General features: G+C 35.5%; 1 pseudogene; it reads left to right on the plus strand.

The window, feature by feature from the left end:
• Window positions 1–35,339: 35,339 nt before the first annotated feature.
• Window positions 35,340–35,439, plus strand: LOC138804754 (U6 spliceosomal RNA; annotated as a pseudogene).
• Window positions 35,440–72,089: the final 36,650 nt, after the last annotated feature.

Here is a 72,089-nt window from a genome sequence, read left to right on the forward strand (position 1 = left end):
ACGAACTTTACAACTTTGGTGGGGGGGTGGGTGGGGGCAGGGGGAGGATGGGAAGGGATGGGAAGGGGAAACAAAGGAAGATATTACAATGCTTGACAAGAAATGTATTTATTATCTTGCCCATGTAATTGTAACCCCTCTGTAAAGTATTTTCACAATAAAAAAAAGAAGGGGAAAGGTAAGTGCGGTGCTAGCCCATTCTCCAGTCCTCTTAGCCCGAGAGAAAATCAGACACAGCGGGGAGCGAAGTCAAGCAGGAAGAAAACTCATTTATTAACAGAGAGCAGCCCTTTTTAAAGCAAAAAACAGCGGGTGGCATGGCAGGGGAGGAAGAGGAACCAACCACTGTCAAGGTCACACCCTATCATGCACCTAAGCTTTCACGGGCTGGTTAAGCACTGAACATAAGGTAAATTGAGCTCTGCTGACTCAACTCCCTCTCAGCGCCATCTTTGCTGCCCATGTGCTCTGCAGTAACTAACTACAGAAGGGGAAATTACAGTGAAGGGGACTACTGTATAATTGTTTTGTGAAGTGAAAAACGTATCATTTTTAAAGGTTATTTTCTGAGAAGAAAAAACATGCACAATTCTTTTGCCTTTTTCTGAAACTCTAAGACATTTCTCCCCTCCCAACTAACCATCTTCCCACCTGGGTGCTGGAAAGGACAAGCACTCCCAAACTAGCTTAGCTGTGCCATCAAGTCTTTCCATGGCAACAATGCTTGATAAGAAATGTACTCATTACCTTTCTCAGGTAATTGAAACCTCTCTGTATGGTATTTTCACAATTAAAAAGAAAAAGCAGAAGTACAAACATGATTTATTCCTGAACAATCAAGCTTCCTGTAGCCTGTTTCACTCTTCCTATTTTGCTCCCAGATGCCCAGGAGACCCTGGTTTGAAGACATATTATGTATTGTCAGGTGTGTGAGATAAATGACTTCCTTAGAAGAAAATGTGAATTTGAAGATTGAAATTGAGAAGGGAAATCAAATTCTTCCATCTTTTTTACTAAGGACCAGAAAACAATGATAATGTGCTTACATGCTGAGAGTAAGCAACTTTTGCCACCTGTGGTAATGAATTTAATTTTGATGCTGTTGTGAAATGTATCTGACATGTGTCCTGAACCCTAATTCCTTATTTTCTGAAAGTACCAGCTCTTAAGAAATTCTGATTTGTGCTGTGAATATTTACTTCCTGTAAAATGTAGTTGCTTGGATATTTTGATTTTGTGAAAGCTTGGATAGTTTGATATTGTTCTCTCATTTAAATTATAAGCAAGTAAAAATGAATTGAACCTGATTAAATAAAGTTCTTTCTGCCCGCTTGGTAAGAAATGTACGCATTATCCTGCCCATGTAATTGTAACTCCTCTGTACAGTATGTTCACAAATAAAATAAAATAAAAAAATTTTTAAAAAAAGTTCTTTCTGCCCATTTGCTCTGGTACAGATTTCTCTGAATTAGGAAATCTACATTTTAAGTCATTCTGGATGCCTAACTAGGTCTGTGTATGTCGATGAGTCAATAAGAATTGCAGACTTTGCCACATTGATTTTGGAGCAAAAACTTATAGCTGGTAACTGGGCAATGGTTCAAAAGACAACTGAGGCTGAAGCCATGAGCCCTCCTTCCTATGTTCAGCTCCAAACATCTTCTAAAACACCCCTCAATTCCCATGCAGTGGTTTCTTTTTCTATCCAAAAAGGTTTCAAGAGCTTCATCTTATGCTGGCCTCCTAGTATGCCAACATGAGGGGAGTCAAAGCAACCAAGGCAGATGAGGCAGAGGCATTTTTTGGGTCAGTTTTGGGGCCTGAACTCTGGGACTGGACAATGTCCCTCAGCTCTTCAGCTCAAGTCTAATACCGCTGATCTAAACAGCTGCATATATCAACTAGATTTAACAGACACCTACCCAGCAGCATCAGAATAAACGTTTTTCTCTGCAGCACATGGTACATTTTCCAAAATAGACTACATTTTAGGTCACAAAGCAATCTTGTCCAAATTCAGAAACATTGAAGTTATACCTTGCATTCGCTCACACCACAAGGTAATAAAATTAGAACTCAACACCAAAAACCACCGAAGAAAGTCCTGTAACACATGGAGGCTGAACAACACACTGTTGAATCACCAGTGGGTCAGGGAAGAGATTAGAAAGGAAATTCAAATATTCATGATATTCAAAAAAATGAGCACACAAATTACCAGCTCTTCTGGAACAGAGCAAAGGCAGTAGTCAGAGGCGAGTTTATAGCTTTGAGTTCCTACATCAGCTATTTGGATAGATCTAAAACCAACAATTTAATGAGACATCTGAACCTCCTTGAAAAAGAGCAGCAAGATAAACCTAAATCAGGAGATGGAAAGAAATAATTAAAATTAAATCAGAATTAAACTAATTAGAATCGAAGAAAACCATAGAAAGAATCAACAAAACAATGAGTTGGTTCCTCGACAAAATTAACAAAGTTGACAGGCCCTTAACAAATCTTATCATAAAAAGAAGAAAACTCACCCAAATAAATAAACTCGGTGCTGAGAATGGAAACATCACCAGAGAAACAACCAAGATTCAGAACATTAAAAGGGAATACGTATCAAAACTATGCTAATAAGTTTGAGAACTTGGCAGAAATTGACCTTTTCCTAGCAAATATTGACAAGACAAATCTAAACCAAGATGAGTTAAAACATTTTAGCAGGACCATATCAATCGTTGAGATAGAAACAACAATAAGAGGAGTCCCATCTAAGAAAACCCCAGTACCAGAAAGATTTGCAGCAGAATTCTACAAAGCCTTTAAAGCAGAGCTCACACCAATAGCCCTTCAATGAATTTGAAAGAGAAATTTCACTACTGAACTCATTTTATGAAGACATCATAACCCTTATCCTGAAACCAGTCAGGGACTCATCAAAAAAGAGATTTATAGACCCATTTCTTGGATGAACATTGATGCTAAATTTTGGCCAATCAACTTCAACAATTCATGCAAAAAATCAAACACCACGATCAAACAGGATTCATTTCAGGGATGCAAATCTGGGTCAATATACACTAATCAATTAATAAAATTAATCACATCAACAAGACCAAGGATAAGAACCACATGGTTATCTCAGTAGATGCAGAAAAGGCATTTGGCAAGATTCAACACCCATTGATAATGAAGACTCTGGAAAACTAGGAATCCAGGGAACATTCCTCAATACAATAAAGGCTGTATATGACAAACCTACATCCAGCATTATATTTAATGGTGAAAAACTAAAGCCATTTCCTATTAAATCAGGAATGAGACAAGGATGTCCATTCTTGCCACTCCTCTTCAATCTAGTATTAGAATGACTAGCTACAGCAATAAGACAAGATGCAAACATAAAATGGATCCAAATAGGGAACGATGATGGAAAACTCTCCCTCTTTGCAGATGGAATGATCTTGTATTTAAAGAATCCCACTGACTCCACTCCCAAATTATTCAAGCTTACTCAAACCTGGGGCAAAGTAACAGGGTATAAAGTTAACCCTCAAAATCAATGGCTTTTCTGTATGCCAAGAATGAGAGAAGTGTGGCTGAAATCAGGAAAGCAACTCCATTCATAATAGCTCCACAAAAAATAAAATACCTAGAAATTAACTTAACCAAAAGTGAAGGACCTCTATGATAAAAACTTTAAAAACCTGGAAAAGGAAATCAAAACAGAACACGGAAAGTGGCAAAATCTCCCATGCTCCTGGATTGGAAGGATCAATATCCTGAAAATGGCAATACTTCCCAAGGCTATCTACAAATTCAATGCAATACCTATCAATATCCCAAATTCATTCTTCAAGGAATACAAGAGACAATCCAAAAGTTCATATGGAACAATAAAAGACCCTGGATAGCATAAAAGATCATTAACAGAAAAAAAAAAGTTCTGGAGGACTATCAATACCAAATTTCAAACTCTACTACAACACCATAGTAATCAAAACAACTTGGTAATGGCACAAGAGCAGACCTCGGGACCAATGGAATAGAATTGAACCTACAGATATATAGCCATCTAATCTTTGATAAGGAAGCTAAATAATTAGATTGTAAGAAAGACAGCCTCTTCAGTAAATGGTGCTGGCAAAATTGGTTAATCACTTGTAGAAAACTAAAGCTAGATTCTTATATATCACCCTGCACAAGAATCAACTCCAAATGGATCAAAGACCTTGGAGTCAAAGCAGACACTTTGAAAACATTACAGGTCTCCTTGGCACAGGCCAAAATTTACTTAATGGAGACCCAGAAACACAACAAATCAAAGAAATTTTGGACAAATGGGATTGCATGAAATTGCAGAGCTTCTGCAAGGCAAAGAACATAGCTAGCAAGATCTATAGAAAGCCCATGGATTGGGAGATGATATTCAGTTGCCATACAATGGACAAGGGTCTCATATCTAAAATATACCTGGAACTCAAAAAATTAAATCGCCCAATAACAAATCCTCAGAGAAACAACTGCCCAATAAATATGTGAGCTAACGTCTTAAAGGGAAACTTCTCTGAAGAGGAAAGAAGGATGGCCGATAGTCATATGAAGAAATACTCAATCTCTCTAGCTATAAAATAAATTAAAATCAACCCAACATTGAGATACCACCTCAGCCCAGTTAGAATAGGTTTAATCAAGAACTCTAATAACAACAGATACTGGATTAGATGGGGACAGAAGGGAATCTTACTGCATTGTTGGTGAGAGTGTAAACATGTTCAACCACTTTGGAAAGTAGTATGGAGGTTCCTCAAAAGACTCCACATAGAGCTCCCCTATTTCCCAGCAATCCCACTTTAGGGCATTTACCCAAATGATCACAAACAAGACCATACTAAAGCTACCAGCACAACTATTTTTATTGCAACATTATTTACCATAGATAAGTTATGGAACCCACCCAGATGCCCCTCATTGGATGAATGGATCTAGAAAATGTGGTAGATATACCCAATGGAATTCTATGCCTCTATCAGAAAGAATGACATTGCCCAATTTGTTAGGAAATGGAAAGACTTGGAAAAAATTAAGTGAAAGAAGCCAGGCCCAAAAATATAAGTCCCATAGTTTCCCTTATTTGCAATTACTAGTATATTTTTGAGACAAGCAGAAAAGGTAAGATAAGTTCATGTTAGGTGAAATGAACCTCAAGATAAGTATTGAAATGTTTTTTTTTCTTTCTTGCAATTGTTTCTAACATATTTATAAGATTATTTCTTTGTTGCTTTGTATGTCCCTCCCCCATGGTACAACCCCTGTTTCCATTTTATTTGATATTGGTATAATTTGTGGAGGGAATGTGCAAAACCAACCTTTAAATAGGGATACGTTGTACCCATTGCAACAATGAGCTATACAAGTCATTACTTCCAATAACAAACTTTACAACTTTTGCCAGGGGTGGTATGTTGGGGGCTTGGAGAGGGGAAATCGGAAGGGATGAGAAGTGGAAACAGGAGGAGGCAACAATGCTTGATAAGAAATGTACTAATTACCTTACTCATGTAATTGTAACCCCTCTGAATGGCATTTTGCAAAAAAAAATTTAAAAACGTTTGTCAGAATAATGTCAAAAAGTTTTTGACAGAATAATCATTAGTGTATCACCTAGAATATAGATATGGTTAGTAACTCTAGAGGATTTTCTCATACTTTCAGAATTTTCATAAACACATATAATAAGTCAAATGAGGTGGTTTATACCTATAATCCTAGCTACTCTGCAAATGGAAATATCGATAGTTGCATTTCGAGGTCAAGCTGGAAAACATACAAGAGAGTTCCAGCTCAATCAATAAAAGCTGGGTGTGCCAATGTGTGGCTGTCATCCTACCTATGTTGAACATAAACCTAGGAAGTTCACTATCCAGGTAGCCTAAGAATAACCAAATACAAGATTCTATCTCAAACACAAAAAAAGCACAAATTGCTGGATGTGGCATGGTTCAAGTGGTCAGATGCCTGCCTCGCAAATGCAAGGCTCTGAATTTGAATCCAAGTACTTACCTCAAAAAATTCAAAATAAACAATATGAATTAATTCTCTAAATCACTTCTCAGTGTGATTATCTTATGTATTCTTCAAATAATCTGGTAGTGCAGGCAGAGAATTGATTAAACCAGATCAATACAATAGGTGAAATGAACCCAAGGATAAGTATTGAAATTTTTTTCTTGCTTGCATTGTTTCTAACATATTTATAGGAGTATTTCTTTGTACTGGGAATGCCTAGCTTCTTCATGGTTCAAAGGCTGGTGTGCTCATTGGACCCATTCACCAATTAGGCCTGCTAGGCCCCGAGTTCAGATACCAGCCCTGTCAAAAGATTCATCTTGATGTCAGAAGCAAATTCTTGCCCCTGTTTTCCTTTCCTGTGCATTTCCTGGGTTTCAGCTAGGATGGAGATTGCATGGGCCACCCTGCAGTCATGGGAATAAGTTGTTATACATGTCAGCTGAGTTATACCTGTCATCATATACTCAAGAAAATACACAATACATCCATGAATAGAATACAAAATAAAGACAATAACTACACTTAATATACGATGCAGTACACACACAGATGTGAATATACATCCCATGTTTCAATGATGAATTGAGGACTATTTTGGCCTCCATGGGGCTCGATCTCAGTTCATGGGAACAGCCCAGCTCCTTACTGGCTCACAGTCTGGTTTGATCACGTGGATACATTGGGCAGTTGGGCTTCCTAGGCCTCCAGTTCAAATCTCAGCACTGCCCAAAATTCACCCTGATGTTAGAAGCCAGTCAGTGCACCTGTTTTCATGTGCTGTGCAATTCTGGGTCTCAGCTAGGATAGAGAAGGTATAGGTAACTCTATATTCATGGGAATAAGTTGTCATCCAGTTCACCACAGTTATATCTGTCAACCTATACTCACGAAAATTCATAATACATCAATGACTAAGACACAAAATAAAGAGAATGACTACACCCAACACAAGATGTCGCCCACCCATGTTTGGAAATATAGATCCTTTGTTTAATTATGAATTTATGACTATATTGGCCCCCACCAGTACTCCATGTCAGGTCCCAGGAATGGCCTACCTCCTTAGTGGTTCACACGCTGGTGTGCTCACCATGACCCATTCACCAATTGGGCCTGCTAGGCCTTGAGTTCAAATTCCAGCACTGCCCAAAGATTCATTCTTATGTGAAAACCCTAGGGTTGCTCATGTTTTCCTGTTCTGTGAATGTCCTGAGTCTCATTGAGGATGGAAAATGCTATATAAGCAACTCAATAGCCATGGGAATAGGTTGTCATCCATGTAAGCACAGTTATATCTGACACAATTTTCAATAAAATGCACAATACATCCATGAATAAGATAAATAAAATATTAATAAAAAGTTTAACTACACTGAATGCAAGATGCATACCACACCTATAGGTAAAGAGAGATCCTATGTTTAAAAAAGGTGTGCTTGCTATTTTGTCCAGTGCTGGGGCTTCAAATCAGGCCCTCAACAAGGCTCAAGGATGGTGTGTTTCCCCTTCCATCTCAGTCCAACAAAGCTATCCAAACCTGAATTCAAATCCCAGCGTTCACAAAAGATTCTTCCTGATGTCAGAAGGCAGTTGTTGCACACATTTTCCTCTCCTGTGAAAGTCCTGAGTCTCAACCAAGAAGAGGAATTGATAGGCAACACTATAACCATAGGAACAGGTTTTCATCCATCTCAGCAAAGTTATACCTGTCACTATATTTAGTAAAATACACAATACCTCCATGAAATAGAGACAAAATAAGGAGAAGTTCACCAAACACAAGATGCTGTACAAACATGTATGTCAATATAGATCGTATGTTTAAATTATGAATTCATGACTATAGCGGACCACCCTGGCAATCAATGTCAGATCCTGAGAATGGCCTAGCTCATTAGTTGCTCACAGTTTAGTGTGTTCACCTTCACTTATTGGCCAATTGGTCCTACTAGGACCTCAGTTAAGATCCCAGCACTACCAACAAGTGGATCGTGGAGTAAGAAGCCAAGTGTGAAACTTATTTTCCTTTTCTCTGAATATCCTGGGTGATCCTGAGAATCCTGGCATGATGGAGAACATTTTTATAAATCTAGGATGTCATCAATGTAATAAATTAAAGGGGTTTCATCTTAGTACAATCAATGGTAAATAAATGAATAAAACAAAAAATATAAGAACAACCACACCAAACATGTATGGACTGAACATATATAGGTAAGTATAAATCCTACCTTTACAATGTATCTAAATGGTATGTTTCCAGGGCTGGGGCTTGAATTCAGGACTAGTGTACAGGCCTGAGTTTCTTATCTTCAAGTACGGTGATCTTCCCCTTCATCCACATTGCTGCAGATTTATCCAGATCCTGAGTTCAAATCCAAAGCCTGGAAGAATAAACAGCTTGAATTGCAAGCCAGGGAGCTAAATTTTTCATTTTACTTTTCTCAATACGGCGCTTGAACTCAGGTCGTCGTTACTCTGCCTCAGCTTTGATCACCCTAGGTTGAGTTGCAGCCACTAGATTTACAGCTCCTTCTGGGATCCTAGAAACCCAGGCCTTGCAGGGAAAGCAATGCACAGAAACAATATGGCCATTTTATGTTTTCTTCCTTTGCATGGTGACCCTCATGGGTCTGAATGACACTGTTGCAAAGGATAATTCACCTTGCATTGCTGAAGGCTGCCAGACTATCAGGGAAGCCATAGGCCCACGTGGCAACATAGGCCCTGATTTCGAATCGCTGTCCTGACACCAACCAATTGCAGGAGATACTAAGAAAATGGTTACCATCCATAGGCTTAACAATGGAATGTTGTCAATGTCACGGTTGAATGAATTGATCATGAATGATGCTGCTATAAAATTAGACAGCATCATTTCAGGAGGCTGATTCATTTTATTTAATATTTATGAAGCATTGAAAGAATATTATTACTTAAAGGAACGCAATAATTTCAGGACACTGATTTCATTAATAGTTTAAGGATGAAAACAATTAATTAATTACATTACATTAATTACCTGGAGGCATAATTAATACGCAGGAATTGGAATGAAGGTAGTCTATATAACTGAATAATGTATAGACATCTCTGACACTCTATAAAGATATATATTTATTAGCGTACTGCCATCTGCATGTCAATCTTTTCTTATTTTGGTCATCCCTGGGGCTTGATCTGAGGTCCTGGGAACAGCCTGTCAGCTCAATTTGCCCCAGGATGGCAGGCTAACACTCACCCATTCATGAATTGGGCCTTATAGGCTTGTAGGTCTTGAGTTCAGATGCCAGCACTCCCAAAAATGAATCGTGGAGTAAGAAGATGATGGTGACACATGTTTTCCTTTTCTGTGAAAGTCCTGGGTGTCAGGTATGAAGTGGAATACATATGCAGACCTATATCCTGTGTAATCAATGTAATCAATATTTTATGTTCCATAATAGTCAATAAAATAAATGGTCAATACATAAATACAACAAAAAATAAAATAACTACACTGAATGCAATATGGAGGCAACATATGTATATAAATATAAATCATATATGTAAATTGTACATCAAAAGGATGTTTTCTTGTGGTGGAGATCTATTTTAGGCATATGGAACAGACCTGAATTTCTTGACTTTAAGGAGGCCAGCTTCCCATTCCCACACAGTGCAACAGAGTTACCAAGACATTGAGTTTCAATCCCAGTCCTGGCAGAAAAATGGTACCTTTGCAGTATGTGAGGCCCAATTCTTATGCATTTCATTATGCCTCCATTTTATGAATGTGATTGTTTAACTGCTTAATACAGAATTAACTAAAATCGATCAGTGTCCTATAATATAATTGTGTATAATTTTATCCTAGAATCATTCAAGAACCGCCCATTCAATCATGACATACATCACATTCCATTGGTATTCATATGGATAGGAATGAGTTCCTTAGGATCCCCAACCATTTGGAGGTGGCAGGACCAGGATTCCAACTGTGGGCTCCAGCTCCCACCACTTCAACCAGAGATAGGGTACTCACCGGTCTGTCCAAGAATATCAGCAATACCAATGATTAGACAGGCACCAGTGGCTCTCAGCAGTCCTCCTTGATACTTACAAGGATGTGATGGGAGGATCATGGTCAAAGTCATCCTAGTCAGGAAAGTCCCTGAGATCCCTGTCCAACTTCAGTGCCAACAAAGCCAGAAGCCCAGGTCTCCAGTGTGGAGGGCGAGCCTTGAGCAAAAGCAGCTCACAGACTGTGCCCAGATCCTGAGTTCAAGGTCCGGGGCTGGCAACAAACAGACATACACAATAATCTGTGCAGCCATCTAGCTAAAGCAGGTCACCCTCTTGTCTCCAACTGAATTGGACATTAGTCCCTGGGAAAAGGGCTGGGGGAGCTGCTGTCTTCTTGACTCCGACCATGGTGCTTGCATCACAGAATTCTGGCCACACCCCATTCTTTCATGGTTATTTCTGACAAATGGGATACAAGAATGGTGGTCACACCCACATTCCATACTTCCTAGTAGCACCTGGGATTTCCTCTGTTAGTTTACAACACTACCAGCAGTTGATGAAGGTAGAGGTGGCTGAGTGGTGAGGAAGAGACTCAAGCAACTTTGGATTATAGTAGGAAATTGAGATGCCTGCCCCGCACCCCGGCTCCCTCCCTCTATTCCCAAGTTTCAGGATTTCAAACCTCAGGCAATGGTGCACTGCCAACCTGCCTAAAGCCCTGACCTGGTCCCTGTCCCTGGTTCTCTGGTCTTGGCCCATATGTTTGCAATGTTGCTGCCATTGCTGCTTGACCCACTTGGAGCAGCCTCCAGCAGCTTTTCCCAACAAGCACAGGTAAGTGGCTGCCCCCAAATCACCAGTACCTGGGATCAGACACCCCTGTGGGGGCATCATGACCCCCTGCTTGTTTCCTCACCTGGCTCTGAGGATCCACCTTTCTGTCTTGGGTATTTCTGAAACAGAGACTCAATGTATGCTCTAGTTGGACTGGATCAAGGTCCTCCTATCTGGGACAGGTTTGCTCCACCAGGCCTGGTCCTCTGTAGTTGGGATGGTAAACATGTAGCGCCATGCTCAGTCATCGATTTAGATGGATTATCCCAAACTTTTAGTCCACAGCAGCCGATTCTTGACCACAGGTGAAGTTCTGGGTAGGGACACAACCATCAGACCTCATTCTCCTCACATGACAGTTTTGAGGAAACAAGGGATTTATACAGAGGAAATCTCTGGAGCATGGCTTGGCATGGAGAGAATGGCATTCAGAGAAAGTTCTCTGCAATTCTGTGAGCAAATGATAGGAAGATACCCACAAAGGGCTCAGGTGGGGCCAGTTATTAATCATGCAACAGCTGGGGATTTTGAAACAAAACATGGCTCTCTTTCAACATTACCCTATCCCTATGAGGAAGGGGATCCTTCACTGTGTTGAATTTTGCATCTGGGGAAACCAAGGCACAGAAAAGTCAGGTGACCTCCTTATGACTTCAACTTCACAGGAAGCTTGGCCTGACTTCACTACCCTGCTCCCTAGGACAATGGGTGCTATTCAATCCACTTCTTGTGGTAGGAAGTCCACTTCTTGTCAGTTGTGGGGCTTGAACCCTAGGCATGGGTGCTGTTCCTGAGCTCCTCAGAAAAAGACTAGTGCCTTTTTCTGTGGGCTAGAGCCCACAGCACCACTTCTGATTTTCTGGTGGTTCTTTGGAAATAAGAGTCTCAGAGATGTTCCTGCGGGGGCTGGCTATGAACCATGATCCTCATATGTCAGCCTCCAGTGTAGTTAGGATTAGAGTTCTGAGCCACCGGCACCCAACTGAAATTTAATTCTGACTTGTCTCTCTCACTTTCACAAAAACTTGTTGAATGGGTGCTGGAGGAGGGGGCCCAGCATCCCCATGTGTCTGGAATCCAAGGTGACCCTCTCATACTGGAGGTGGGTCAGGAGCTTTCTCGCTCAGCCTTTTGAAACAGCTCCCTGAGGTAAGCCACACTGTGCCCTGGCTAGACCATGAAATTCATTGTCCATCCAGCCGTACTGGACTTATTGTATTTTATTGCTTTCTACATCATTTTCTAGCACCTGGCCAAACTTATGATACATAGTTACGGAATAAAAATGTAATGCCTTCTTAAGAAAGTCATTTAGGGCTCTGGGAATGTGGCTTCATGGTATGGTGATTGCCTAGCATGCTTGAAACTCTGGGTTCAATTCCTCAATAAAATAGAAAAAACAAAACACTAGAAGGAATGGTGTGCCTCAAGTGGTAGAGTGCTAGCCTTGAGAATAAAAAAAAGCTCAGGAATAATTTCCTTCCCCTGAGTTTAAGCCCCTGAACTGGCAAAAAAATTAGTAAATGGAAAATAAAGAACCCATACTTGAAATATATATTTGCTCCTGCCATATTGACACCTGACAATAGCCCCTAATTCATGTACTTTACTTATGTTAGGATACTGTGTTGAAAAATGTTTTGTTCATTAAGTCACAGCAATTAATGCCAGGAATGTGCTTAGATGTCAGCTGAAGATTAATTGTGGAAATCCAAGGATTCCAGGATTTTGTGTCATCACTGCTAATCACAAAGTGAAAAGTAGTCTAAGTGTGATTTTGAAATCTTTTTGATCAGTTTTGGCATCAAAAAGGCAGAGGTTAATTAATAGTTGTGACAGAAAATAAGGAGTAACTCCAGATGGAAGGAAAAAATGACAGTAAATAAGGTATACCAGAAACTGGTCTAGAGAACCATTTTTGGTTATTGAAGAACTACTTATCAACTAGGCTTTTCCTCATTGCCTTTAGCATTCTAAATCTCTTAGGCTAGTTCTTAATCTCTGTGTGATAAATGTATCTCCTTCTATGCTGTTCTTTCATACCTTATCTCCGTTGTTTTCTAAAAATCTCAGTCATTCTATATTTCTCTATGAACATTTCCTAATACTAAATACACCCATACAGATGTCACAGGATGCTAATGTAAGGGTCCCATAGCTCAGGAGTCATTAATGTAACAAAATGGAAAAGGAGGGCATATTTACTGCTACCTCAATTTTTCTGAAAAGCTGCAATGTTAAAATTTCGTTAAATTTCCATTCATTTCGTTAAAATTTCCATTCTTTGTATACACAGTGTCATTCAGTGCACCTAAATGCAAATATGAAATGGGTGCTGGTGGTTTACACCTGTAACCCTAGCTACTCAGGAGGTTGAGACCAGAGGATTCAAAGCCAGCCTTGTCAGGAAAGTCCATGAGACCTTAATCTTCAATTAACCACCAGAAACCCAGAAGTCGTGCTGTAGCTAAAGTGGTAGTGCACTCAACTTGAACTGAAGAGAGGAGGGACAGTGCCCAGGATCAGAATTCAAGCCCCACAACCAACAAAAAAGGTGAAATATAACTTTAAGTTTCCCCAAACGGAACGACAAGATCAATAATCTTCCCAAGCAAAAAAAATAATTCCAAAATGATCCAGTGCACCTACTTTTGGTGAGTTATGTTATGATATCTGTGCTGGACATATTCTCTAAAAACAAATCGTTAGGGATACAGGTGGACCCATTGCAACAATGAGATGTACAAGTCGTTTTGTCAAAAAACATACTTTACAACTTTTGTGCGGGGAAGGATGGTATGGGGGGAAATGGGGAGTATGGGAAGGGATGGGAAGGGAAAACAATGAAGAGCCAACAATGCTTGATAAGAAATGTACTTGTTTCTTGCCCATGTAAATGTGTCTCCTCTGTAAGGTATTTTCACAATAAAAAATAAAGTAAAATGTCAAATATTAGCTTTACAATAAACATCTAATATTTCTTCTTTGAAGAGCGACTCTATACAGTTGATATCACTTGGCTTTCTTACTATCTTAGTTCGAATCCAACTCTGGCAGGAGAGTCTGTCAAACTTTTATCTATAATTACACAGCAAAAAAGCCACAAGTGGAGTTTTGGTTCAAGCAGTAGAGTACTAGCTTTGGGGGCAGGTGTGCAGGAAAGAAAAATGTTCAGGGACAGGATCCAACCTATGAGTTTAAGCCCCATAACCAACACAAACTAAAAAAAACAAGCAAACAAAAAATCACAGATATTTCATTGGGACTCTCCTTAAAGGAGTACTGGTCTGAGAAGAGGCTCCTTTCGCTGATCATACTCACTGGATGCTTTTTTGGAATCCTTATTGCTCTGGAGAATTCAGGACCAAATTAAAGGAATAACTGACTCCTGAAACAAGAGAATCATCACAGGGGTGACAGTACCAGCGATAAGACACTTTAAAACCTCCATGTCTTTGTTTCTTAGCAGCAGAATGGTTTTGGGGGGGTCCAGTCATGGGACTGAACTCTGGGCCTGAGCGCTGTCCTTCAGCTCTTCAACTCAAGGCTAGCGCTCTACAACTTGAGCCACAGCACCACTTCTGGCTTATTTTTTGCTTATGTGGTGCTGAAGAATCAAACCTGGGCCTCATGCATGCAAGGCAAGTGCTCTACCACTGAAGCAAATTCCCAGTCCCTGCAATAGAACATGTTTAAAACAATGTTATTTCCTTTGGTTCTATGCTGGTCTTCAAATGGCACATTATTTCTTTTTGTAATACTCTCAATTAGAAGTTTACAGAAAAGTTATATATGAGTAAAACACACACGAAAAAGTCGGGGACAGAGTTTCCTTCAAGCCTTGGGGTTTTCTTGTACAATAAAAAGGAAAGCACAAGTTAACTTGAACTTTGTCAATCCTCTATGTTCCATTCCTCTCCTGGGATCCGTTTCCACATCCCGTAGCAGTTACTTCCAGGAACAATATATGATGCTCCCTGAGGTATAATGAATGTTTTCTTGCTTCACCGAAATAACACAAGGACACCCTGCTCTGAGGTTACACGTGTTTCAGAGACAACTTAGTGAAGAGAAAATATGAAATTTATATTGCTTTTAAATACATTTTCCATGAGTATATTGAGTTCAAACTTTGTAAGTGCTCTATAAAGTAAGGCGAATTTTAAAGGGGAAGAAGTTTCTCCGCTCTTTTTTTTTTTTTGTGAGTGTATGTGCTGTGCATTATTTCCCAAGTGTACATGAGTTAACAGTAAGGAAACAATAGCAATAATAGGAGAAAGAGAAGTTTTGTGTTTAAGTATAAGGGTTCAATACACTATAGAAGATTCTACAAATAAGACCACGTTGAAACAATAAAGCCAAGTCCAGTATGTAGATTTGAGAGTGATATATACAAAGCATTACTCCTAAGTGGAACAGGAAGTATGAGGCCACTCCCTTTCTAAATCACGCTTGCTAATCTTGCAACTTTGTAGACAGTAGAATGGAAGCATAATTCTGTTTCCAATGTAAATCAGATATAAGAGCAAGGACTTAATTGGAAAAAAAAAGTCCATACTGAGAGTGGAGGGATTATACTAGCCATGAACTGGTGGATAAGATCACATTTATTTTCTTTCCTTTACTTATGTATTTTTTGTTGGTGGTGGTCTTGGCACTTGAACACTGGGCCTGGGAGCTGTCCTTCTGCTATTCAGCTCAAGGCTAATGCTCTATAATTGAGCCACAGTGCCACTTTCCGTTTTCTTGTAGTTAATTGGAAAAAGAGTCTCCAGGACTTTCCTGCCTGGCCTGGCTTTGAACCCTATCCGAAGATCTCACCACAACCCAGCTTAGGATCACACTTCTAACAGTGTACAAACAGCATATATAATGTGCATGTTCATCTATCTTTATATGAATTCTTAAGTTAAAAATCTAGGCTACAGCTTAGCCTTTACACTCACAAAAATGTTTATAATTTAAAAGTTGATACTACTGGAGAAATAAAACCTAAGAATGTAAAGGAATCTGGGAAGTTCAGTTTGCATCCAGCCTGGGCAGAACAGTCTTTGAGAAACTATAATTAACCAGCCAAAAGCTGGATTGGAAGCATGGCTCAAGTATTGGAATATCAGTCATGAGCAAGATTGCTGAATAAGATCTTAACAATTTTGTATACATACGTACAAGCATACACATACACATATATACAGATACACTTATATGTGCACACACAAATACACATATGAAGCATCTCTCAGAATATGTGGAAAAGTTAGAAAACAATAGAAAATATGTCCTGAGTAAGACTAGAATCAAGTGATAATTTTTAATGTTAGAAAGTCCTCAAGTGAACCTTCTTCAAAAAATTTGAAGAATATTACATAGATAGGGACCAGAGATAGTAAGAGAGTCAAGTAATCATTATTAATGTGATTGGATCCATGGAGGAATGAATCAGAGACTCTTGCAGGTACATCTGAAAATGTTCATATCCTGTGTCAAATGCTAGAACATCTTTGAAAAGAGTACATGAATACTCTGAACAGTATAGTGGATAATATTACTGGAGAAATTCAGAATTGCTAGTCTGTATCTAGATTAAATTAACCAAGAAACTATGGAGGGACAATGTGATACAAGGCTAGAATTCTAGCACTCAGACTAAGACAGGAGGTTAGATAGTGGAAGTGCTCAGTGATACCTTCCCTGGACCAGATAGTATAATTTTGTCTTAATAAAACAAACCAAACAAGAATGGAATAAAAAGTTGGTAGTTTGGGCTAATTTTGTCATTATGTTTTGAGAAGTCAAGTTTCCTATTGAAATGCAACTCATATATAATCCTCAGATGTGTTTTAAATGTTCTCTTCATTACAGAACATTGTTAGATGCAAAATGGCTCATGATTCCCATCCAAAATTTGAAAAAGTAAGTAATCATCATTCTGATAAGTTCCAAGGAAAGGATGAAGGATTACAAAAGCTTAAGCATGGAAAAATAGCAAAGTTAATCTAATGTGGGACTATGTAGATCTTGCAAAATTAGAGTTTAGATTTAAAATAAATATTTTGGTTTTGTTTGTAATTTCATATTCTATAGGATACTACAAAATTCTTTTTAAGTAGAGGGTTTAATTGACAAATTTACAAATATTTCTCGCAATCTATTTGCCTAGAATATTCTTTCATGAGAGTTATAATTAGAACTCAGTTAATAGATAATACCAACACTTCATGTATAAAATGATAATGTGAATAATGTAGACAGAGTTGGCAACAAATGGATTATATTAATTTATAAATTTAGAAAAAGGGCGATTTTTTGAGGCTTTGGTATAACATGGGATGAAGAGAATAATTGTGTCACATCTTTCTTCTACCTGTATGTAACACAGGAAGCAATTTTCTTAATTACGTGCCTCTGTATACAGTGAGAAAAATGCTAGGTTTGGGATTTGTTTTATTTTTGTTTTTGTTTTATTGGTTTGTCCTAGGTCTTAAACTCGGGGACTGGACACTGTCTCTGAGCCTGTTTATGCTCAAGGCCTGTGCCCTACCACTTCAAACTCAGCTCACTTGTGTCTGGCTTTTGCTGAGAAGTTTATTGGAGATAAGAATCTAGAGATTCTTGTCAACATCTAGTGCGTTGGGATCCCTGGGTAAGGGTAACAAAATCACCAGGACACTGGGGATGCAGAATGCAAACAGCAATTGCCACTGCATGCTGTGCTTTATTATTAGTGTTATTTAACTACAAGCAAGCAATCATATGCTTTGTACATTTTAGTAGTTTGGTAAAAAGTTCAATAACAACACTATCCAAAGGATTTTGGGACCATTCTCTTCCTAATTTAACAGGTAGCCAAATATGTGTTCTTTGTTGTAATATCATAGTACTATCACTGTCATTAAATTTAAGAGAGGAATTTAATGCAAGAATACAGGCGACAATTAAAACAAGAAATAGTAGGAGAAAATGTAAAATTTCCCACTAAAAATGCATAAGGCAGAGGTACACAAGCAGTTGCATCATAGGATTTGTACAAAGTAAAATTATAAGTGGATGCAGAGTTCGCCATCCCTGAAAACGATCCATTTGATAGCATCAAGGGTTTGAGCGCGGCTGCGACCTTCCAAAGATGAGTCTGAACAGCAGTGGTTGCAGCCCTGAAAGCCCATAGAGCATCTGCAATGTCTCCATCTCCCCAGGCCATCAATTGAGCTCCAGTAAGCGATCCATTAATGGCTTCTGGCATCCTAGTAACATTTGATAAATCACATCTGGTCATATTCCATTCTGAACATGTGCTAATAAACTGTCCAAAAGGTCCTTAAATAATAAAATTATTGAACATTTTTCCAAATGTTCCTCTACACTCTTGCCAAACAAAAGGCTGATATTTTAAATCAATATAAGTAAAAACAGGGCATCAGTGACACTTTCTCAGCTACTATTAATGGCCAAGTAGTTAATCTTTGCAGCTGTGTTTTAGAATTGGAAGTGCGTTTCCCAGGTAAAACCCAATGTTGCCAATTCATTACTAAACATGGAGGAGGCCGCAGACAAACAGGCAAGGAATGAGTATAGTAAGTAAAATTTAAAAAGCTACCATCATCCTTATTGGAAAATGTGAAATTATTCCAAGGAGCAGATAAAACAGCAGGAACAGTATAGACGGTTATATGCATGTCTCCCCAAACAACAGATTCCAATAAAGGAGGGTTAGGAGCAAAGGCCCAATAAGTTACATTAGCATTAGGATGGAAAGAGTTTACAGTAAGCAGGGCACACATGGCCAGGAACAAGTTCTCAGCCGTGACAGGTTTACCATTGAATTGTAACATCTTTTTTCCTTCTCCAGTCAACTTTTTAACCTGCCCCCAAATGGGCAGTGGGGATTTCTTTTTCCTCAACTGGTGTCCGATTCCTTGCAGGATACGGGGTTGTCCTCACTGGGCCGCATCTGTATCCATCAGGCAGGAAGCTAGTGTTGTTTGCCAAACTGTGTAGACACAAAACCCTATCCTCGCCCCTTATGTAATAATGTTCCTAATTGCCATTCTGCATCCAATGCAATCTTAATCCATACAGGAGCATTTAAATAAGGTTTTTCTGATATTTGTTCAAAATGGTGCTCAGCACTAGTTAAAATATCTCCTTGTAGTAAGTTTAAAAAATTAAGAACATAAAGAGCTTGATGTAAAATTATTTTAGGATTTTGCATGGAAAACCACAAAATATCCATAACCTCATCCAACCTTTTCCTCCTTTTTAATTTTTTAATTTGTTGTTTTAGTGTGCCATGAACTAGTTCAATAATGGCTTGTCCTTGGGGGTTATATTTTATTCTTGTAATATGTACCACATCATAAAGTTCACAAAATCTTTTAAATCTGATACTTTTATAGGATGGTCCATTATCAGTCTTTATTTTGGCAGGCACTCCCATAATGACAAAAGCTTCCAATAAGTGTTCTATTACATGGTTAACAGTTTCTTCCATAAGGGCAGAAGCCCAAACAAATTTGGAATATGTATCTATTGTAACATGTACAAAGGAAAAACGGCCAAAGGCTTATACATGGATTAGATCCCTTTGCCAGAACTCGTTAGGTTGTAAACCGTGAGGATTTACTCCAGCAGGTACAACTCTCAAATGCATTGGTCTACAGATAGGACACCTTTTTATAATTTGTTTAGCTTGAGAATAAGGTATTTTATAATGCATATATAAATGGCTAGCATTTGTATGTAAATGAGCATGATCCTGTTTAGCAGAAGCAAAACTAACTAATTTATCAACCTGATTATTGCCATATACAAGGTACTCAGGTAACGAAGAGTGAGCTCTAATGTGAGTTACAAACACTTTGGCATTACATTGTTGCATTAATGCTCGTAATTGTTTAAATAATTGGTTTAGCTGGAGTTTAGAAGAATGTGTAACAGCAGTGACTATATTAGTCACAACTCCTACAGCATAGGCAGAATCAGTAACAATATTAATATATCCCACAAAATCTTGTAACATCTTAATAATAGCAAAAAGTTCATTTTGTTGAACTGATGCTTAAGTAGCTGTTTGTACCCAATATTTATTTGTTGTCCAATAGCACTTTTTGTTTTGGAGCCATCTGTAAAAACGGTAAGAGCAGTGGAAATAGGGGCCTTGGTAATTATATTATTAATGACAAGTTGTTATATATGCAAGCAATCCCACAAACTACCTTTGGGAAAATGATAGGAAAATTGCCCAGTAAAATTTACTAATGCTATTTGTAGCATTTCAGGTTTAACAAATATTTTACTTGGTCTTTTGGCAAAGGAAAGATAATTTCAAATAATCATACCCCGATAGGGTAAATACCCATTGCCTGGCCTGTTAAATAATAATTGCTAACTGTTGTTCATAAGGCATAATATTTTTTGTAAAACTATGCCGTGTATAAATCCATTCTAATGGTAGCACATTTTGTCGTATAATTCCTGTTGGGTATTTCCATGTATCTAAAATATATGAATTTATGAGTTGATTTAGCGCTACTCGATGTAAAAACAATTTTTTTATTCTCTGTTCTACAAATTGTACTTCTCTTTTAGCTTCCTTAGTTAAAGTTCTTTTTCTATGTAAATCAGGCTCCCCTTGTAGCAATGAAAACAAATTATGTAATTGATAAGTATGAATTCCTAAGGCCTGTCGCATGCAAATAATATCTCCTAGTAACTTTTGAAAATTATTTAATATATGTAATTGATCACGTCGTAAATATATTTTTTGAGGTGTCACTGTTTATCTACAAACAACATATCCTGATGGAGGCATAGAATTCCATTGTATATATATACGACATTTTCTTGATCCATTCATCTACTGAGGGGCATCTGGGTTGGTTCCAGATCTTAGCTATGGTAAGTAATGCTCCAATAAACATAGTTGTGCTGGTAGCTTTAGCGTGGTCTTGTTTGTAAACATTTGGGTAAATGCCCAAAAGTGGTACTGCTGGGTAATAGGGGAGCTCTATATGGAGTCTTTTGAGGAACCTCCACACTACTTTCCAAAGTGTTTGAACAAATTTACACTCCCACCAACAATGAAGTAAGGTTCCCTTCTGTCCACGTCCCCTCCAGCATATGTTGTTATTAGAGTTCTTGATTTTAGCCATTCTAACTGGGGTGAGGTGGTATCTCAATGTTGTTTGGATTTGCATTTCTTTTATGGCTAGGGATGTTGAGCATTTCTTCATGTGTCTATTGGTCATCCTTCTTTCTTCTTCAGAGAAGTTTCTCTTTAAGTAATTAGCCCACTTATTTATTGGGCAGTTATTTCTTTGAGGACTTGTTGTTGGCGGATTTAATTTTTTGAGTTCCAAGTTTATTTTAGATATGAGACCCTTGTCCATTGTATGGTTAGTGAAGATCTTCTCCCAATCCGTGGGCTTTCTATTGATCTTGCTAGCTATGTACTTTGCCATGCAGAAGCACTGCAACTTCATGCAATCCCATTTGTCCAACCTTTCTTTGATTTGTTGTGTTTCCAGGTCTCTGTTAAGAAAATTTCAGCCTGCGCCAAGGAGACCTAGGATTTCTCCTATTCCATCCTGTAATGTTTTCAGAGTGTCTGCTGTGACTTCGAGGTCTTTGATCCATTTGCAGCTGATTCTGGTGCAGGGTGATAGATAAGGATCTAGCTTTAGTTTTCTACAAGTAGTTAACCAATTTTGCCAGCACCATTTACTGAAGAGGCTATCTTTCTTCCATTCTATTTTTTTTTAGCTCCCTTATCAAAGATTAGATGGCTATAAGTCTGTAAGTTCATTTCTGTGTTTTCAATTCTATTCCATTGGATCTGAGGTCGGTTCTTCTGCCAGTACCAAGCTGTTTTGATTACTATGGCTTTATAGTAGAGTTAGAAATTTGGTATTGATATCCCTCCAGGAGTGTTCTTTCCGTTGAGGAGCATTTTTGCTATTCGGGGTCTTTTATTGTTCCATATGAATTTTTGGATTGCCACTTCTATTTCCTTGAAGAATGATGTTGGAATTTTGATAGGTATCGCATTGAATTTGTAGATAGCCTTGGGAAGTATTGCTATTTTCACAATGTTAATCTTTCCAATCCAGGAGTATAGAGTATGACATTGCCCCATTTTTAATGAAATGAAAAGACTTGGAAAAATAATTATATTAAGTGAAGTAAGCCAAGCCCAAAGAAACATTGGTCCCATGTTTTCCCTTATTTGCAATATCTAATATATGTATGAGACAAGCTGAAAAAGTCAGATAAGGTGATGTTAGGAAAATAAATCCTAAGATATGTGTTTTAAATGTTTTTTCTTTCATGCATTTGTTTCTAACGCAATTATAAGATCATTTATTTGTTGCTTTGTATGTCCCTCCCCCACAGTTTAACCCCTGCCTGCTTTCGCTGTATTTGATGTCGGTATAACTTGTGGAGAGGAAGGGGAAAAAAAGTCATTTAAATAAGGATACAGGTGGACCTGTTGCAACAATGAGAAGTACAAGTTGTCATGTCAAAAACGAACTTTACAACTTGGGGGGGGATTGGATGGGGGGAAGGAATGATGGGAAGGGATGGGAAGGGTAAACAAAGGAGGAGACTACAATGCTTGAAAAGAAATGTACTCACTATCTTGCCCATGTAATTGTAACCCCTCTGTACCATATTTTCACAATTAAAAAAAAAAAAAAAAACCTGCCGGGCTGGCGCTGGTGGCTCACGCCTGTAATCCTAGCTACTCAGGAGGCTGAGATCTGAGGATCGCGGTTCAAAGCCAGCTCAGGCAGGAAAGACCATAGGACTCCTATCTCCAATTAACCACCAGAAAACCGGAAGTGGCGCTGTAGCTCAAGTGGTAGAGTGCTCGCCTTGAGCTGAAGAGCTGAGGGACAGTGCCCAGGCCCAGAGTTCAAGCCCCATTACCGACAAACAAACAAACAAACAAACAAACAATCAAAAAACAACAACATATCCTAAATATTTTACCACCGTATCTTTTTGTATTTTTTCAGGTGCTATTATCAATCCAAAATCTTTAAATATAGAGGGTAAACACTGTAACACCAATTCTAATTCTGTCATATTTGGTCCTGCAAATGATTATCATCCATATAATGAAAAATATAAATGTGAGGCCATTTTTGTCTAACAGGTTTTAAGGCCTTATCAATATACATCTGACAAATAATTGGAGAATTCATCATTCGTTGGGGCAACACCTTCTATTGGAAGCACTGATGAGGGGCTTGATGGTAAAGAAAAGGCAAATCTTATACAATCTTTTACATGTACAGGAATGGTCAAAAAGCAATCTTGTAAATCTATTACTATTATTGGCCAATTTTTAGGAAGCATGGCAGGAGACGGTATACCAGGTTGTAAAGCCTCCATATGGTACATGGATGCCTTACCTCCTCGTAAATCAGTCCGCATCTTCATTTCCCTGACTTCTTTTTAATAACAAATATTGGAGAATTCCATGGTGAAATAGACGGCTCAATATGTCCTTTGGTTAACTGTTTTTCAACTAATTGATGAAATGCTTCTAATTTTTCTTTAGATAAAGGACATTGTTCATTCCAAAGAAGTTCCTCAAATTTCCATAATATCTTTATGGGCTCCATCTAAAAATGTTAAAATTGAATATGCGCTCCCCATTGTTCCAGTACATCTCTACCAATTATGTTAAATGGAACTTCCATAATATAAGTTTTAAGGACAGCTCTCTGTCCGTCTTCTGAGGTTATAGTAACATATGACACTGTTTGTCCTATAAAATTTACAGGAGTATTGCTAACTCCTTTAATATTACAGGGGATTATTTTATATAATAAATGATTCGGCCATTCATGAGTGTTAATAATTGTAATATCTGAGCCAGTATCTATTAGTCCTGTCAATATCTTTTCCTGAATATTAATCTTAATCTTAGGCTGCGTTTTAGTAATATGAGTAGTCCAAAACACATTTTGTTGGTTGGTACTTCCAAATCCCCCAATGTGGGGTGTAAATGACTTTCCAATAGATATATATGGTAATAACAAGATTTGAGCAATTCTTTCTCCATTTTTAAAGGAAATATCTGTAGCAGCTGACATTAAATTTTTTATTTCCCAATAGAGTCAGCATCAATAAATATACGAAATATACTAAATATACTATACATCAATAAATACACTAAAACTCCTTTTGCATTAAGACTGGATCTACCAGTCATTAGGCCAAATATTCCTTCAGGTAAAGGTCCACAAATTCTGGTAGGAATTTTTTGTGGCTTATCATCACCTTTCAAAATAAAATCTTTTAAGGCTGGTATGTCCACTGCGGCGCTGTGGGCTGTGGCAGGGACAAGGGAAAAGATGATTGGCTGCCCTCACTTATTAATCTTGGGCCCCAGGGCTGGCCCGATGGAGAGTTTTCTTGCATAGGGTAAACATCTTTTATAGGAATTCCATTATTGTCTATTTTTGATCTACAGTCCCTTGCCCAGTGCTTCCCTTTTTTACGTTTAGGGCAAATTCCCGGTCCTCCCTTGTTAACATCAGTAGCCTTTTAAAATTTTTTCTTTATATGTCCCATTTGACCATATCCAAAACACTTTAGATTACAGGATTTTGTTTGCAAAGCATGCTAGGTAGTGGCCATAGCTTCAACAAACTCCTGTATACGCCTGGATTCAGATGTAATGTCTTTGCAGGCCCTTAAATATGTAGTCACATTCCCAGATTCTTTAATAGGCAATAGGGCTCATCTACAGTCCTTCTTAGCATTCTCATAAGCCAACATGTGCAGCAGTTGTTGCCCTGCAGCCTCTCCCACAACAGTACATTCCAAGGTCAATTTCAATCGTGATAAAAATTCAACATAGGGTTTATTAGGTTTTTGAATTACTTTAGTCCAAAGCCATAATGCTCTCCTTCTGATCGAATCCTTTCCCATGCCTCAATACCTATGTCTCTTAACTCCTCATGGATCTCTTCAGGAGAGTTCACTTGCATATGAACATCTGCAGGCGTGGATTACTGCTCTGTGCATTTTGTCTAGCCCTTTTTGTACATAACTCAATAAACCACATTTGCCCTTGTAGGTATTTCAGTTTCTTAAACAAGGCTCTACAAAGCATCTTCCAATCCTCTGGAACAAAATTATTGTAATGTCAGGCAAGCCCATTATACAATTTCTTAACATAATGAGACTGAGGACTGCTAGGTTTTTAAAAAGAGGTAGCCGAGTAAGAACAGCACCACACACGTGGTATTCAGGTAAGGGGTAGGTTTATTCAGTAGACCTGCTGGGTCCAGGAAAGGTTAGCACTCCATGTGTCTGGGAAAGGCCTAGGAAAGGGAGAGCTGGGAAAGAGAAAAGAAAGAGAGAGAAGAGAGAGAGCTAGAAAAGAGCAGCGAGAGAGCAGAGAGCTAGAAAAGAGCTACGAGAGAGCAGAGAGCTAGAAAAGAGCAGCAAAAGAGCAGAGAGAGAGAGAGCAGAGAGCTAGAAAAGAACAGTGAGAAAGCAGAGAGCTACAAAAGAACATTAAGAGAGCTAGAAAAGAGCAGAGAGCATAGAGAGCTAGAAAAGAGCAGCAAGAGAGTGCCTCTGGGCCTGGGCCAGGCCTTATCTAGGGTAGGGGCAGAGAAAGGTGTGGCCACATCAAATTCAGATGTGACCGCAGGGGATGCAGATGTGACCTCTTCCAGGTGTCCCAGTTGCCTAGGTAACGCAGGTACTGGGTGGAGACTTTGCTGTGAGGAGAGTGGAGTCTGCTTGCCATCCTGGATCAGACCTTACATTCTAGCCTTTTAATAATCATAAAATAGGGCATGGATTCTCTCTGGCTACTTCCTGCTGACAAGGAGGCATCAACAATAGGGATAAAAGGCTGGAATTTGGTCCCCTCCCAGAGAAGGCAGTGAGCAGCAGCTGTCCCTTGGTGGCGTGAGTCCTTAGATGAAGTCTGGAGAAGTCTCATGATCATTGAGGGGCTGGAAAAAAATACTAGAGAGCAAATAAATGTCAAGAGGAATAACTTGGGGCTGAAAATGTTGTAGAAATGTCCCTAGCTACTTCTGACATCTGGTGACTAGGTAGCGAAGTCAGGTGACAAAGGAAAGAATATAAATTCCTGTTCCGTTAATAGGTAGACAGGTATAGACATTGGATGGGCAGGCTTCTTACTTCCCCTGACCTCCCGGCTCTGGTTAATTTTGAAAGGGCAGGAACAAAGTACCTGATGTGACATCTCCTCTTACTCCTCTCCATGTTCCCTTGTTCCCCAGACTGGCTGAGTCTAGGTGCTCATTGCTGGGATGGCTTGTCCCAGTTGGTATTCAAGGAGGTTTGAACTCAAGGCCTGGCCACAGTCCCTGAGCACTTCTGCTCAATGATACTGCTCTACCACTTTGAGTTACAATTGCTATTTTTTGGCTGCTTAGAGATAAAGAGTCTTGAGCCATGCTTCCAGCTGTGCTCTTTGCAGGTTATTTGGGAGATGGAGTCTTAGGGATTTTTCAGCCCGGGCTGCCTTTGAACTGCAATCTTTGCCACAAAAGCCCTTTATTATTTCCAATTAAAGCAACAAGGAGATCAAGTAGAATAAGTAGAGCTTACCTGGTTCTTATCAAGAATTGACCAACAAATATTCTGAAATGACAAAACTCATTAGATGTCATGAGAATTTCAGCACAGATATGCCAAGTATTTTAGAACCATGTAGTCAGTAGAATACACAACGCAAAACAAAAAGGCTTATCAAGAATTGCCAACAAATATTCTGAAATGACAAAACTCATTTGATGTGATGAGAATTTTAGCACAGATATGCCCAGTATTTTAGAACCATGTAGTCAGTAGAATACAGAATACAAAACAAAAAAGGCAAAACTCAAAACCTAAAATTTTGACAACAATGTTTAGACCTATTTGCTAACAAAGCACATCACATGTTTGGGCCTCAGTTACCAGGGCCTGTGAAAAGAGCCAATTGTTAGCAAGGCACCTTAGAATAGCCGGATGGAGTAGTAAGTTTGGTGGAAGGTTAAGGGTCAGATGGGGCCAAACCCTTAAGCCACCATGTGGCCACGATGGCAAACTCAAGATGGCGACTTTCTGAAAAAAAAAAAAAAGGCAAAGACAATTTGAACAAATAGACCAAGACTACAATTGGCTAGCCTTTGAGAGAGAACCTAGAGGGGGTCCCTGGGACCCAGCCAGCGTTGCACTCTTCAGGGCACAAGCCAAAATGTAGAAAAAAGAAAGGGAGAGATAGGGAAAGTTGGCCATGAATGGCAGAGAGAGAGCAAAGAGAGCCCAAAAAAGAACAGAATTCTGACCATTTACCATTGCAGTAGCAAAAACTGTCTACATCTGAGAATGGCATAAAAATGAGGTGCTCTGATTTTCCAGGGAGTGCAGGAGACATTTCAAAGGGGTTTCATGGCTCAGACATGATTCGCAGCACCCTATTAAATGAGTAGGAGGGAGTCAGTCTGGTGAGTGAAGGAGAGCTGACCAGGCAGAAGCTGCGTCCCGACTTCCCCCAGAGCCCTCTAGAGAGAGCAACAGAGAACCATAGAGTAGCGTCACTCACCAGAGTAGAGAAGTGGTGTGGACGTGGATGTGAAGGCGAGCAATGGTATCGATGCACTGTGTCTGCAACAGACAGATGGGTTCGCAAAATGCCATCAGAACTGTGGGTATTCCTCAGAGCAAAAAGGTAAAAAAAAAAAAAAAAAGAAAAAAAAGGGAAAAAAATCCTGAGAGAAATCCCAGCTATCCTGACTTTAAGCCCTTTATCTGAGTCACGGCACCATTTATGTTAGGTTTTTAAAAAGCGGTAGCTGAGTAAGATCAGCACCACTCACGTGGTATTCAGGTAAGGGGTAGGTTTATTGAGTAGACCTGCTGGGACCAGGCAAGGTAGGCATTCCACACAGCTGGGAAAGGCCTAGGAAAGAGAGAGCTGGCAAAGAGAAGGGAAAGAGAGAGAGGAAAGAGAGAGAAGAGAGAGAGCTAGAAAAGAGCAGCAAGAGAACAGAGAGCTAGAAAAGAGCTGTGAGAGAGCAGAGAGCTAGAAAAGAGCAGCAAGAGAGCAGAGAAAGAGCAGAGAGAGCTAGAAAAGAACTAAGAGAGCAGAGAGAGAGAGAACAGAGAGCTAGAAAAGAACAGTGAGAGAGCATAGAGAGAAAACAGAGAGCTAGAAAAGAACAGTGGGAGAGCTAGAAAAGAGCAGAGAGCAGAGAGAGCTAGAAAAGAGCAGCAAGAGAGTGCCTCTAGGCCTGGGCTAGGCCTTATCTAGGGTATGGGCAGAGAAAGGTGTGGCCACACCAAATTCAGATGTGACCTCAGGGGATGCAGATGTGACCTCTTCCAGGTATAGCAGTTGCCTAGGTAACGCAGGTACTGGGTGGAGACTTTGCTGGGAGGAGGGTGGAGTCTGCTCGCCATCCTGGAGCGGACCTTACAAGGACCATACAACATCACTGCCTTCTTAAGTTTACCAATATCATCAACAGCAGCACCTTCATATCTGGCTGGTTGAGATACACCATTCCTAGGGGGTGGTTGAATTACAGGATAAGAGAAATATAGGCATTTCATCATCAAACTCACTGTCTGAGCCTTCTGTTTTGTGAGGGAATGATGCTGTAAAAATTGCATCGGCCAGTGAAGGAGCCGAAGGCTGCTTTACTTTCACTTTCTCAGGTTCTCTTTCACTCTGCTAATTTCCCACTACATATGTTGTAATTTTGATTAAATCAATTCCATTTGCTCAGACATTTTATTTACACTTTCAGTTTGTTCCTTTCAGCCTTTTTTTTACTTCTTGTTTTTTCTCTGTTAATGGCAATGCATCCTTATCAATTCCGTCCTTAACCTCAGAGTCCAATTGTAAATCTACAATAGAAAGGGTGGCCTCTTTCTTTAAGTCTGCTATTAATCTTTCCTCATTCTAAGCTTTAAAAAGGGTACGTAAAATAGCCCAAATGACCCAAAATCTAATAGGAATCTTTTCCCTTCTCGAATAGCTCTTTCTATGTTATTCTTTACTCGTTTCCAATTATCAACATCTAATATTCCTTCATCGGCGAACCAAGGATTACATTCCCTAACTACATTAATACATATTTCTATGTCAGAAGAAGAAATATTTAGACCATAAGCAGCAAGGAAATGTTTAAGCATATGTAAGTACGGAGTAGATTTAACTTGTCCCATCACCCTGTCATTAAAAGTACTTACCTGAATATCCCTTCCTGAATTCAACAATGAAGGGTCGCTGTTTGGGTGCCAATTGTATTGTCTAGTGCCTTGGGGTTCCTGCATAAGGGTAACGAAATCACCAGGACACAGGGGATGCATAGTGCAAACAGCAATTGCCAGTGCATGCTATGCTTTATTGTTAGTGGGTATTTAAAGACAAGCAAGCATGATCTTTGCCAAGATTTGGTAAGAAGACATTGACACAAAAATTTCAACAGAAATATTTTTACTTGACCTATGAGACAATGCCTTGGTATATTATTATTTTGGGGGGGTCCAGTCGTGAGTCCTTAACTCTGGGCCTGGATGCTGTCCCTCAGCAATTCAGGTCAATGCTAGAGCTCTACCACTTGAGCAACATCACCACTCCCGGCTTTTTTCTTTTTGCTTATGTGGTGCTGAGGAATCGAACTCAGGGCCTCATGCATGCAAGGCAAGCGCTCTACCACTGAGCACCTTCCCAGCCCTGTCTTGGTATATTATTATCTAAACTATTTTAGAGCAAGCTCAAACCACTTCTCCAATCTCAGGAAAATGCTTGACCAGCTGTTCAACTATGATTAAGCAAGCAGAAGAGCTCCTTCATCAGCTCCCAGGAGTCTGTGACATGTGTTTTGAGATAGGGAGAGAGAACATTTTCCCTCTCTAGCCCGGCATACCAAGAGTTTTCCTAATACTCAAACACAGTCCTCAGATAATCCTGAGGCCGGAGCCTGCATCATTCTACCCCTTCAACATAGACCCTGAGTCTTCACAGGCTTTGAACTGTAATCTTTCAATCTTAGAATCCTGATTATCTATGATAGTTAAAAAGTATAAATATAAATAATATTTGCAAGAATACCAGTGGAGGAAAAATGATGCAACCCAGTTTATTGTGGTGTTCTTTCCAGAACACGGAGGGCATCACATTAGCAGAGGTGCAGTGTATTTTCACAATGGAGATAAGCTATTCTTGATGTGAATTAAGGGAATTTTGAAATGCACCCTACAAGTTGGAAACTGGTGGGCTAGGATGACTTTATGGCATAAATCTTGTGATTGATGGTCATGAAATAATAGCTTAATCTGATAAACAACTGCTTACTCTTGAAGAATTAATTATAACATGCTTCATAGTTTTATCCCAAATCAGAATGTGGCTCTTTTTCTGTTCACTTCTCAGTCCGTAACACCCAATTGGAAAATGCATCTATTGCAGAATTACATAACATGCAAACAGGTATATTTTGAATCTCTCAGGTATGGAATGTTCAGAATTTGAAAATGAGTAGTTATTAGTCATAGGAATTTTGAAGACCACATACATTCTGTCCTCTTAACAACTTATTTACTTTTAAAAGTTATGGGTTTCCATAGAATTAAACTGTTTTCTCTTTTAATATAAGAAAGTACTAAATTTATTATATTTTCAAAATACTGGCAAGTATATTGTGAAAAAAATGTCTAGTTGGATATCATTCCAGTTGATGACCCTCTGAAAAAGAAGAGGTAATTAATTCAAATTAGATGCCAAATAATACTGATTTTTTAAAAGTTACTACATGCAGAATAATATTTACTATACCAAAGCAGTGAAATTTTATTTCATCAGCTTATTTTTTAAATTTAATTTTAACGTGAAATTTTAATGTTCACTGGGGTTACAGCAATTGTAAGGTACTGAATGCATAACTTTTCAAACTTGTTATCCCCTCTCTCATTTTTCTCACAGTTTTTCCTACACCCCTATGCCCCTCAAAAGTTTTAATGTACATTTCCAACTTATTGTCTTGTGAGAATTGCTATTGCATTGGTTTGCTCTTTGTTCTTTGCCTCACCATTTTTTTGTTCCTGTTCCCTTACCTAATTAAGGTAAATGTATACACAATACACATGGTACCAAAATCAAACACAGCAGGGGATAAACCATAGGGGAAAATCTCAAAAGAAATAGAAATCACATAGTACATAAAAACCAACAACCGCAAATAAATATTTCTGTTTCCATATCTTGGAGTTCATTTTGCTCAGCATCAGCTTATATGGTCATATATATGCATAACAAAGGCACTGGAAAATAGTTCCATGGACACTATATCATGAAAACAACACGTTAACTGTTTTTGATGGTGAAGGCAGGATTAAGATAGGTGAATTCACGATTCTGATAAAAGAATTTCAAAAGAGTTTTAAAATTTATGACAGGTAAATTTTAATTGTTCAAACGTTTTAACAACTTAGACTATTAAGACAATTTAAAATTGTCTGGGAAAATAAGCTTTCATGCAAAGAAATCCGTGGAGACTTAGCTGAGAGCTAGCAATGTGGGTGAATATGACTCATTTTCACACTAAACAAACAAGCCTCACAAACCTTGCTGTGAATCCTGTAGGTTCCCTTGAGAATTGTCCTTACCCAGGAAATATATTCTCACTGTGTGAAACAAGGTTGTAGTGGAATTTAAATTCAAAGTTCTTTTTAAAAAAAGACATCAAAATTTGTGAATTGACATTTAATTACCAAACAGTAATTCTCTGAAAAAGAAGGAAAGATGTAATTCAAAATCACTTGACTTTATTAAAAGTATGAGAAAAGAGTAGTGAAGAAAGATGAGAGAAACCATAGAGGACTGTATTCTCTCCAGTGGTGTAATGCGTTCTTGTTCTTGTTTCTTCCATTCTATCTCCACAAACTATAAAGTGTACCTCAGGACTGGAGTAACCAGTTCAGACAAAGAATACTCAAAGAATGGGGGCTGGGAAAGTGGCTCAGTGGTAGAGCGCTTGCCTTGCATGCCTGAGGCCCTGGGTTCGATTCCTCAGCATCACATAAGCAAAAAGAAAATGGCCGGAAGTGGAGCTATGGCTCAAGTGGTAGAGCGCTAGCTTTGAGCTGAAGAGCTGAGGGACAGCGCCCAGCCCAGAGTTCAGGCCCCATGACCGGACACCCCCCCAAAAAAGAATACTCACAGAAGAAAATATTTGCAGTAGATGTAGGTGATATATTACCTTTGACAATCTATTTAAATGTGTTCAAAATTCTCCCTTACACCAAACTGCCCTCTTTCAACAGTTTGTTTGCTTCTCCCATGACAGCGCTTCATTAACTGCTTAAAATTTTGTGAGCTCATATACATACTCTCTAGAGATTGCTGTTGGTTGTGATTTTTGTGTGTTTTTGTTTGTAGTTGTGTTTTTAACTGAATTTCAAAAGGTTGTGCAAGTGTGTTACAATTAAATATGTCCAACTAATTGTCCAATGCTCCTGGATCAGAGTCACTTTTTATCATTCTCAACCAACCCTTTCTCCAAGATTTCTTTCAGATTTACGACTTCCTTTATTACATTTGTACATTGAGTATTCTAGCTGTACTTGCCCCTTGTTCCATTTTTCATTCATTTTATGTCTTTACTATTATTCCTTTCTGGTTTCAACTTCCTGATAGTCATTCTGTTAAACTGTCTGTTAATACTTTGAAAGATTTATATACATTCCATGGAGTTTCAATCCCACATATACTTGAACTGATGTCAGCTTATATTTCCATAATTCATTCATCTGCAATAACAATTTGCAAGACTGGAGATGTGAAGCACCTAGACATGATTTTATTCTCATCTTTTTGGAAGATTAATCTTTAGTCACCAAGAAAGTTTAAAAATCACTTAGAATTTATACCTAACTACCAGTTTTTATAAATGGCTTTGTACAATGGTGTGTGATTATTTTATTTTACATGGGATGATATTTTCTACTACCTATAAGTTTTAGAAAAAGAAGAAAATTAAATTTACTACTGTAGAGGAATATGATAGAAATAGAAGACAGATTTTATCTTTGTCACATCTCTGATCAGTACCCATATTCAAGACTTAAAATCATATTTCTTACTTTGTTTGACAGATAGGGAAATTATATGATAAGGCAACAATGATAAGGCAACTACTAGTGACTTTTTAAAATGTACCTTCTTATGTGATGAAATTTACTTTATTAGCTAATATTTGGGTTTGAATTATGGGAGGCTGATCTATTTAACACATTTCTGGAAGGCACCTACTGACCAACGCAAATGGTGGGAGATACTATTTCTACCCATTAATGACTGGTTGAACTTATTTGGCATTAGGGCTGGGTAAATAAATCAACTATTGTAACTTGATTCCTACACTTGAAAAACTTTTAATGTCACTATCATCTACCTGTCAAGTGTTATTTTGGTGAATATGATTTTTAAAAGTTTATTTGAAAAGGAATATACTTTCAAGAGATTAAATGTAGGTTATCATTGGTTTGAGAATGACAACATTTTTAGAGTACAAAACCAAGATTTACTGAAGTACCAGTGTTTTGAATTTCTAAGGGTCTTCTGAATTAATGTTTTTCGAAATTATATTTGACCTCTAAGTCAAGTTTTCCTAGCCTTGGTAGAACAATTATGGATCTATCATTCCAGGGATTTTTTGGCCTACTTATGCTGGACTGAAATCTTTTATTCATCATTAGGAGTGGGGTATTAAAAATAATCTTGTGACATTTGTGATTTTGTTTACTCATATGGGCTGGGCATCTGTAAATTGAAAGTTTGAACTACAGTACTTTCTCTCATATTTTGTGATCTCATCTTTCATTTTTAAGTTGTCTTACATTTCACAATTGCTTACTGCTAATTCCTGCGAGATATTTTAGTACTGAAATATTATAGGAAATGAGAAATTGAGATGGGTCTTCAATTACTTTCTCTTAGCATGTTGCATGGGCCAAGGTGAGAAGTCTTGCCCATATTATCTAGTGATGCAGGCAACTGGGATCTGATATCCTTGGACCCGTGGGTACTGCAGAAGAATAATAGTTTTTAGGCATCATATCAGCAAAATTTGGGTGTAATCAGTAAGAATGTTTCAGAAATACTTAGAAAAACACTTTGGGACTAGCGAGTTAACACAATAAATACAGCAGCAGTGTAAAATATCTTCTAGATTAGAGGAAAACAATACTTACTGTTTTTTTTTGTTATGTGAATTCAGAAGACCAAGAACAGTTAGAAGGTATCACAAGTTTATACCGAAGACATTGCATTGATACTTTTTATATACTAATATATATTCTAAACCTAATTATTTATGTTCCAATCTATTTATGGGAGTAAATTTCAATTTATTTGTTAAATTATCAATTAATTCTAGTAAGGTTCACTGCGTGAAATTTAAGATCAGCACATATAAATATAAAATATATAAGTATATATAATATAAGAAATTGTTATGCATTGTTCTGTTGTGGTTAGGGTATCAAAGGCAACTGTGCTTTAAAGTATTATTCCATTATCTCTACCTCAGTTTTTGGTAGAATTAAACATAGAACCTTACTATTTGTAAATTTACAGCCTAGAGGCAAGAGGAAACACTTTGATTAAAACATTACCAAATTAAGTCCTAATATCCGGGAGAAACATATGGACTTCTCCAGGAGCTATGGAAATATTTGTTGATAGAAAGTCAGTAGTGTAAGTTCCTGCCTGGTTGGATGGTAGACTGGCCAGGATATTAGGTAAACATGCATATGAACAATTTTTTCACCTTCTTAGCTTTAGCTACTTTTGAAATGATAGGTATAATAAACAATTATATTTTGATAAAATACCTTCTATTCTGAACAATTCGGTCTGAAGTGTTCATCTCTCTATGAACCCTTGTAACTAAGATTAGTTTTGTTCCAGTAAAACAATCTATGCTGTCAGGGTAAGATGTTCTGGTTGGTCTGTTCCTACATGGAAGAAGGGTAAAGGTTCAGGAAGACATTTGTACCACTGCGACATCATTTAGGAAATTTTAAGCTGCAGAAATTTAGAAGTAGCTTTTAAGCAAGGCTTACTTTGAATCCATTAGCTCCACAAAGTTAACTCAGTTGATAAGTAAGTACTTGAATAGCCATCAGCTTTGGATTTAGCTATAAAGGCTTCAAAATATGATCAAATTTAAAATGAAAACGACAAAATAGTCATTGACAAAAAATTGCAAATGTGAGTAATCGACCAAACAATGTAAGTTTTTCCCACTATACACAGAAATTTAGAGAAATAAGATCAATAGCATTTTAGGGACAATAAGGGTTCCTTGTTACAAATAGGCAACCAAGGATATATGGCTGTATAAAGATTGCATCATTAACTACTTAAATTTAGAGGATACTACATGCTTCAGCAGCAGGTCTACCCAAATGACAACAATACAGAGATTAACATGGCACTTGCAGAAGGATGATACAATAATTCGTGAAATATTCCATATTTTTCATTCTACAAATGCAAGAAATGACAAACAGTTATTAAAAAGTTGATTACAAAAACACAAGTGTAACAATACATGTAATTCATAGAATTAAAGGTTAGTTTGACATCAGTGTATTAAATCTTCACCTTAGAAAGGCCCTTACATAGCATAGCCTTTACAAAACTTGAATTTTTTATATGGAATGTAATCTGAAAGGACGCATTTATTAATGAATCTATATATTATAAAACAATGTAGACTTCAAAGTATTATATCTAGAAGATAATGAAATAGATTATGGACTCTATACAAACCTAGATATACTTTTTTTTCAGACAAGCACCAGGAATAACTTTAGTTTCTATACTATACAACAGATAAGTTAAAATTTTAAAAAAATGACAAGCTCTGCAGAAATCATTATAGATGCATACAATCAACTCTTGAATACATTTTGACATCAAAGTGAGGCAATTCACGTGGAAGAATACCATGGAATCCATGAATTTTTAAATTAAGATATTGCTGTTGCTTTTTATTATCAAAATATTTTGTAGGGACACAAAGGATGGAATGGCACCTTTGAAATTTAAGAAACTTAACCAAACCATTACTACATAAGAGAATAATTTGTACAGCTTTCCACAACTTCAAAGAGGTAGTGATACATACTTATCCTTTGGCAATATCAAATGCAGTTTCTTCCAAGTTGTTCTTCAGACCCGGTTTGATACAATGGTTCAACAGAAGGAGATAGAACATATCTTTGCTATTTCTATTCCCAGCAGCAAGATGCAAGGGCGTCAAGATGCCATTAGTTTGGGGATTGGTATCTGGATCATGATGAATTAAGAAAGATCCATTCTGGTATTATTCCATATATAAGTACTATGCAGGGGTGCCAAGTCATTCACAGTTATTGCATGAATATCTGCCTTGAGCTACCAACTCATGGACAATATCTATATGTCCACTCTAGGCTTCCCGATGAAGAGGGGTATACTTATCCTCATTCCTGGTATTCATGTGAGTGGCCATTTGGGAAAGTCGTCTCTGCACTGCAGTAAGCCGATTAATTTCGGCATCCCAAAGAAGAAATTTGCTTGCATTCTTCTCCATTATTTTATTGCAATTGATACCATTCCTCACGTTTTCATCTTGTTCCTTGTCTTCATCAGAATTGCCTAACCAGAGAATTTGAGTACTAGTGTGAATGAGGTGTCCATGTATATCCCCAATAGTTCACGTTGGTTGAACTGGTCAGAAAAATCCGGTGAATTTTCTGCATGTTTTTCCACCATGATTTATTTTCTCTTTTTCCATTTTTACTATTTTAAATTATTCTAACTGGAGAGTAGGAAATTGATAGAGAGCAGAGGAAAGACTTTCCTCTGTATTCAAATGAAAAGAATGAAAATGAGGACCAGTGGTGTCTTCATGTGCAGCTTATTCTAGAAATGAGAAAAGAGGAAACAATGCCTTCTACGTAAATGATTTGGGAAATACAATGATATAGTGTAAGAGAACTTACTATTCAATATATGAGCTTTAAGAGCTTTCTAATACATTCATTATTTATTGGTACTCAGCATTAGAAAAAATGTATAATGCAGTAGTAAAATAAAAGTCCTTTGCATGACTACTTAAATTACTTTTTTTTGTTTTGTTTTGTTTTGTTTTTATTGTGAAAATACTGTACAGAGGGGTTACAATTACAGGGGCAAGATAGTGAGTACATTTCTTATCAAGCATTTTAGCCTCCTCCTTTGTTTACCTTTCCCATCCCTTCCAGCCTCCCCCAGTCTCCCCACCCACTCCCTCCCCCCACAAAAGTTGTAAAGTTCGTTTTCAACGTGACAACGTGTACTTCTCATTGTGGCAACGATCCACTTGTATCCTTATTTAAGCGACTTATTTTTCCCCTTCCCTTCCACAAATTATACCGACATCAAATACAGTGAAAGCAAGGGGTACACTATGGGGGAGGGACATACAAAGCAACAAATAATCTTATAAATACGTTAGAAACAAATGCATGAAAGAAAAAAATATTTAAATACATATCTTTGGGTTCATTTTCCTAACTTCACCTTATCTGATCTTTTTTGCTTGACTCATACATATACTAGCTATTGCAAATAAGGGAAACCATGGGACCTATGTTTCTTTGGGCTTGGCTTACTTCACTTAATATAATTTTTTCCAAGTCTTTCCATTTCCTAAAAAATGGGGCAATGTCATTCTTTCTGATGGAGGCATAGAATTCCATTGTGTATATATTCCACATTTGCTTGATCCATTCAACTACCGAGGGGCATCTGTGTTGCTTCCATCTGGGCTGGAAAGGTGGCTCAGTGTTAGAGTGCTTTTCTTGCAGCTTACTACAGTGCGGAGACTAATTTCCAAAAAGGCCACTCATATGAATGCTAGGGCTGATGATGAGTATACCCCTCTTCCTCAGGAAGCCTAGAGTGGACACTTTGACATTGTCCATGAGTTGGTAGCTCAAGGCAGATATTCACGCAATTACTGTGAATGTCTGGACACCCCTGCACAGTGCTTATATGTGAAACGTATTGCAACAGTACACACACACACACACACACACACACACACACACACACACACACACACACACACACACACACATCAGATTTCTTCTTAAGTATTTTTTGTGTATGGTCTTAAGAAGAAATTTACATTACTAACTTGAATTTCTGACAGAACAATATAATCACTATACATCTTGCTTCTATACTCTCAATATTAAATTGCTATCCAAGTATGTGCAATAGATAAGTATAGGAAAAAGTAGGAGCCACAGTGTTGGCTCATGTCTTTATTCCGAGATAATCAGAAAGACTAAATTTGATGATTTTGGTTTGAAACCAGACCAATAAAAAAACGTCCATTAGATTCTGGTTTGAAAGTAACCAGCATAAGCTAGAAATGGAGCTGTGGTACAAGCAATATAATGCTAGCCTTGAAAAAACTAAAAAAAAAAACAAAAAAAAAACAAATTCTGGGACAGAGCTAGGCCCTGAGTTCAAGCTCTAGTATTAGTATTTAACTAATGAAAGAATGAATTAGTTAAATAATTACCTAAAATAAATTAAGTGGTCACATGTTGAGGGGCAGATAAAATGTAACTACCATGGTGACTGGATTATGTATTATTTTGTAATAAGGCAAATTATCATTCGTCCTAATCATTAATATTTTTTTGTAAAATAAACCCTGAATTTGGCATGCATGTGTATGTGTGTGTACTTGTGCACACATGTGTGTTTATGTATGTGTGTGTGTGTGTGTGTGTGTGTGTTGTTGCAATGTTGCTTGCCAATATGAACAGGGTCATGCTGAAATGAACTGTGTTGCAATGTTTTTTATTTATCAGTGTTCTGTCCTGTCATTTCAGTGGAACCACCCTTCTGTACATTTTATTTGTTTATAACATCACCATAATCAAAGCATTTACAACATAAGTTAGATAAAGGAGATCATTTTCAGTTCTTAATATACGTTAGGTAAAAAGATGAATAAATAATTAGGTAGTAAGTTATTGCTGTAAGATGACTGTCAGTACAAAATATGTATTTGACTTCTTAAATTGGTTATATTTTTAAGAAATATTCATGGAGTGATTTTGACCGACTTGACCAAATAGGTATTACTCTCTGGTTATTTCTGTGAAACTCAAGGTGGATAAACTTTTTCCGGATTTCTGTTGAAAATAACTTTCTTTGTAAGATCGTATCTATTCACACTAAGTTAATAAACCCCGTATTTTTTTTTGTTTTTTTGTTTTTGTTTTTTTGTCGGTCATGGGGCTTGAACAAAACCCCGTATTTTTAAGGTTTGAATATCACATCATATTGACTGAAAATCAGGATTGTAGCTATGCTTGTTAGATATATATTAAAAAAAACTAAAACCTGTGTCATCTCCAGGTTGTGGATGCATTTGAAGTTGTTTTGCACATACAAAGGTTTCTTCATTAATGGTTCTTTTGTGGGAGTAACTATCACAACTTTAACAAATAAGGCTTTTCAAATATCTTTTCCAATATAAATAACATCCCAGAGCGAGTCTTGCAATTTCTGAAAACCATTTAAATATTTTAGTAATATTTTAGTTCATTGACTATACAGCTAAAGACATTTCTGAAAAAATATTGTTAAGATCTGAAAATGTAAGTGGGTATATAGGTTTTTTTATGGATCATTTCATGAAAAGCCAGTTTTTATGAAAGTAAAAGAAATAGAATAAATAATGTAAGTGAATTGGGTAACCTAATTATTAGTATAATTTTGTTTTTTATTAGCACTGTCTCCTTTGAATGTAGATGATGCAGTTAAATTATTTTTTGTCACTGTGCTTCAGTAATTTTTAGAATCTTTGTAGTTATAAGAATGAATTTGTAGTACAAATAAAAGCCTTTTAATATGATTAGGATTAAACTTGTGTTTTGTGTTCTACCCCCATGAAAATGACTTATTTTCAAGTGTTAATAGTTTATAATTGAATCTTCACTATTATAAGAAATTTTGAAAAAAAATGGTACTATTTATGTCTTTATTTTGGGGGGAGTGGTCCGGTAGTGGGGCTGGAACTCTGGGCACTGTCCCTAAGCTCTTCAGCTCAAGTCTAGCGCTCTACCACTTGAGCCACAGCGTCACTTCCAGCTTTTTTCTTTTTTCTTGTGTGGTGCTAAGGAATCGAACCCAGGGCTTCATGAATGCAAGGCAAGTGCTCTACCACTAAGCCACCTACCCCGCCCTTCATGTCTTTTTAAACCAATAGTATTCACAAGTTGCTGAGTCTTTAATTCATACTTAGGTCTTGGTGTCTATGATTTTTTATCCTCTCATTCCTAACATTAATGATAGTTCAGAGTGCATTTTTCAGTATAGGAAAGGTAAAATATGTATCTGGGGTCAAAGGTGATTTTTATATCAGTGTTGCTTTAATAGCATTTTAAAGTAGTACCTTTCTCTCAAAATGTTGGGTATAAAAAGCAATCAAAATACTTAGAAAGGTAAACAACTTAGTTGACCTACAATGTGGAAATGATTGGTCCATCAGACCTGCAGTCTGTTTCCATCAGGAATTGGGGAGGTCATTCTTTCAGTAAGACAGTGTTAAACAGAGATAGGGTCCCCAGGCAGTGCAGTGTTGAGTGAAGGGATAAAATATGATTTCTACTATTTTGAGCTAGAAATCAAGAATGTTATACTTTAGCAGTTCCTTTCACCAGGGAGGTATGCATTGATTATGAACTTTGAGTTTTCATATTACAGTTCCCTATTTTCTAACAAAGATAAAGTGAAATATTGTGAAAGTGAAAACAATAATTCTGGGAAATTTTCCTAAAATTTGTAGACTAAGTGCTGGTATTTTCGTCATAAAATAGAATGAGATTAATTGATACAGTGGGAGATGATCCTCAGGCTAACACTTACCATGTGTGCAATGTTGTACTAGTAATTCCAACTCTGAAGACTTCAATGTTATCATCCAAGAATTAAAAATGTAAGTAGTTCAACTTTATGGAATTATTGTGAGGATTAAATTATATACCATAGGTAAAGTACTTGGAAAAACATTCAATTAGCATTTGGCATATTCTACCTGTTATTTTATCATGTGATGAATTCTAACATTTTTACTATGATTTTATATGTGCAATGTGAGGTATTGATATTCATTGCATTGATCACTTTTCTGTCACTATGAGGAAAATACCTGCAAAGAAAGTTTCTGAGGAGGAAATTATTATATTGACTCATGGTTTAAGAGAACACAGTTTAAGATCAAATGTCTCCATTATTATTAATCATATTTTGATTATCTTAACTAGGTGTACACGGAAATTTCCATTCAAAAAATGAGTTTTTTTAATATAATGGATCTTTATATAACTTTTCCCTACCCTTCCAAACCTCACGCCAATTTAATTTTTTCTAGTTTCATATTATTTGCATTGAATATTATGTCTTCACTTTTTTCCTCCATAACTCTCTTTATTCCTTCCCTTTGACTTCCCCTCACATCTTCCAAGTGATAGTTTCCTGGTATTAATTTAGTTGGATTAAAAGTTCAATTTTATAAGAAATTACACCTTTAAATACTGCTCTGAAAAATGAAAGCTTTGGTTAATACTGTTGTTTAACTTGCATAAAATTCTGGCTTCCAAATATGCGACAGAACATGGGTCCTTTGTGTGTCAGGCTCTGACTTCGTTTACTTAACATATTTTTAGATCTATCCCTTTCTTTGCAAATAATGTAACAGTCCTCATAATAGATAGGTGCAACCCAATTGTATATATATGACATATTTCCTCCAAACATCCCCCTGCCAAAAGGCATCTTCGCTGTTTCCATGACTTGGCTGTGGTGAATATTGCAGTAATGAACAAGGTTGTGAAAGTGATTTTACTGTAACCTTTTGGAAGAATTCATCACTATATTTCTGGGAGCAATCCTCTAGTCAGTTTTCTAGAATAAGCACATCCTTCCTTTCATCTCCATCACAACGTATTGCAAGTCCTCAAAACACACTATCCTATACATGTCTCAATAAGCTAAAACCACACTGTGTCCATATTCTTTCAATATATTTTTAATACTTACATAAATTTAGTGAGAACCTTCTATGTACTTTCCTAATGTATGAATGAGAGACACAACAACAAAATAAAACTAAGAAATATACATTTTAATTAGGTATTATAATATTTAAAATCTTTTTCAGCTCTAACTCATAGCCTCACTTACTATTATTTTAATCTTTATTTGATTATTTCATCAATCCCCTAAATTATAACAGGTGAGTTAAATACACACAAAAAGTGTGGTTTGATTTTGACATTCATGTGTGAGGATGCACAATATGGGCAAATAGATGGATTGGAATTAATAGCAATTATCCATTTTGTTAAAGTAGAGATGGTTTTTTCTAAACTGATACATATTTCATTCAACAAAAAGAAACGTGTAACAATTCCCTTTGTTTTTCTTCTCATTAACTTTTGTTTCCATTTTATTTTATAATGAAGGATGATTTCATATATGTACTGTAGATAGAAAAATATGTTAAACTATTTCTATCTGTATGCATTGATATATACATACATACATATATTACACAGGTTACAATGATAAATTATAACTTCTATAAGTATACAATTTACTAAATTATTAAAAACATCGATGGCTCATGCCTGGAATCCAGGTTTCTCAGGAGGCTGAGATCTGATGAACATGGTTTAAAGCCATCCTGGGCAGGAAAGTCCATGAGCCTCTTTTCTCCAAACAACCAATGGAAAATAAGAATTCGAACTGTGGCTCAAAGGAATAGAGTGATAGCCTTGAGAGAAAAAGCTCAGGGACATCACCCAGGAACTTAGTTCAAGAACTACAATCTACCCAAAAAAATCTATTTAATTTACACCTGTGTAAGTAGAGTATTTCCATCACCCAAATGCACATCCATGCTCATCTGTTTTGTCTGAAGTACCACTAAACATTATCACTAAAGTAGCATTGGAACGTGCGTTCATTCTATCTCTCTAATGGATTTTTCTCCACTAAAATACTCAAGTGTTACAATTATTCCAATTATTTAAAATCATAGCTTTTTTCTTTAATACCCCTAATATTACAGTTTGAATTCAGTGTCTTGTGCCCCCTAAATGGATGTTCTTACCACTTTGTCATGTGCCCATCCCTAAATTATCCTGATAATCTTTCAGATAGAAACTGGCTTCCTACTTGTGTATGATCTTGGACTCAGTCCACTTTATCTTATTCTTCCGGGAATTTAGAATAACAAGTGCATGGTATTATGCACAGTTTTTTCTGTATAGTCTGGGCTTTAGCCACTGTTCTCACATCAGTGCACTCCCATGTAGTCAGGATTTTCATAAGCTTGTCATAGCTGATTTTTTTAAAAAAAATCTTTGCATTTCCTGCAGGTTCATGAGTGCTGAATTAATTTGTGTTTTCTTGTCTTGTTTTGTTTCATTTGAATGTATGTGTTTAGTTGTTCCTCAATTTTCCTTTTGTTTCCTTCCCTGATGTTCTTACCTAAAGTGCTGAGAAACCAATTCTTCTTTCTCAAGATAGTCAGGGTGAACATTATTTATTCCAAAGCAATTTCAGTAACATTTAAGCATCTTCATATCTATGAATGGTATACAAATGCTAAGCGCTGAGAAGGGTGTTTTTACTTTCACATTAGTCTTTGTCATACACAGATCATGAAATATATGAAGATAATATAAATACAGATGCATGCCAGGAGGTGAAAAACCTATTATTAATTGTTTGACAGAGGCTTCCCTTCTAGTGAAAGAAATATATTGCTTGATGCAGGATTTCACAAAATCATATTGCTAGGAAGAACCTAAGCAATCATCTAATACTATAGACTTGAGAATGATGAATTGACTTCCTGAATAATTTATTTTTGGGTCAAATAAAAGCAGGCTTCCAAAAAGAGTGTAGATTTTAGAGAAACATGATGAATTTTATGTAAATAGGTTCTTATCTGATTTTGTTAATTTGTGAACTAATACAGGGAATTAAAGTACAGTAAGGTAAAAAAATAAAGAACTTCACATTGAAATACTCATTTGTGTGTGTGTGTTCATGCACATGCGAGTATGCAAACACACATGTGCATGTGCTCATGCATGCATTCATCATTCTTGAGGCTTGATAGTGCCTGGGAACTATTCCTCAGCTTCTTTGACCAAGGATAGTGGTCTACCACTTCAGCCACTTCCGTTTATTTTTTTAAGATAATCTCTTGTATTTTCATTATTGGACTGGCTTTGAACAGTGGTCATGAGATTTCAGACTCCCGAGTAGCTAGTTAAGCTTATTCAGCCTCTGAGTACCTAGTTAAAATTCTGCCTGTCTTCTATGCTTCACTGCTCTTTCATTCATTTCCTGAGGTAACCACAAGCCTAAGTCATATATACGTCTAATTGCTTTAAAAATACTGTTATTGCTTGGCACTAGGGGGTCCTATCGGTACTCTTAACTATTTAGGATCCTTGAGAACAGAACACAGGCCAAAATTTTAGTGGAATTCCTTCTCAATCTATAGCTGGGTGCATTGGATCATTTCCACCATCCTTCACTATCTAGTTACTATGCTTGGAAGGACTGTGGATCCAGGCCAGTCAAGGTAGCAGGCTGGACAAGTTGGTGTTCATCTCGGATGCCATTGATAATGGGAAGGCTAAAAGGACATATCAGGTGCATGTTCTTGTGGAAAGGAAAGCCCTATCCTAAAATTAACCACTGATATGACGACGGCCTCGCAAGAAAAATATACCCCAAGTTGAAAGACCCTGAATTTCCCTCAACCAAAGTAAGTATATACATGAACATTCAAAAACTTAGTAAAATCTGTTCTTTGCTCTAATATCAGCTTCATCTGATTATCATATGATGTGAAAGAATAGTTTCTTCATTAATCTTATAATAATTTAAAAAGACCTAAAAAATTCTTTCTCACTTATTAAGTGCAAATGAATGGTAAATTGCCTCATTTCTTACATATTTGACTACCACTATAAATTCATCTTATGATTATTATTAACAGTAATATATTCTGATTTATTACTTTACTTTGTAACAGTTTTGAAACTTTTTGCTTTTCTGCTGAAGTTGACATATTTAAATACTATCATCAAAGTATATTCCTTGGGTATTTAGGGCAGTTTTTTTACAATGTTTTTAACCAATGGCTTCTAAGAATTCTTAATTGGTATATCATTTGGTTTATTTTTAATTTCAATTTAATTTTATTTTAATGGTAATGTACGCAGGGGTTACAGTTACATAAATAAGGTAAAGTAATGAGTACATTTCATAGGGAAGGAACATTGTTATCTCTTCCATCGATTTTTTTGTACACTCAAAAGAAGAACTACTGATGCTTTTGCTGTTGCTCTTGATCCATGGGTACTTTTGCTTTCTTTGTTAATGCATTTTTATTATAAAATCGATATACAGAGGGTTTACACTTAATTAAGTCAACTAAAGAGTACACTTCATTTTATTTATTAAATTTCAAATTTTGGGCTTAAATGATTTCTTTTGTTTCTTTAGGGTAATTCATTTTTTCAGATTTGTAGGATTACTTAATTTATTTTTGCATGATTTTTACACGTAAATTATTCAGACATATGTATTTTGCTTTTATAATATTTAACATGTGACTATTTAAAAATTGTTTTCTTAATTTTTAAATGGCTAATGATTTTAAATAAATTTATTTTCTTATAGTTATACATGTATTTGTCCAGGTAACAAATACTGTATTTTCAAGAAGCACATACTTTATTAAGAAAGGCTTCATTACTTGGTCACTTTTTGGAAATATTTTTACTTGGATTAAAAGAAAAGTTTGAGCTCGGCATTGTGATTTGTAGTATCCATTTTCTAGCTATGGTGGGAAGTGTAAATAGGGTTTGTAATTCGAGAGATACTGAGAAACTCTGTGACCTTATTATAAAACTATTCAGAATGAAATGATTAGCGATAAAGCCATCGCTAGTGTTATATAGCGCACCTCGCTATCATGTTCTAAATCTTGAGTTAAAACACCAGTAACATCAATCTTTTGTCAAAATAAAAGGACACATGTTTCAAAATGTTTATTATTTAAATTTATTTGCAAAGATTCTCATGTCTTCTATTAATTTTCAATTTACTTAATCCAAGTATATTGTGATTATTTTATTTCTAATAAACTTTGAAATAGTACGAGCAATATTAAGATTACATATATTAACATACTTTTACTATTTGTGATAATTTCCTCGGTTTAATAAGATAATATAAATATTCCAAATGTGTGTATGTGGTGTGTATGTGTGTGTTTATGTGGTTTGTGTGTGTGTGTGCTTTGTGTGTACTTTGTAATGTTTGGGAGATCACACCATTGCTTCACACATGCTAGGCCAATGTTTTATCACTGGGATATACTACCTAGTTATAATCCAAATAAAGTTTTAAATCATGACTTTGAAACTGTCATTCCTAGTATTTGTTTTCAAAATTACATATGATAAAATGTGATCCATATTCTATCCACGCTAGCAATTTTTATTGTTATTTAGAATATTCCCACTGCCTTTCCACTTCAAAACTCTTGTGTTTGTTTTTAATAAAGGTTTTAATTTGCTTCTTTTCTCTCTTCTTTCTTTCTACCTTTAGAGTTTAGCTTTTCTTTCTCTTATTTCTTTGGGAATTAATTACATCCTATTCTTTGGGAATTAATTACATCCTATTACATTTCCTTACATTGTAACAGGTATATACAATGCTTTATTTTCTATTTTATTTTTCCCATTTTTCACTCACTTTTGGTCCAAACTATTACATGGATTAAAAAGACACTTGACTCAGGACACTTTACTTTTCTCCTTCTCTTCTCTGAAGTCTTTCTGTTTTTTGAAACACATATAGCTCCTATGTGGTCCATCATTTTTTCCCCTCTCACTCTCCTCTCTTGTACAGCTCAAGCTGTTATCATTCAGATTTTTTATGCTACAGCACTATCTAAATATTAACTCAGTCCTAAATTAATTTTAGTTGTTTCCAGTATTCTCTAAAGACATTTCTCTATGTATAATATCTGGGGTCTTGTGTTTTTCCAAGGTACAAAATATGAGTGACATCAAACATCTAGATATTTCTGTAGAATATTGGTCCACGTGCTCAATAAACTCATATGTAAATTCAAGGAATACAGGTCAGTCAGAAAAATCTTGTAAAATGGTGTCGCTTCAGCCTTCATACTAGCTTTGAATCTTATTACCATGTTTTGTAGTGAAGATAAAATAGTTCTACTATAAGAGCAGATACATAGAAGAATGTAACAGATTTGTCAAAAATAAATTCTTAATTTTATGATCAATAGATTTGAAAACTATCCTATGACTTCATGAAATAAAAATAAAATCTTAAATGGGTGTATTGACACTATTGTCTCTCGAGATTTAAAGAATGATCTTAGACTACTACCTCAATCCTTTTTTTTGTTTTTTTGTCATTCATGGGGCTTGAACTCTGGGCTTAGGCGCTGTCTGTGTGCTCTTCTGCTCAATGTGAGTGCCCTACCGCTTGAGTCACAGAATCAGATCTGGTTTTCTAGGGGTTTCTTGGATATAAGATTCTCGTGGAATTTCCTACCCGAGATGGCTTTAAACTGTGATCCTCAGATCTCAAACTCCTCAGTAGCTAGGGTTACAGATATGAGCTTCAGGCCCCCTTCCTACCTCCAGACTTATACAAAAATTTAAAATAAAAATGTTTATCAAACTAAATGTGAGATGTGAAAACCTATAAGACATAAATGTAAAATTTCATGACATTGCATCAGTAAGGGTTTCTAAAAATTTGACATGGACAGCATCAGTGGCTAAAGAAAAGCAAGAATAAACTGGATTATATCAAGTGATATCTTTTCATAATTCAAAGGATACTATAACCGAAGTGAAAACATATCCAACAGATACAGGGAACATATTTGTTAATGCTACAATGTTAATGCTACAATATTTCTGAATCTTAAGTATTTTTATATCTTCTAATTCTATATAAATTTTCACCTGAATAGGATATTTCTTTGAAGAACATATGTAAATTAATAGTCAATAGGAGGAGCATATGAAATAAGTTCCTCTTTAGTTTCTAAGAAAAAAGACAAAGAAAACTCACACGTATGACCCTAATATAAAAAGATGACACAAAATATAGTAATGCATTTGTGGAGAAAATGATAAACTCTACATAGGAGAATGATTTGTATAATACTGCCATCATTTTGGCAAGCAAGTTTTCAAGTCTTCAAAAGGTCAAAGAGAATTGTATATGATCCAGCCATTACATTTCTATGTATGTATTAAAGAGAAGTAAAAAACTTGTTTGGACAGGGAATGTAATTCCTTGACAGTGTACTTGAATAATATGTGTGAGACCCTGGAAATAATCCCCAAAAACAAATTTGAAAAGATACACTATAGAGGAGTATTGCTGGACAAATTCCTGTAAGTGAATTTTATATCTATTTTAATGTCTGTTCTAAAATTTACAGCATTTCTATTTGAAGAAATGCAAGTTTGTGAAAATTAGGCTTGGAAAACCTATTATTGTACAATTTACTTCCAAAGCACTAAAATGTATACAATAAAATGAGATTATATATTGCATGTGAATTTCATGTCAGCAAAAAAGAAAACTATAGTTAAAAACACTTCACACAAATTGTAGAATACCTAAAAAGATGTTTTCATTGTTGGCTAAAAATTCTTTGTAAACTACAGCGTTTAAAACAAAAATGTGATTTCTGTGTATTTTGAGTTTTTTTGGTCCGTTTTTGTTTTGAGTTTATACAGAGATAACTCAATCAAAAAGTATATGTGATAACTGTAAAATCTATTAATTATGCATCACTTATAAGTAATTGATAACCTTTTCTGGAAGAAACTTTTAGCAAATGACAGATGACCAAAATCTATGCATCTGCATTCTATGAAAGTCATATGTTATTTCCTCAATCCAATTTTATTCTCTACTTTGCTAGGAAAAAAAATTATTCTTAAGGTAAGAGCCTATAGCAGTGAAAAGAAACAAAATACATAATCATATTGATTTATTTGTGAAAATAACAAATTAAATAAAAGAATTCCACTTAAGCAACTCCAATATTAGTACCTATAAAGATGTTCCTGAATACCAATATCCATTGAATTTTTGGAATTTTAATTTCTACCAACATATAAAAACTAGAACAAGAAAACAAATATAGTCTTAGAGCAAACCAGCCTTGGATTAATTTTTTAATTGTTTTGACATTACAAAAGAATTGATACCCTGGGAAGGGATGTGAAGGGTAAACAAAGGAGGAGGTTGCAATGCTTGATAAGAAATGTACTCATTACCTTGCCCATGTAATTGTAACCCCTCTGTTCAGTATGTTCACAATAAAAAATAATTTTTTTTAAAAAAGTGAGGAAAAGGAAAAAAAAGAAAAGAAAAAAAAAGAATTGATACCATTAAGAAAATGAATTTTTCCTATGGAAATCAATTTAAAATGTTTATTGCTTATTATAACTCAAATACCAAACAATAGTATTTTTATACAATCATTACAAATATCATTTTATTACTATAGTAAAATAGAATAAAAGAACAGTCCCAATATATTATCATTATTCTTAATTCCTAATCATTACCTATATATCTTAAACTAAATAGTCATGTCTTTAATATAATATATTTTATAGTTTTTACTTAACATTTTCCAGAGGGATATATTCATGTTTCTAAGAAATGTTCACAGCAGTTAAAAGGTGCCTTTTTGAAATTAATGAAATATATATTGGTGTTGTTGTTTGCAAGGCCTGGGCATTATCCCTAAGCCTTTTTATGCTCAAACTAGCATTCTACAACTTGAGGCACAGTGGTAACTCCTGTTTTTAGTAGTTAAATGGAGATAAGAATCTAACAAGTACTTTTTTTTGCAGGGGGGAGGGGTTCCAGTGTGGGGCCTGAACTCTGGCCTGGCCGCTGTCCCTCAGCTCTTCAGCTCAAGGCTAGAGATGGACCACTTGAGCCACAGCGCCACTTCCAGCTTTTATCTTTTTGCTTATGTCTGTGCTGAGGAATTGAACCCACGGCCTCATGCATGCAAGGCAAGCGCTCTACCACTAAGCCACCTTCCCATCCCCCTAAAATGTACTTTCCTGTCTGGGCTAGTTTCGAACACAATTCTAAGATCTCATTACCCAGAATAGCTCAAATTATAGGCGTGAGTCACTGGCACATGGTTTCATGTATTTTTTAAATTTTGATTATGTTTTAATATTTTAGTTTCACTATAATTTACATTGTTCTACACATAAATTCAGATATATGTATATATTTCTGATGACAAATAATCTCTAAAATGTATGTCTTTTTCATATATATATATATATATATATATATATATATATATATATTGCTGAAGACAGACTTCCTCTAAAACTTTTATGCTACTATTTTTTGACCTTTTTCATTTCAAAGATATACAATCTACTGTTCCAAAAGTTTCCTAGAATAAAATAACTAATATTTCAATAGAATGTAGAATCTATTACTTTCAAGGGAATTTTAGATATTGAAGTAACATTTACTGTATATTACTTGAAATAATTCTGTTCACACTCTTAAATATTTGTGTGTAGTGGTGGGGAGAGCGGAAGTTAATTCATACTGGTTAGGAATTTGCAATACTTCCAAAATCTATTTCATAATTTGTTATAAGCACATAGTCAATCTACCTGTTATGGTTTAGATTTTTTTGCTTCTTTCTTTGTGCAAATTTTTAATATGGATACATACACAGTGGTAAAATTAAAAATATTAATCCAGATTTTGTGGATATTCATATTTCTCTTGGGAAAACTAATGAGCTCCCAGAAAATGTCACTAAGGAGCCTTTCAATTCTAATATCACAGTTTGTCTTAAAATGCTTTAAATTCTACACACACTCTAATATGGACACAGGGTCATATTATGGAACTTTTCTCCTCAGAGAGTTAGCACTACCCTATTGCTTAACATGGACAATATACCTTCATAGATAGACTGGGCATGTGCAAAGAAGTGGTAGTTGAAAAATTTTCTTAGCAGTTTTTACAGATGAAATGGAAATAGAGCAACTATAAACTCAAAAGGAATGTGCAAAGAAGACAAGGGCACAAAGTAGAATGTGTCAAGAAATGCTGAAGTATATTTTCAAATAATGTGCTTAGGTGTGAGGGTGTGTTCAAAGTACAGATTAACCTATTAACCTATTCTGGGATAAATGTACAAGTACAAGCCCCTAACTCTAAATCTAATCAGCCACAACATCATCAACTAGGGATATTTTCCAACTGCAAAGTGAGAAAAAAGGGCTCATCACAGTTAGTATTCAGGTTGAAACAATGGCAATCACATAACTTTTCTTATAAATCTTCAATTGTTTTGGAGCATTAAAGTAGGAAAAAGCAAAGTAATTATTTTGCATGTACCTAAATTAAATGGGATGTATTCTATTGGTCTCTCTTTAACTTGAAAGTTATAGATTATGTCTTTTTATACTCTATCTTGGGACAATGATCTGCTGTCAGTTATTTTCTTCTCGTCCCCTTCTTTTGCCCTTCCCCTTACATAATTATTATTTAAAGAGACATACTTAAGCTTGCATTTCTAATTTCTTCAAAATTATCTGAAATACTTTATACTTCTGGAAGCCTCCTGTATCTTTCTCAAGGGAAATATTTTTGACACTACCATTTTTATCCTCTATGATATTGGATATCTTCCTGCTTAATTCAGTGCAAGATATACATGAGACTCATCGAGATTTCTCAAAACTCGTACCACCATAAAATCCTATCTTACTTAGAAATCATGCTTTTAGAATGTCTGGTGAAGTGGCATCTCTCATTTTTGAATGATCCTCAGTGATACTTACATGCAGTCATGTTTTAAACCAATATGCCACTCAATAGGTGAACCAATTGATAAAATGTGGTTTATGTATGCACAGTGGAATTTTATACTTCAAATTCATACGGAACTGGAAAAACTTGGAAAAATCCTACGAAGTAAAATAAATGAGACACAAAGAAACAGATTCCGTGGTTTTCTCATTTGTAATAAGTAGGAAATGTCTAGGATAGTCCTAGCAGTTGAGCAGAATTGCTCAATAACTATGTATGTATGACCATATAAGAAGATGATGAGCAAAATGGACTCCTGGATATGGGAACAGAGTTTTCTGTTTGTGGTTGTTGTTTTTAATGTACTATGTGATTTCTTTTTTCTCTTGTGTTTTCCCATTGGTTTATCACTGTTATATTTGATTTCAGTATCCTGTGTATTGTATATACATTTATCTTAATTTGGCAAGGGAAGAGGAACAACGAAATGGCAAGACAATGAACAAAGGGCAAACCAATGCAATAGCAATACTCACAAGACAACGTGTTGGAAATTTACATTAAAACTTATGAGGGGTATTGGGCTGAAGGAAAACTGTGATAAAAATGAGGGAGGGGGTAAAAAGTTACACATGTAATGTATTCACTACCTTATAATTACTGCAACCCCTTCTATATATCACCTTGACAATAAAATTAAATTAAAAGTGAGCTGTATAAAATATAATTTCACTGTATTGGTATAGTAAATAGTATTCTATGTATATTACCTTTTTAAGAAATGAACATTTTGTTTGGCTGGGAAGATGGCTCAGTGGTAGAGCGCTTGCCTTGCATGCCTGAAGCCCTGGGTTCGATTCCTCAGCACCACATAAGCAGAAAGAAAAAAGCCGGAAGTGGTGCTGTGGCTCAAGTGGTAGAGCGCTAGCCTTCAGCTGAAGAGCTGAGGGACAGCGCCCAGGCCCAGAGTTCAGGGCCCACGACCGGATCCCCCCCCAAAAAAGAAATGAACATTTTGGCTGCTAATTTGAATTAATTACCCCTTTATCAGAGGGTCTTCAACTGAATATCATCAAACTATACAATATTTTGAGATTATACTTGCCATTATTTTGAAAAAAACATTGTTTTATTATTGTCTTATACTGAAACAAAATTAGTTCAATTCTGTTGAGACTCCTGACTTTTAAAACGGAATAATTGTTAAGAGGACAGATTATATATGTTCTTCAGCATTCCTATGACTACAAACTACTCATTTTCAAATTCTGAACATGCCATACTAGAGTCATTCAAAATAGTACCTGTTTGCATTTTATTTAATTCTGCAATAAGTGCAGTTTTCAATGGGTCGTAACATATTTAAATTCAACAGAAAAAATAGCCACAGTCTGGTAGAAGGTAAAACTATGAAGTATCTATATTAATTCCTCTAGAGTAAACATTTGTTCATCAATGTAAGCCATTATTTCTATAACCATCAATCCCAAGTTTTATGCCATAAAGTCATCCTAGCCCAACAATTTCCAACTTGTAATGTGCACCTTAAAATTACTTAAATTCACAACATGACAAGCATATAACTATTGTGAAAAAATACTACACTTCTGCTAATGTGATGCTCTTCGTATTGTGGAAAGAACACTACACTGAACTTTGCTACATCATTTTCCACCCAGTGTTATTCTTGAGATCAGACCACTTGCAAATATTATTTATAGTTATATATTTTATCTATTATAGATATTCAGAAGATCTGAATGTCTGAATATTAAGATCTGAAGACTCTTGTACAAATCCCAGGAAGGATGGTTCCTTAGATTCTTACCTCCAATAAACTGCTCACAAAATGCCTGACACAAGTGGTACTGAGGTTCAAGTGGTAGAGCAGTATCCTTGAGCAAAATAGGCTCACGGACAGTGCCCAGGCTAAGAAGTTAAGCCCTAGGACAAACCAAACAACAAAAACAAAGTAAAAACAAACCCTAACCCTAGAATTTTTTTCATTGAATACAGAGGTATATAATTAAGGAAATTTCTTCCTCTGATATGTATTGGTAGAAAAAAAAAGATGTCACACAATTACTCTCTTCATACCATGGTACACCAAAGTCTCAAAAAGTTGTGCCCTTTTGGTAAATTTGTAAATTAATAGCATCAATTTGTTGTCAACTTTATCTAGATTATTCACATTATCATGTTACTTATAAACTGTTGAAATTAACTAAGTTCTAATTATACCTTACTTGAAAGAATATTTTAGGCAAATAGAATGCCAGAATCATTTGTGAAATTGTAAATTAAATCTACGTAAAAACAATTTCATAATATCCTATAGAATATTAAATTACAAACAAAAATATTTATTTTAAGTCTAAATTCTTATCTAGCCAGGTCTACAAAGTCCTACATTAAATGAACTTTCCTATTTCTCTAGGCTTAAGGTTTTGTAATCTTCATCAATTCTTTGGAATCTAACAGAATGATGATTGCTTTTTCAAATTCTTGGTTAGGAATCATGAGCTCTTTTGCATCTAGTAATGTTCTGTAATGAAGACGACATTTAAACACAACTGAGGATTATATATGAGTTGCATTTCAATAGGAAACTTGCTTGGTAAGAAATGTATGCATTATCCTGCCCATGTAATTGTAACCCCTCTGTAGAGTATGTTCACAAAAAAAAATAAAATTAAATTAAAAAAACATATTGACAAAATTAGTCCAAACTTTCAACTGTGTATTCCTTTCTGGTTTATTTTTTATTCCTTTCTTGGTTTGTTTTACTAAGACAAAATTATACTACCTATTCCACTGAAAGTATCACTATGTCATTCCACTCTCTAATCACCTGTCTTAGTATGAGTGCTAGAATTCCTGGCTTGTATCACATTGTCCTACCATAGTTTTTTTATTTATTTAATATAGATACAGACTAGCAATTCTGAACTTCTCCAATTATATTTTCCACTAGACTGATGGCTCAGACTGTTTATGTACTATTTTCAAAGATGTTCTAACACTTGACACAGGATATGAACATTTTCCAATGCATCTGAAGGGGTCTCTGATTCATTCCTCCCTGGATCCGATCCCTTTATTAATGATGACTTGACTTCCTTACTATCTCTGTTCCTATGTAATATTCTCAAGCTTTATGGGGAAATTTCACTTGAGGACTTTCTAATATTCAAAATTATCACTTGATTTTATTTTTACTCAGGACATATTTTCTAACTTTTCTACAGAATCTGAGAGTTGTTCCATATGTGTGTTTGAACATATAAGTGCCTCCGTGTGTATGTGCGTATTTATATGTATATATGTACGCAAAAACCTCAAGCTCTTTTTCAGCATTCTTGCTCATAACTAGTATTCCATCACTTGAGACATTCTTCTAATGCATCTTTTGGCTGGTTAATTATAGTGTCTCAAAGACTGTTTTGCCCAAGCTAGATGCAAACTGAACTTCCCAGACTCCTTTTCATTCTTAAGTTTTATTTCTCCAGGGGTATCAACTTTTGAACTACAACCATTTGTAAAATCTAAGCTGTTTCCCAGATTTTCAACTCGAGTTCATATAAAGATAGATGACCATACACATTACATATGCTGAGTATACATGTTAGAAATGTGATCCTAAGCAGGTTTCAAGTGGTTCACACTGGTAATCCTAGCTAAATAGGAGGCTGAGATCTGAGGACTGGAGTTCAAATCCAGCATGAGTAGGAAAGTTTCTGAGGCATTTATCTCTAATTAACCACCAGAAAACTGGAAGTGTGTGGGGCTCAAAGGTAGAGAAAAAGTTTTCAGCTGAAGAATAGAGAGACAGTGCCCAGGCCCGGAGTTCAGGCCCACTACCATCCAAAAAAAAGAAAAAAAAAAGAAAAAGAAAAAGAAATGTGATCTTAGCCACTAGTTCATTGCTAGTATAATTCCTGCTATCTCGACATGGCCTTTTTCCCAGTTAAGTCCATGGTCTTATATCTGACTGGCTTGGAACCAGAATTATTCTTCTATTCTACTTTTTACAAATTTGCATGATTACCTATCATGATTTAGAGCTAGTAGAAGAAAGAGACTGGTCTCATCCTTCATATTCCACTTAGTAGTAATGATTTCTCTATGTCCCTCCCATAGATCTACATACTGGCCTTGGTTTTATTATTTCAAAGTTGTCTTATTTGCAGAGTCTTCTATAGAGTATTGAACCATTAAACTTAAATACAGAACTTCTCTTTCTCCTATTCCTATTGTTTCTCCTTCTCTTAACTTATGTACACTTGGGTAATAATGCACAACAAAAACACTGACAAAAAATGTTTCTGAGAACCTTCTTCCCACTTAAAATAAGACTTAATTGACAGAGCACTTAGGAAATTTGAACTTAATGTACTCCAGGATAATTTTTTTTCATGTTTTTTATTTTGAACATGGTGGACAGAAGGGTTAGAGTTACATAAGTAAGTTAATGACTACATTATCTAACGAACATTGTTACCTCCTCTTTTGTCTTTCCCCTGCCATACCTTTTTTCCCCACCACTGCAACCCTCCCCTCCTATCCCCAAATTGTAAAGTTCGTTTTCAACATAGTGTTTTGTTCATCTCATTGTTACAACAGGTCATACTATATCCTTGTTTCACCATTTTATTTCCCTTCCCCTCACCACATTAGAAAAATGTATGTGCAAGGTCACCGATATCAAACAGTGGAAACGGGTTATATCATGGAGGAAGAAAATAGAAGAGCAACAAAAAACCACATTATATATGTAAGCTACATAAAAAACAATAGTAAGAAAGAAAAAAACAAGTTGTGTCCCTATTTGGGGGCTCATTTCACTTAACGTAGTCTTATATGGCCATATGTACATGGATAATGTTTTATAAGCCATGTAAATTCCATATTTTCTCATTACTAAGTTGTCTCTGAAACACGTGTTACCTCATGCCCAAAGATGTCTTTGTGCTATTTCAATGAAGCCAGAAAACATTCACTTTTCCTGGAGCAGCACTGTAGATTGTTCCTGGAAGTAATTGGAAGGAACTTTTACAGGAAGTAGAAACTGAATCCAGGAGAGAAATTGAACATAGAGAAATTACAAAGTTCAAGTTAATTTGTGTTGTCCTTTTACTGTACAAGAAAATAATCCAAGGCTTGAAGGAAACTCTGTCCCTGACTTTTTCGAGTGTGCTCCTTACTCATAAAACTTTCTGTAGACTTCTAGTTGAGAGTATTACAAAAGGAAACAATATGCCATTTGAAGGCCAGCACAGAAAAAATGGAAATAACATTGTTGTACAATGTTCTACTGCAAAGAAACAAAGACACGGAGGTTTTAAAATGTCTTATGCATGGATATTTAACTCCTGAGATGATTCTCTTGTTGTAAAATCCAGATATCCATTCCTTTATTCTGGTCCTGATTTCGCCATATCAATAAGGATTCCAAAAAGCAGGATCAGCAAAAGTAGCCTCTTTTCAAACCAGGGCTTTAAGGATGGTCCCAAAGAAATATGTGGGGTTTTTTTTGTTTGCTTGTTTGTTTCTTTAGTTTGTGCTGCTTCTGGGGCTTGAACTTAGAGCCTGGAACCTGTCCCTGAACAGATGTCTTTCCAGCCCACCTGCCCCCAAAACTTGTACTCTACTGCTTGAGCCAAAAGTCCACTTCCGGATTTTTTGGTGTTTAATTGAAGATAAGAATTTGACAGATTCTCCTGCCTCGGTTGGCTTTAAACTGAGATATTAAGAAAGCTAAGTGACATCAACTGTATGAACTACCCTTTTGAACCAAGAAATTTTAGATGAAGGTTATTATAAAAGTAACATTTGAAAATTTTTAAAAGAAGAGAATACATCCAGCAAAGAAGCCATAATTTAAATAATTCAACAAAAGTCGGAGCACTGAATCATATTGGAAAAATTTTTCTGCTTGGGAAGATTACTATTCACTTCGTAGTTCCTATTGGGGAAACTTAAAGTATATTTGAATTTTTTACTTTTTTTGTTGGTCGTGGGGAATGAACTCTGATCCTGGGCACTGTTCCTCCGCTCTTGAGCTCAAATTGAGTGCTCTACCAGTTTAGATACAGCACCACTTCCTGGTTTTTGATGGTTAATTGAAGATAAGTGTCTCATGTACTTTCCTGACCAGGCTAGCTTTGAACCACAATCCTCTGTTCTCAACCTCTTGAGTAGCTAGGATGACAGGTGTGAGCCACAAGCACCTGGCTCATATTTGTATTTATGTGCACTTAATGACACTGTAGACAAATAATGGAAATTTGAATCAAATGATGACATTTCAGCTTTTCAGAAAATTTGAAGTAGCAATAAATATGTCCTCCTTTTCCATGTTGTTACATTAATGGCTAATGAGCTATTGGACTCTTACTTTAGCATCCTCTGATGTCTGTGATGGTAGACTTAGTATAAATAATTGTTAGTAGATAAATATAGAAAGACTGAAATTTTTCGAAAGCAATGGAGATCAGATAGGAAAGAACAACAAAGAATTTCATACAATTTATCACACAGAGATTAAGAACAAGCATAAGTGATATAGAATGCTAAAGGTAATGAAAAATAAGCTTGGTTCAAAACTAGTTCTTCATTAATCCAATATGGTTCCCTAGAACATTTTCTGGTATAATTTAGTTATTATTATTGTAAGGTCCACTCCTAGATGGCTAGCAGACTCCACCCTCCTCTCAGCAAAGTCTCCACCTAGTACCTGTGTTACCTAGTCAACTAGGACACCTGGAAGAGGTCACATCTGCATCCACTGAGGTCAATCTGAATTTCATGTGGCCACACCTTACTGCGCCCATACCCTAGAGAAGACCTAGCCCAGGCCCAGACGCCCTCTCTCTGCTCTTTTCTAGCTCTTTCTCAGCTCTTTCCTCCTCTTCTCTTTCCCAGCTCTCTTCTCTTTCCTAGCTCTCTCTTTCCCATCTCTTTCCCAGATGCTCTCTTTTCTAGCTCTTTTCTCTTTCCCAGCTCTCTCTCTTTCCCAGCTCTTTCTCTTTCCCAGATCTCCCAGCAATCTTTCCCAGGCCTTTCCCCACAACGTGGAGGAACCAAGATGGCCTGGTGCCAGCCGGAATGAAGAATAAACCTACTCCTTACCTGAATACCACGTGCATGGTGCTGTTCATACTCGGCTATCTCTTTAAAAACAACAACAACAACAACAACAACAACAACTAGCAATTCTCATTTATTTCTTCCATCTGGATTCATTCCTTCACTTCTATCCCAACTATTAATTAGCTGGTGCCTTTTTGGTGCCATACTGACCAAAAAGATTTCCAATTCTCACTTAGACTACCCTTCTCATTGTGATTAGCATTGACCACTCAAAAGCCTGGAATCTTTGAATTTCCAGGATTAATCTTCACCTGATATCTAAGCACATTCCTGACATTAATTGCCATGACTTACAAACAAAAAGTTTTTTTTTCTCAACATAGCCTTCTAATATAGGCAAAGTACATGAATTAAGAACTATTGTTAAGTCATAATTGGAAGGAGCAATTATATATTCAAACATAGGTTCTTAATTTGGCATTTACTAGCTAAAGAATTTTTTGCCAGTCCTGGGGCTTGATCTCAGGGCCAGCGAACTCTTCCTGAGATTTTTCTTTCTTTCTTTCTTTCTTATGGCTTAAGGCTTACACTCTACCACTTGAGGCATAGCACCACTTCCTTTTCTGTTTATGTGGTAATGAGGAATTGAACCCAGGACTTCTTGCATTCTAAGCAATCACTGTACCATGAAGCCAAATTTCCAGAGCCCTAAATGATTTTCTTAATATGGCATTACTTTTTCATTCCATTACTATGTATTATAATTTAGGCTAGGTGGTAGAAAAGGAAGTGCAAAACAGTAAGGCTGACATTCCTATCACATCCCTAAAGAAGTACAGTGTTAAGACCTGCAGGGCTCATAGGGATGCTGCATGTTACATTATTATATTAAAAAAAAACATAAAAAGTCGTCCCAGACATCCATAATATTCTACTTCAACTTTCAAGTTCAAGAGCCAAAAATCCAAACCTTTTTATTGATTGGGTGCATTTCCTAGGAAGAAAGAAGGAGAAAGTAGAAGGTGATGTTGGAAAAATATGTATGTTGGCTCCCAGTCCACATTTTTTGCACTTTTAAAAAGTGCTACTGATGAACTCCACATCTACTTTAATATGCTGTCTACAGAAAATGCAGATAAATGAAAACATTTATTCTGGTGGATAGTCACATATATTAACAAAATCCAGTTCTGGAAAAAAGAAGTTACCAGTATAAAGTATTGTCTATAAAATGGTTTCATGTCCTAGCAGAACAAAATGTAGTATTGAAATGATTAGTCCAGCTTTCTTTTAGATTTTATTCTGTCTCAGTATTAAGATGTTCTCTAATTCCAGTAACATGGAAACATAAAAGACATGATTTGAAGATCTCAGTAGTTTTAGAAACAAAGGTACATAATAATTAACTTCCTGCAGAGACATGTGATGGCAAGTATGACTGATTGTATTATAGTTCTCTTCTTTTTCCTCTTTATCCCAAGTATTGCATATCTTGGCATATTAGTCTGCCCTGCATCAGCTTACTGTAGGTGAGATTTACCTCTACTCTGCAATGTCAAAATGGGTCATGTGACTTTCTTCGGCTTACAAAAATGAACCAGAAGTGGTCAAAGGCTACTTCTAGGGGAAGATTTCTATCCCATTGTCTGTGTCTAAGAGCTAACTTCTTTACCCTTACCTATAAAAATAGCATATTTCCAGAGGGAATCTTTTTCAACTTATATACTGGAAGAATATAGCATGTAAAATTGAAGCAAAACTCAAACACAGCAAGCATTAAGCGAATATTAGAATGTGATATTAATATGTTAGTTTCTTACCATTCTTGTATGACTACAGCACATCAGAATTTAAGAAATACTAAACAAGTACTAAACAAATAAATAACACTTCCTGTTTGATGCTATTTCATTTTTTTAAACAAATAAGCATTCTCTATGTGATCATTTGAGGGGTTAACTTTTTCTATAAATGTATTTAATCACTTTAGAGCACTACATCTAACATCCACAATCATTATCAAGAACTTGTGATTGAGATGAGGAAGAAATATCTAGATTTCTCGCTTCTCTTTTCTTCTTCTCGTTTTTCTAGTGAGAATTCTCATCCTTTCTCTAAATTCTCCTATTAATAAAGGAAGAATGACACATTGTGGATAACAAGCAAAAGGCTTCAAAGCCAGAATTTTATTCTTTCAGAAATATATGAAATAAATCAGAGTGCATCAAGGAAGAAGAAAAGCATGATTTTTCCCCATTCTGGCTTCAAAAATAGAGTCTGAACACGACTCTAAACATCTAATAAACAATTTCCTTGGCTAATTTTTAAAAAATATTGTTTTTTAATAAATAATAATTTTAACAATTAAAAAATTTAAAATATATAGTATTTTTTGTTTGCTTTTAGTAGGCATTTAATAAGACTGCATTAACATTGTGTGAGTTGAGAGGCTAAATTTTATCAGAATCCAAACAAAATGAAAAATACATGATGTTAAGAAAATAACTTTTAGGTAAATTGTCAATCTGACATACACACAGTGACATCTTTTTTCTTCTTTTCCTCTCCACACTTTAATAAGCAGTTCATGTAATTCAAATAGCTGTGTTTCTTTCAGAAATAGATTACACATAAATAAGTTAAAAGACAAGAACCAGTATTGGTGTTGCATTCTTTAAAAATATCAGTCAAATAACTATTAACCATAATTCCAAAATAATAATCAAATGCTCTTGAAAAGAGAAGATTGTAAGCAGAATATACAAAAAGCGATAATGTCAAAACTGCTGTCTAATATTTAAGATTTCTAGTACATGACAATTTTTAATCAGGATTAAATGCTTTAAGGAACTAAATTTTTAAGTTATATTTCATTGAAGAAATATGTTGTTCAAAATTAATGAAAGGATAACAGGTTATAGTAGAAAGAATGCTTACACACTCATTGTGGTAGGCAGTAAAATTCCTTTCCCAAAATATCTATAGTCCCGAAATATCTAAGCAATCAAATGTAGATTTACATTTTATATATAAGTTTGTAAAATAATCACCTTTCATTACCCAAGGAACATAAATTTGAATAATTATCAGATGGGCAAAATATACTCAAAAGTCCCAGTTGTAGTTCAAAAGGGATATCATTAGGTACGAATCATCAGAAAGATGTAAAGATGCTACATTAGAAGATTAAGGAAAAGACAAGAACAAACATACTGAAGTTTCTGGAAAGAGGAACAGGAAGTAAAGGCCTTTTACACTAGAATCACCTGAAAAAAATATTTTAGCTCTGTAGGAGGCTTTATTTTACTCTAGTGAGACTTATTTTAGATTTCTGTCCTTTAGAAATGTAAATGATAAATACGGATTATTCAAGACAATTATCTTGTAGCAATATTTTACAGCAAATTTGGTGTAGTAAGCTAACATAACTAGCCTTTTCCTGATGCAACTACAAGGATACCACGTGTCCTAGTTCCTAAGAATAAGAAAAAGTTGTCTCCAGCTTTTTACACATGTATGATGTACATACTACTAAGGGACTTGCATTAATGAAGTCCTGAATTCGTAAATAATATTTAAACAAGAAGCTCCCTATCTTCATTTTCATATTTGGGGATCACTAAGTACCAAAGTTATGTAGAAGGCTAGGGTAAGAATATAGAAATGAAATCTGTCTCCTGTTATTATAAAGATAATTTATGTTATTTTGATTTACAGTTTCTAAGGTAATAAAAAAATAAGGTAAAATGAAACAGTAACTCAATCTTCTCTCCTTCCTAACTTTCCAACAGAAATTAGAGAATCCCGTAAAGATAAGCAATCCCAGGATGGTATAGGATGTAATAGGATCACCAGATGGTGAAAAAGATGTTAACAAAAATGGTTCCCATGGAACAATGGGGAAAAAAATCTACACCTACTGATTGTGATATAGCTAGAAAATAGTTTGCACTATGCTAAGTCTTTGACATTTTAGCTACTATCATCTCTTAGGAAATGACTTTATTAATACTCAAGGGTGTGCAGCTTATAACCCAGCAACAAATAATGCTTCTAAATGTAAACAATCATGATACTAAGAGTTACCAAGGCTACTTGCATTGCTATAGCTGATAAAGAAGAATGATCTTGGGAATAGTCAAACAATCTTGAACTTTTTCATACCTTTCCTCTTCTACAACACAAGAAGTCCTAGTCTACATATGTAAATTTTCAATAAAGGATTTTTATATGTTTTTTTCGTTCACACTAAAGCAAATACACTTTTCCTCTTTGCAAGCCTGACTTTGAACGAGTCAGACCCTCACCATTATTTTATAGACAAACATTTACTGCTTTGACTCAGGTGTTTTCTTGCCTTTGGGTGTTGCTCTCTATTATTTTGGCAACTACATAGAAAAAAAATCCATGTTACTTATGTTGGATTGTTCAAAGTCAAGCTATCTTCAGTTTTCTGTTCCCTTCTTCACTGTTAATTGAAGTTTAATTATTGCTCTTTAAATGATAACAAAAACGTGATACTTTAACGTATATTCTCATTAAAACCAGTGAAAACAGGAGTGTCAACGATTGTTTTATAATTGTTTCAAATATTTTCCTTTGCTATTTTCATTATTGCCTTTGTTCCTGTCTTCTAAACAGGAACACAAGGTTTACACAAAAGATCTTCCTAAGGAATAGGATGTTAGGCAGAAAAAAATAGATATAATTTTAAAGGTTTTCATCTCTTAAGAGACTGAAAAGCTCAGAAGACATTTTGTTATTACTTGTACAGTTAAGATGACTTGAATGTTTTGTTTCTTAAACTAAGTGAAATTCATGTAAAATGTTACAGTTGTTCCAAAAAATGATTATGGTTTATATTTTTCTCCTTCAATGAGATGAAACTTCTTACAAGGTTGGAGAGCCTATTTATTTTAGGGTAGAAGGGTTAATGTTAGAAAAGGATATTCCTAAAACAACACTGCCTATAACATATCAGTTAATTATACTTATGGCATATAAGTATATAAACATACAAATATGTATTGAGTGAGAAATGTGTGATTTACACAATTGATTCAATGACATTTAAAACCAGAGTTCATTTCTCTATGTTTATATAAACTAGTATATCTAGTGAGGATTTAAAAATTTTTATAATACATATTTTAACATTTATACCAAAATACTAGTTTATTTGTAACTGTTTATTTTTAATTTTTGTCGGTCATGGAGCTTGAAATCTGGACCAGGACGATGTCGGTAAGGTCTTCAGCTCTACCACTTGAGCCGCAGCCAGTTTTCTAGTGGGTCATTGGAGATAAGAGTCTCATGGTCTTTCCTGCCTAGGCTGGCTTTGAACCATGATTCTCACCTCTCAGCCTCCTTAGTAAATAGGGTGACAAGCATGAGCCATTGGCGCCTAGCTACATAATTATTTTTTACACATTTATGAAGTATGGAGTGATAATCCCATTTATTTATATGTTGTTTACTGATCAAGCCACATCAAATCCATTAATTTCTGCATGTAACATTTCTTTATGGGGATAATGGTCAAAAACATATCTTCTGGCTGTGATGAAATATCTAATCTTAAGTATAATCACTTTGCTTCTTGTAGTATAAAATTAATATATTTACTTTTAGTCATGGAAGTTTGCTAATTAAAGTTATATAAAACATGAATTGTAAAGTGAAAGAAATTCATAGTTCCTTTACTTGTTTAAAGAAAATAATTATTTATTTTTTCAATTATATTTCTTTGGGAATGTGTAGCATTCATTGATTTAACTGTTCAAATTGATGTTACATTATATGAAGTAAACTTGTATTTGAAAATTGCACACTTAACACAAATATACTTCACTTTCTTCTAAGACATAATTAAAAGTACAGCAAAGCTTGGTGTTAGTTGTTCATGTGTATAATCATAGAAACTCAGGAAGTTAACAGCTGAATATTTTAGCTCAATATCAGTCCAAACAGACAAAAATGTGAAAATTTATCTCCAAATATCTCGCAGGAGGCAGAAGGTGAGGATGTGGCACAAGGAATAGCGTGTCATCAGCCATGAGCAAAAAATACAAGGGAGACCATTAAAAATTGAGTTCAAGCACTAAAAATGGCTGATACACAAAAGACAACAACAAAAAAGTGGTATGAGCATCAATAATGAAGACAAAATAGTAGAAAAGATCATGCGAAATGTTGTGAAAACATCTGCAAGACAGAAATTTTTAGACAGAATTTTGATTCATGAGAGGTAAAAGTCACAGTATAATTTGGACAATCTCATTGTAGTCATTTGTGTTGAAACCTGGCTATTGGGTAACATGTGAAAGAGCAGACTGGATTACCTGGCATATCAGACTTTGTCTGTAACTATGCATCATCTCACTCTGCAAAAATCTAAAATCGTGCCTGTTAATTTAAAAAGAACCTCATGTTAGAGACTGTTTGGTCCACACAAAATGGGGTCCTTATTTTGAGGCTTCAGACCAGTGCTTTTTGTTTTTATAACCACTGCTGTTTTACCCCTCTTCCATGGTGCAACTATACCTTACTAAGCTGGCACCAAGCCAGCTTTGAACTAGACCCCCCTGCCTTTTTACATTTAGAAGCATTATTTGTTGCTGGGCTATAAGCTGCAAACCCTTGAGTAATACTAAAGTCATTTCCTAAGAGATGACAGTAGCTGTGTAAACAAACCTAAAATGTCAAAGACTTAGCATAGTGGAAACTAATTTCTAGCCATATCACAATCTGTAGGTATAGATTTTGTTTCCCATTGTTCCATGGGACCCATTTTTGTTAACAGATCGTATTCTGCTGTCTTTTCATAAGAAATCATAGAGGTGATTTTTTGCCTCTTATTCAATTATATATAATATTTTAAAGTAGATTTGTCCTAATATAATATTAATTTAATCAATCATTTCATTAGGGCGATGTTGGTCTGATTTATTTTCCAGTAAATCTTATCGCTTAAAATAAATGAGAATATGGTGTTTCAGTCTCCTATTAATATGACAAAATACATTAAAAATTAACTTAAAAGGAGGAAAGATAAATCTTGACTTCTGATTTTAAACATTTCATTTTATGTTTCTTATCCTCATAGCTTTGGATTGCTGGTGGCACAGTACCCCATGTCAGGAACATGTGATGGATTATTTGTATTCATGGAAGCCAGGAAGTAAAGAAGAGGTGGAATAGGAATGGGGGAAGGGAGAAAGAGGAGCAGGGAAAGAGGGAGAGGGAGAAGGAAAAGGAGAAGGAGAAAGAGAATTAAAAGAAGGAAGAGGAAGAAAGGACTTTGATGTTGACATCCTCTTTGATCACAAGTTGTCAGTGACCAAATCTTTATGACTATGCCCACTTGAAAGGGTTCACCTCTTTATGGCAACATAGTGAAAGCTAATTATTAATCCCAATCCTTTTTGATTTCAGATTTAATTTATTGAGTGGAGGATAGATACTTCTATACAATTGTGATAACTTCTGTTCCTAAATATTTACTTGACTTAATCAGAGAAGCTATTTGGCATAAAGGTGGTTTGGTTATACCATTGCTGGAGAGATGAATGAAATATTTAGAATGCAAATGCTTTTTATTTAACAGATAAGGAAGTTTCAAGAGTTTTCATTTTTGACCTTCAAAAATGACTATTTCATCTAACTCATAATGACTTGAATTTTTCATAATTTTATGGCATTTCCATTCAAGTATGTGTCATCTATAGTGAGATTCTTTCTTTCTAGTTGAAGGAACAATAAATACTATCATGATCATTTATTTCTTAGTTATTCTATAGAATAGCTATTCAAAAATAAGTTCTATTAAAGTCTGTTGGAATAATTGGATAACTGATGGAATATAGTGCTGTACTTATCTCATATTGAGATTGATTCATTTCTAAAATCACTAATGACATAAAATACATGAAATTCAGTGTTTCTCTGAAATGACTTGTTATTCAAACCTCAGAAATACATGACCAATAACTGATATTTTTATATACCCCAAAATTTAAGAATCTACTTTTTTCTGTCAAATATAGCTTATGTTCACAGGAAGAGAAAATTATGTGACCAAAGTAGATAATTTTAAATGTAATGTAAAATTGCTTCATTCAGTCTGACAGAGACTTTTGCTTTTAGTTTACATGAGAAATTTGATTAATGACTATTTTTCGCTTTTGAATAATATAATATTTCAATTTGTCCAAAGATTCTGTCATCTAAACCTTTGAGTGTATATTTTTTCATAAAAATGAAAACTATTTTTCACACTGCACATTCAAGTTTAATAACTAAATAAATAACTAAATGTTAGTTTGTTAAATTGAACCTCTAAAAAACTAATAATATGAAATTTATTCTTAAACATGTTAAATCTTTGCTAAGTTTAGGTGTCTCAAGCTTGTAATCCTCGCTACTCAGAAAGCTGCGGTTCAAAGCCCACACACATCACAACACACACACATATCACACACAAATCATAACACACACATACACACACACACACACACACACACACACACACACACACACACACACACACACACACACACACACACACAAAGCCAAAAACGTTATTCTGGCTCAAATGATAGAGAAATATCTTTGAGGGAAAAAAGAAACTAAGTTTTAGGTCTTGAGTTAAAATTACAAGAACAACACACACATACACAATATTGTGTCTAAATTCTTATTTTAGTTTGAAGAAATAAACAATATCATGAAAAGTAATATTTGATACATATCTTGCAACGCTTGTGAAATTGTTTTTAGTATAATTTGTCAAAATATAACAGGAAATTAAAATTAATATTAATCTAGTTATATTTATAATTACTCATAATACCTTAGAGTACAACAGTTGGTATATTTCTATAGCCATAAGAAATATTGTCAATGAAAGAAAGAAAGAAAGAAAGAAAGAAAGAAAGAAAGAAAGAAAGAAAGAAAGGAAGAAAGAAAGAAAGGAAGGAAGGAAGAAAGGAAGGAAGGAAGGAAGGAAGGAAAGAAAGAAAGAAAGAAAAAGAGAGAGAATAGGGATGGAGGGAAGGAGGGAGAAAAGAAAGAAATAAAGAAGGAAGGAAGGAATAAAAGAAGGTAGGAAGGAAGGAAGAAACAAAGGAAGGAATGGAGGGTGAAAGGAAGAGACAAAACTAATTTCTAAAATCTGCTATTAGTCCAACATAAACTCCATGTAATTAACCCTTTAGTAAATTCAAGTTTGCAATTTTCACTTCTTTGTATGTACTCCATGTGTGAATGAAAACAACGAATAGAAGATCATGAATAACCAGGTGAATCTGTTTGCATCTGTAGTAATATGCATGCAAATCTTTTTCTTATTTTCTATAGATTGCAAACAATTTACACTTATAAATATTCTAAAAATTATAAATAATCTAAAAATTGAGGTAACCAACGGATGTCAATTTATTATACAATGTGAATATTAGTATTTTAGTGCTATTAAGGTTACAGTCTTCATGTTATATTAATTACAAAAATTTATTATGTGTTTTATCAGAAAAATTAATATCCTCTGATTTTGGTGTCTGTGAAAGTCCTAATAGCAGAAAGTAATTAAAATCAAACGATATCTGTATTTGTTGGCTCAAACGAATATTTCTGAAAGCAATTAACTCATCAGAGATTGTTCAAATACATCAGAAGGGCCTTAGAAAGGCTGTACAATGTTTACATGGTTACCTATGATGTGATGCAAGAGCCATTAAACTATCATACTTCACTTTGTCATCACTATAATTATTCCCATTTTAAGAAGAATCATCCACATAAGTCACATGATATAAGCTTGTCCTTACGTCATTATCTTCTATGAAATAATATCCAAATGATATACTACCCTAAGGTAAAGCAAAAGTTGCAAAGTGTATTGGACGATGTAACTCCTTTCAGATACACATGTTGAAATTCTATTCCCCTGTCTGGTGACATTAGAATCAACCTTTTAGAGATGACCCTGCAATAATGATCCTGATTTAGGAAGCACAATATAATTACTCTACCTTATTAATGTCCAGCAAATAATGTTAATGAACCAGAAAGTGGACCCCCATGAGAAAAGGAATTTCTTGGAACAACCATTTTTATAATCAATGTTCAAGCTTCTAGAGTATGGGTAATATACTTCTTTTGATTTTATGCCACTTACTTTGAAGAATTCTCTTATAAAAGCCCAGTGGCTAACAAAAAGCAAAGTAGTTTGAAGTTAAATATCACAAATTTTGATAAAAATATTTATAATATTTTATTATTTGAATTTTATTTTGAGTCTCCAAGTTAAAAATATTTTTAAATTGGAATTGAATTGAGGTTCAACTCTATTCAACTATCGTAATTAAGTTTCAAAAAGTTTTTAATCTTTAAATAGTTGTACAAAGGAGTTGCCATTCACTAAAACAGTATATGGGATACAGTGCATCTTGATCAATATCACCCCTTTCAACATTCTCATCCACCCCTCCCAATCAAGCCCAATCCTGACGTATCTCAATATTATGTTATGGAATTACTTGCCATTTAACAAAGCAGTTTATATGTACAATGCACCTGGAATTGTATTACCACTTCAACATCTCCACCCCCATTTCACACTATCCTTTCCTTTGTATATTTCAATTATGGGAATTATACAATAGATTGTTGTCTGTATTCTATCCTTTTCCCCTTCACTTTCCTACCCCTCTCACATTGCCCCCCACTGTCCTCTCTTGCAGTACACATTTACTGTTATTTATTTTGCTGGGTTTTGACAATCTTTTAATAGAAGTATAGTATTTTCACTCTCCATAGACTCTGACATGTCAGATAATTCATTTGTACCTCCTTGCATCTTGGAAGTGGATTTGCTGGATAATAGGTATCTCTCTATTCAGTTTTGTGAGCAACTTCCATAGTTTTTTCCAAAGTGGTTGAACAAGATTACAGTCTCACCAACAATGTAATACAGTTTCCTTTGGGCCAAAGCCATATCAGTTTCTGTGATTGTTCATTATTTCATAATGAAATTGTAACAGGGTTGAGATGAGTCTCAGTGTTGTTTGGATTTGCAATTATTTTATGGAGAGAGATGTGTCTATTTGTTATTCTTACTTCTTCTAGAAGTAATCTTTAAGTATTTAACCACATATTAATTGGGTTCTTTTTATTTGAGGGTTTATTGTTGTTGGGTTTAACTTTTTCATTTCTATATGGGTTAGTTATGAAAACCCTTGTCTGATGATTAGCTAGTAAAATTCTTCTTCCATTCTGTTCTCTTTCTATATATCCTGCTAACTTTTCCTTTGCTATGAAGAAACTCTTCAGTTTGATGCAATTTTATTGATCCAGAGAAAATGATATTACACCATTCAAAAGGAAATGGAAAGACTTAGAATAAACATAATAAGTGAAGAAAGACACACTCAAAGAAATAAGGTTGCCTGATTTCCCTCATTTGTTTTATTAGAATGTGTCTCTAATTCTACAAGTAAACACATTTGGATAGTAAAAGAGAAAACATTACACTTGGACATGATAAATTATATGGGATTTTAAACATTTATACAGCGAGATCAAAGCAGGATGCCCTTTGGAGAGGATCACAAAGGCTCAATAGTTATATGAATATTATCATATAAAATAATGTTCATCAAAATGATCTCCAATAAATGATAATGAAAGATTTTTTTATTGGTTTGCTTTTTCCTTCTTTCTTCTCATGTTTTCTTTTTGCACCTTTGGTCTTATATGTAAGTTTGCAAAGGGCAAGAGGGAGCCGAAATGGTGGGACAAAGGGTGAACAAATGCAGCGGTACTACTCAATAGACACTACATTAAAAATGAACTATACAACTTATGGGGGAAGGAGGTTGAAAGGGAAAAACTGGGAGAACATTAAGGAAGAGGTGACACTTCAAAAAGAAACGTGCTCATTATATGACTTATGTAATTGTAACCCTTCTGTACATCATTTTTAAAAATTAAAAATGGACCTCATAAACAGGCCAGAGAAGCTATACTAATATTAGATAAAATAGGCTTTAAATTAAAAGTGGTATGATGGTAAAAAGAAACAAAGAAAAACATACATATTGGTAAAGAAAACTATCCATTAGGAGGATATAACAATTCTAAATATCAATGCCCTGAATCCTAGAGCTCCCAAATTTATCAGACAAATACTACTTACCCTAAAAACATGTATACATCCAAACACATCGTTGGTTGCTTGAACACATCATTCCTACCTCTGGACAAGCCAGACAGGTAAAAACTTAGCAAAAAAACTTCAGAGCTAAATAACTGTATTGACAAACTACACCTAACAGATATCTACAGAATATTTCATCTAGCAGTGTCACAGTATATATTCCTCTCAGCAGCCCACAGAAAGTTCTCCAAAATAGATCATATCTCAGATCACAACGAAAATCTGTGAAAATTCAAAAATAAAAATGAAATTACTCCTTGTAATTTGTCAGCCCATGATGGGACCATATTACATCTCGACATCAAAAGGCATCACATAAAATTCTGAAACTCACAGAGACTGAATAACACATTGCTAAATCATCAGTGAGTTACTGATGAGATATAGAGGGAAGTTCCAACGTTTATAGAATTCAGTGGAAGTGAAATAGACAAAATGCTACCTCCTCTGGTATACAATAGCACAGGCAATACTCAAGGAAAAATTATATATTTGAGTGTGTACATCAACAAATTAGAACAATATTGAATCAGCACTAGACACTTGAAAAACAGGAACAAGCCAAACCAAAAACCAGTAGACAAATATAATACAAATTAGAATAAAGAAATAAAGGAATCAGAGTCTCAAAAAAACATACAATCATAATTGACGTATCTACTAGTAGCTGACAACTTCTCCCAATGAGCTCACAACTTCTCCCAATGAATGTCAATGTATCTATTTTCAGAGATAGACTCAACCAGCCCAAACCAGTGAACAAAACAAACTATTATGATTCTAAGAAACAACATTTTGTTTGCCTTTAAATAAATTTAGTTTGTTATTATTAAGGTGATTTATAGAGGGATTACAATTACATGA

This window comes from Dipodomys merriami, unplaced genomic scaffold (assembly GCF_024711535.1).
Source record: "Dipodomys merriami isolate MVZ:Mamm:240054 unplaced genomic scaffold, mDipMer1.0.p SCAF_370, whole genome shotgun sequence".
Taxonomy (NCBI): Eukaryota; Metazoa; Chordata; class Mammalia; order Rodentia; family Heteromyidae; genus Dipodomys; species Dipodomys merriami.